The sequence below is a fragment of the Eutrigla gurnardus genome (genome assembly GCF_963514095.1).
Source record: "Eutrigla gurnardus genome assembly, chromosome: 6".
In the NCBI taxonomy this organism is placed as follows: domain Eukaryota; kingdom Metazoa; phylum Chordata; class Actinopteri; order Perciformes; family Triglidae; genus Eutrigla; species Eutrigla gurnardus.
Window position 1 is genome coordinate 17,364,670 of NC_139920.1, and position 70,305 is coordinate 17,434,974.

The 70,305-nt window shown below is 40.9% G+C and overlaps 7 protein-coding genes across 9 annotated transcripts in view; 4 read left to right on the forward strand and 3 right to left on the reverse strand.

Annotated features, from left to right (window-relative positions):
• Positions 1-1,628: 1,628 nt before the first annotated feature.
• Positions 1,629-8,156, forward strand: ddx49 (DEAD (Asp-Glu-Ala-Asp) box polypeptide 49). The gene is made up of 13 exons (XM_084010646.1): positions 1,629-1,875; positions 2,664-2,787; positions 3,186-3,271; positions 3,407-3,528; positions 3,831-4,018; positions 4,477-4,617; positions 4,732-4,807; positions 5,065-5,141; positions 5,248-5,345; positions 5,443-5,517; positions 5,813-5,901; positions 6,081-6,152; positions 6,578-8,156. The coding sequence occupies exons 1-13, from the start codon at positions 1,761-1,763 to the stop codon at positions 6,752-6,754; spliced, it is 1,440 nt and encodes a 479-aa protein (XP_083866772.1). The 5' UTR covers positions 1,629-1,760; the 3' UTR covers positions 6,755-8,156.
• LOC311014200 (regulator of nonsense transcripts 1) lies at positions 6,843-21,889 on the reverse strand. Of its 2 annotated transcripts, none has more exons than XM_084010645.1 (24): positions 21,516-21,889; positions 20,971-21,113; positions 19,803-19,892; positions 19,224-19,391; positions 18,709-18,889; positions 18,224-18,385; positions 17,040-17,124; positions 16,663-16,761; positions 16,199-16,307; positions 15,797-15,956; positions 15,316-15,434; positions 15,018-15,182; positions 14,539-14,653; positions 14,105-14,248; positions 13,613-13,826; positions 13,365-13,482; positions 12,870-13,026; positions 12,578-12,720; positions 12,087-12,261; positions 11,879-11,960; positions 11,550-11,714; positions 11,003-11,223; positions 10,241-10,363; positions 6,843-9,734 (listed from the first exon to the last, which is right to left on the reverse strand). In XM_084010645.1, the coding sequence occupies exons 1-23, from the start codon at positions 21,684-21,686 to the stop codon at positions 10,244-10,246; spliced, it is 3,306 nt and encodes a 1,101-aa protein (XP_083866771.1). In that variant the 5' UTR covers positions 21,687-21,889; the 3' UTR covers positions 6,843-9,734; positions 10,241-10,243. The 2 variants fall into 2 exon arrangements, with proteins under 2 accessions (XP_083866771.1, XP_083866770.1); XM_084010644.1 differs by having other exon boundaries at positions 17,037-17,124.
• A 971-nt stretch (positions 21,890-22,860) lies between these two features.
• Positions 22,861-29,429, reverse strand: LOC311014714 (pyroglutamyl-peptidase 1-like). 2 transcript variants are annotated; one of them, XR_014597290.1, is made up of 6 exons: positions 29,146-29,429; positions 27,180-27,232; positions 25,889-26,005; positions 25,415-25,647; positions 23,447-25,178; positions 22,861-23,187 (listed from the first exon to the last, which is right to left on the reverse strand). XR_014597290.1 is itself a non-coding variant. In XM_084011480.1 (5 exons), the coding sequence occupies exons 1-5, from the start codon at positions 29,177-29,179 to the stop codon at positions 24,983-24,985; spliced, it is 633 nt and encodes a 210-aa protein (XP_083867606.1). In that variant the 5' UTR covers positions 29,180-29,429; the 3' UTR covers positions 22,861-24,982. The 2 variants fall into 2 exon arrangements, 1 of the variants encoding a protein (XP_083867606.1); XM_084011480.1 differs by having other exon boundaries at positions 22,861-25,178.
• A 1,235-nt stretch (positions 29,430-30,664) lies between these two features.
• On the forward strand, positions 30,665-33,930 carry lsm4 (LSM4 homolog, U6 small nuclear RNA and mRNA degradation associated). The gene is made up of 5 exons (XM_084011211.1): positions 30,665-30,780; positions 31,360-31,401; positions 32,190-32,288; positions 32,564-32,744; positions 33,006-33,930. Exons 1-5 carry the CDS (start codon positions 30,778-30,780, stop codon positions 33,116-33,118), a joined length of 438 nt encoding a protein of 145 aa, XP_083867337.1. The 5' UTR covers positions 30,665-30,777; the 3' UTR covers positions 33,119-33,930.
• Positions 33,931-40,081: 6,151 nt separating this feature from the next.
• LOC311014299 (transcription factor JunD-like) lies at positions 40,082-41,985 on the forward strand. The gene has a single exon (XM_084010840.1). It carries the CDS (start codon positions 40,306-40,308, stop codon positions 41,128-41,130), a length of 825 nt encoding a protein of 274 aa, XP_083866966.1. The 5' UTR covers positions 40,082-40,305; the 3' UTR covers positions 41,131-41,985.
• Positions 41,986-46,059: 4,074 nt separating this feature from the next.
• On the reverse strand, positions 46,060-52,246 carry rab3ab (RAB3A, member RAS oncogene family, b). The gene is made up of 4 exons (XM_084011119.1): positions 52,019-52,246; positions 47,076-47,194; positions 46,461-46,585; positions 46,060-46,267 (listed from the first exon to the last, which is right to left on the reverse strand). Exons 1-4 carry the CDS (start codon positions 52,241-52,243, stop codon positions 46,077-46,079), a joined length of 660 nt encoding a protein of 219 aa, XP_083867245.1. The 5' UTR covers positions 52,244-52,246; the 3' UTR covers positions 46,060-46,076.
• Positions 52,247-66,550: 14,304 nt separating this feature from the next.
• LOC311015286 (mpv17-like protein 2) overlaps positions 66,551-70,305 on the forward strand; it is a gene marked incomplete at both ends in the record, with an annotated part of 5,571 nt that continues 1,816 nt past the window's right edge. The window contains 3 exons of the mRNA XM_084012411.1: positions 66,551-66,740; positions 68,585-68,746; positions 68,927-69,003. Coding sequence (XP_083868537.1) covers positions 66,551-66,740; positions 68,585-68,746; positions 68,927-69,003 — 429 coding nt within the window. The remainder of the gene's footprint in view (positions 66,741-68,584; positions 68,747-68,926; positions 69,004-70,305) is intronic.

A 70,305-nucleotide genomic window follows, 5' to 3' on the forward strand; every position in this document is an offset into this window, starting at 1 on the left:
CTTCTCAGCCTGTCTGATGCAGTTTGCAGCACAGCTGGACGATCTGGGCAGGATGCGGATGAACCTACTGGCCTCTGCCTTTAACACAAAGGGTATTAATGACTTCTGGCAGCCCCGGTGTCCACGAGCAGATGGGTTTTCTTGGAGAAGATTTCTTTCCTTCTCCAAGTCAAGCAGTGGCTGCATTAAACTCATAGCGTCTTCTTGTTGCTCGCTGTGGCAGGTGGGACAGAACGACAAATCTACAACATGTGGCATCATCTGCAGAATCTAATCTTAAGTATTTGAGATTTAAAAGAAAAACTGCTTTCCATTTCACCTCATCGTCTTGAATTTAAAATTTAAAATAAAGCTTGTGAGTGCTATCCTCTTACAGTAACTCTCGAATGTCAGACCCATACATAAAAATCACCTTCATAAAAATCAGAAAGTGCTTTGAGCCCAATTATTGTAGGTTAGTCAGAGAAACAAATCAGTATGATCAGCAGGAAAGCACAGAGGCCCAGTAAAGACTGATTGTAGTTCAGGGTTAAAATCCATTGAAATAAGCTGGGGATGTAGAGGAGGCTGTAAATCCACCACAATCAACATTAGCCCTCTTCTGATAATTGCTGAATAAAGATCGCTGACATGTGTGCGCTTTTACAAGGTAAAAATTGAGGTCTATAGCAGAAAAGGTTATACTCACACTAAAATTATATTAGGATAAGAAATAAATATGATTTGTATAGCTGTGACAGTTGTTGGGTTTTTGTACATCAGCGTTTTTTTTATGAAATAGACCCTGAAATAAAGAATCTGACACACGATTCTTCCATCTCATGGAGCAAGTAGAAGGTTATTATTCATCTGAAACTCTAACTTCATCGTCAGCTCCGAGTGGTGAGACTGTACGGCAATCAAAGGTCATAAAGACAAATACATCTACCATGACAGTTTATTCATTCAATATGAAGCCAGTGATCAACAGAAAGGAAGAAAGTATTAATAAACACGAGCCAAAGGCCAGTAGCAGATAAGACCAGGTGCATGTACCAACACTATGGGTTTTTCGAGACTGAAGGGCAGAAACAGGAGAACCAATCAGATATATAGAACTGTAGAGGATTAGGCCTATATGTGACCCAGATTATATAATACCGTACAAGGCTGGATTGTGGCCCCAAAATCCCTGCTGGGATCTTGTAATCTATACAATATGCATTTAATGTTGCACCTTTACCAGCTGCAACATTAAAGTGATGGACATATTAATGCAGCAATAATTATTATTAAAACATTTATCATTGTGAAATGGGCCCTTCTGCATATAAAGAGTGATTTTACTTTGTTATCCTCTGTTCTTGTTCTAGTCTGATATACTTTTACTTTGGTGAAATAGCTCAGTAGGCCAACTTCTTCCATCCTACTTTACCAACTTACATGCTAAGTAGATTACGGGGGTGAACTAATTGGTTAATTACCAAAGTAATACTGCGGTTTAGTTAACGTCACATTTTGAATTTATCCAGGACCCCAAAAATATGCTCGTTTCATTCCGTTCTTGACCAACAGAGGGCAGCAACGCGCCTGCGCTAACTCCAGTCAGCGGCAACTCGGAGAAGAAGACGTCGCGCTGTTACGTAATCATCCAGCGACCGTCGAAGTGATACACGAGGATGTTGTACTCTACGTTAAAATAGAGTATTTCAGCGATTATTTTGCCAAATAAAGTTTGCGGGACTGTTCATCTGGTCCCCAGACAGAGAGATAAACAAGAAATGGCCGACTTCTCTTCGCTGGGTCTCTCAGACTGGCTGGTTAAACAGTGTAAACAGCTGGGGATCAACAAGCCCACCCCTGTCCAGGAAAACTGCATGCCTGCTATACTGGAAGGTAAGACAGACTAAACCTTTAAAAGGTTAAAGACATATCACCAGGTCTTAAATGTAAATATCTCCTTAGTGGCCTAATCAGCAGGCCCAACAGTCATCCAGATCTCCACTGGAAAACCTGTCGATTTAACAGGAAACCTGGAGATACATTCTCCAGATTAGCAAACACTATTGTTTTCTGCAAATGTATTACAATCTGACGATCAGATCTCACTACCAGTTAAATTGTTGTTGTTGTTGTTGTTATTTATTAACTGCTGTGTGGGATTGGGAGGTCAGGAATCAGGCTGTTTTCCCATGACTCCCTAAACACAGTAGTAGTCAGCTGTAAAGGTAATTTCCCCCCATCTGACTGCTGCCGAATTTTATCAGAAAAATCTCTGGATCACAAAATCTTTAAAGTGACAATCAAGGTTTGCGAGTTTGTTATTTATTTATTTCATTTTTATTGAACCAGGTTTGTCCCGTACAGATTAAAAAGCTCTTTTTCAAGGGACACCTGGCCAAAATAGTTAAATATACATTTACAAACATACAAATTAAGACAAGAACAAATACCATTCAACACACTAAGACTTACATAAAAAGAACAGAAGATCAGCGAAGAAACTTCCTGAGACAGTTATGGAGCCTTTTCAGTTAGAACAAGTGTTGTAGATAAGTCATGATACAATAAATGATCAGATTTCTTTTCGTGGAGTTTGGGATGCTCCCCATGATAAGTAACCTGCTCTGAAGGTCAATAAGGCAGACTGTAGAGCAGGTGATTGAGGTTGTTCTCCCTTGCAGGTCGGGACTGTATGGGCTGTGCTAAGACCGGAAGTGGGAAGACGGCGGCTTTTGTGCTGCCAGTGGTGCAGAAACTGTCAGAGGATCCATATGGCATCTTCTGCTTGGTGCTCACTCCTACCAGGTCAGTGCAAGCTGGAAGACCGACTCCACAGTTAGAGGAAACAATCCCCATTTTAAAACAACAAAACACTTCAACATGTTTAGAAATCCACTATTATTAAATGTAAACTTCATAATTAATTTAATTGTTCATTTAATTGTTTTTATTGCTTTTCATTTTCACATATTCCTAGAAATTATGAGTAAATTATTTTGTGTTAAATTAAAACATCAGTGGTAAATTACTGGTTGTAAGTCCATCAAAAATAGAAATCACAGTGGCTCTAAATTGAGTAATGATTTTCTAGTCCTTATCATGTGAGACACGAATAACCCTTAAGAGTATAGATAGATAGCACTGTGAGATATATCTTCCCATATATTCAGATGATGATGCTATATATATCTGATGTCATGCAGGGAGCTCGCCTATCAAATTGCAGAGCAGTTTCGAGTCCTGGGGAAGCCGCTGGGTCTGAAAGACCTCATCGTTGTTGGTGGAATGGGTAATCATTTCTTATGAGAGTCTGCTGGAGTTTTAAAGCCCCAGAGTTGCATTTCTGCTGCAGAAACGTAGATAAAAAAACTCCTGCAAGTTACTGTTAAATTCTATCTGAACCTCTCTCCTGTGCTACTGACAGACATGGTGACTCAGGCCTTGGAGCTGTCCAACCAACCACATGTAGTCGTAGCAACGCCCGGACGGCTGGCTGATCACATCCGTAGCTCCGACACCTTCAACATGAGCAAGATCCAGTTTCTGGTGAGTTCACGGGAGTCTGGTTTCTATGCCTGTTCTCCGCTGTTATATACACAAGTCGCTATATTTACACCAGGATATGAATACATAATTATGGCATAATCTCATGCACTTACAATAATAAAAAGTGTTTTAATTGAAACCCTGTGAAGCACCAGATTGTCATATCTATCTTTTGTTGTTATTAACTGCGCTGAAGTCAGTGTTGTGAATGCTTGACGCTTTTTATTTGTATATGAGGATACTAATCAACAATTTCTGAATGTTAAGCTACTTTTGTGACATATTCTTCGTGTGTTTGCCAGATTTTGGATGAGGCGGACCGGCTGTTGGAGCAGGGTTGTACCGACTTCACCAAAGACCTGGAGACCATCCTGGGGATTTTACCGGCCAAACGACAGACGCTCCTGTTCAGCGCCACACTCACTGACACTCTGCACGAGCTGAAGAACATCGCCATGAACAAACCTTTCTTCTGGGAGAGCAAATCGGAGTGAGTAACCGGCTGTCATCTAACAGATGTTTATAGAAGTAGCATATTTACACATGGACTTTGTTTGCAGAAGTGTGTAGTCTATCTGGAGGGATCAAACTACTTATTTCAGGTCCTTCCTTAGGATGTACGGCACAGTCGTGCAAATAGTTGTGTTTGAATGAACGTTCTGCTGGGTTTACTAACGAGCAGACCATTTGCTGGGTGCAGATATATGTAGCATGCAGGTGTATTCAGTGTGTTTATATTCCTTCCTTCCTCCCTCCCTCCCTTCCTTCCTTCCTCCCTCCCTCCCTCCCTTCCTTCCTTTCTTCCTTCCTTCCTTCCTTCCTTCCTTCCTTCCTTCCTTCCTTCCTCCCTCTCTACTTCCTTCCTTCCTCTCTTCCTTCCTTCCTCCCTCCCACCCTTCCTTCCTTCCGTCCTTAATAGAGTAAATATCGCGTCATTGTGGTTAACAGGACACGGACGGTGGAGGAGCTGGACCAGAGGTTCATCCTCACTCCAGAGAAGGTGAAGGACGCCTACCTGGTCCACCTGGTCCAGAAGTTTACTGACGAGCATGACGACTGGTCCATGATCATCTTCACCAACACCTGCAAGTAAGAAGCCCAGAAGTAGTTAAACCATGTAGCTTGTTTTGTTTAACTTGTTTTGTTAAATGGTGAGTAGACATTTAGATTACAAGGCAAAACTATGTGTCGTTTCCTCCTTAGGAACTGCCAAATCCTCACTATGATGCTGCGTGAGTTTAACTTCCCAACCATCTCCCTGCACTCCATGATGAAACAGGTGAGACTAGATCGTAGACTACAGTTTTACTGGTAATTTCAGTTTGCACGTAATAACGATTGGACTCTTCTTTGTGTGAGAGAAAGGTGAGAGCAGAGATTCCCTCCAACAAGGTTCTATGTGCCGTCCTTGGAGCTCCTCAACAAGCTCTCGTTGGATGTGGAAATCTTATTGGTCTCATTAAAGGGACAAAGACAGAAACTAGCAGAAATTGTCTGTGTAAGGTTTTAAAGCAGGTGAATCTTTATCGTCACCAGAAACAACGATTCGCAAACCTCGCCAAGTTCAAGGCCAGCGTCTTCAAAATCCTGGTTGCGACAGACGTGGCTTCCAGGTAAGAAGCTCCCCTCAGCCTTTTAAAAGTACAACATCTGTAAATTCCTCTTCCGTTTCAGAAATCACCGCGTTTTGCCATCCTTTCTGTTCTCTCTGACTCACAGGGGTTTGGACATTCCAGCTGTCCAGGTCGTCATCAACCACAACACCCCGGGCCTCCCCAAAGTCTACATCCACAGAGTTGGACGAACAGCAAGAGCAGGTAAGCTTTAAGTGGTCTGATCGGAAAAACGCCAACGTCACCCATGGATGACTTGCTCTGGATCATTACATGTCTAAAAGGTTCTCTTATTCTGCAGGGAGGAACGGAGTGTCCATCACTCTGGTGACGCAGTACGACATCCACCTGGTCCACTCCATCGAACGGCAGATTCGTAAGTTACTTGGTTTTAACGACTGCATTAAAATGTGGGGTGAAGGTAAAACCATTTCCCTGCGTCTTAGCATCAATATGGCCAGTAGCTCCTCCTTTATTACTATTTAATACTTTATATTTATTATTATTATTTTTTTTTACAAAACTGAAAAGGACAAGTCTTCCCTCAGAGGACCAGATAAGAACACATTTAGAGCTTTAACTGACTACCAGGACACAGAGAAGCTGGGAACCCCAGGTCCCAGCGCGTTGGAAGTGTATCTCAGTGCCAACTGGTCTGTTTGTGTTTCCAGAGACGAAGCTGAAGGAATATCCTTTGGTGGAGAAAGAAGTCCTGAAGATCCTCACCCAGGTCAACGTGACCAGACGGCAGTGTGAAATAGTACGCTTCTTCATATTCAGTGACCTCTTCAGATTGTGTTCGTTAATTCTCAGGACTCGTTTCAGGACTATCTTTTTTGACTTAATGTCAGTTAATGCAAGTCTTCAGTCATGCCGTTTAGATTTTTTTTTACTAACTTGTAATGTTTTGGTAGTAACCTCTTTTCTTTTGCGTCGTAGAAACTCGAGTCGACAGATTTTGACGAGAAAAAGGAGATCAACAAGAGGAAGCAGCTGATCTTGGAGGGGAAGGTAAGTTAATTTCTTTTTTTTAAACAGCCAAATATTTGCTTTTGTTTTCACACAGCTGGCACGTTTTAGCGAAGTCAAGTTTAATGTGTGACTCGATATGAAGCTACAAATCCTTAAAGGCCTTATGTGGCACTAGTTATTAGTAAAATTGAGACGTTATTAACTTATTTAGCTTAACATTTAAAAATGGAAACATACTTCAACTCATGGTAAGTTTAGAATACTAAATGCATAGAAAATTAATCATTTTCTTTCAAGGAAATCAACAATTTCTTATAAACAACTTAAGTGAGGGCGTGGTTTATTTTTATAATAATAAATATACCTGCTACCAACTAAAGTACTATATGGCTTCTGATTTGGAAACCGCTAATGAGATAAATTGGCTTTTTTGTTGTTGATTTGTGATCTAACTGCGGTTTCAGGATCCAGACCTAGAGGCTAAGAGGAAGGCCGAGCTGGAGAAGATCCGGACCCACAAGAAGAAGTTTAAACAGAAAATCCAAGAGAGCATTCAGAAACAGAAACATGGACAGCTGAAAAAGAAACTGACGAAGAGAAATCAGATGAAAAAGAAAAAGGCGGCACAAGCAACACAATGAAACCGCCGTGACCCATGTATATACTAAAAGCCTCATTACTGTACAATATCTGTAACATTTCATGTGTGAACAATAAATTTGAACTCGATTTTCATACCATGAAGACTGCTCAAATTGACAGCCTTTATTGATTTAGTTTTACAAGGAACCACCACGTGATGAAACTTCACTGCAAAGACGTTTTCAAATAGGTAATTACATCACGTTGAGCTCACACTCTGCCCGTCGATAGAGAAGGTTGGGATGGAAATGTTCTCATTTACAACTGAATCACTTCTTCAATAATCACTCATTCCTCGTGGCTCAGAAGATGGAAAAAAACAAAACACCAAAGCAATATTACGGCAGCAGTTTTTTTTCCTTTTCTTTTTTTTTTTTTAAAGCTATAACATGTTAGGATTTCAGTGGAACGGGTCGATATGTGAATTCATTACACACAAAAAAAAAAAAGTGATTTGCACAATGTCAACAAAACTGAATTATTTCTAAGTCAATTAAACGTGGAAACATCTACTTGCAACATGATTGTCACATGTCTGCTGAAAAGAGAAGCAGGCGAGAAACAACAGTGGAGTACATTCTTACTGTGTTCAGAAAGAGTCTTTCCTGGAAGAGTAAAAAAAAAAAACATAACTACAATCCCTCGGAGAGTTTGAGGAGAAGATACAAAACTCATGACAAACATAAAGGAAACCGCCTCATTCCTGTCGTCAGCAAGTTGCTACTATAACATATTTTTAGTAAAGCTACACAAAACGGCTAGATAACACCCAACTGATGAACGGAAAATGAACAAAGCGGCGAATCCTCTGACAAAAGCAACGTTTGGATCAACTCAAGATTCGGGTTCACACAGTTCATCGGGAAGGTTTTTTAGGATCCACGTTCATCTCCAGAGGAACTCTACAAGGAATACACAACGCAGGCAGGACAGCTTTGCACAAATCAAAAGTTCACAGAAGGAAAAAATAAATTCTACCAGCTTTCGTTTTACTCCACAGAGAAGGAAGGAAGGTGGCTATTTCCATCCGCCCATCCTTTGAGAAACATCCCAGCTGCTAACTCACTGACCTCATCTCTACATGGCCTGATTCTATTAAAAAAATAAAATACAAGTCCTTTTCTGTGGGTTTCCTGAGCCTTCCGATGTCTGGAAGGCTTTTTTTATGCTGGTAGTTTGATTTTTAACTACATTCATGCTTGTGCTGCAGCCGTTTATCTGAAGGTGATAGGTTATAGGCACTGATTCAGGTTTCTCATTCACTTTTCACTTATCTGCTTGCCATCATCCAATCAGTACTGATGGCATCTCTGCTGTGTGTAACTGGGGTTTCGCTTAGTTTCAAAATCTTTTCATCCACACAGGAACCAAAAGGTTTTTCAGATTACATTGATTTTTTTTTTAAAAACATAGGGTTATGTTGACATTCGACACATATTTACTTCGTGAAGTCTTAATTTTTCAACCCCTGATTTATGTGGCTGGGCGATACGGCCACCAGCCTGGCTATATTGCTCGTCGTGTGAACGTTATTCACAAAATCAAAATGCTGTGTGAAATGACACTGGGTTTACAACTATATCTGATGTGTGGTCATCTCTTGGGACTCATCAGTCCTAAAGCCACATTTCCCCTCGACCTTTTTAACCCCCGACAACGACCTGAACCCTTTCTCCAGACGTGGGAACTCGTGTCCTTCTCTTCCGCAGCCACCTTCCTTTTTCTACCCCTCACCTGTGGTGGATTGATTGCCACGGCCGCCTGAAAGCCTCGACTACTCTCATGCTTTCCCCCTTTTTGTTTGGTTTCTTTCACCTCAAGCAGGGATTTGTGTGATGAGTGTGGGCAGTTTCACAATCCCCTGAGGAATCAATCAATGCAAAGCATTCAAGCGTTTGCCAATCTAATCAGAAAGACATCTGGTCATGAAGCACAGCAGGACATCAACAACCCCTGCTTTTGAAAAAGATTAGAATAAGGAAAAGCCTTCGCTGAAACATCAAATGACATTGAGTTGAATATTCAATGCTGGTTGTGTTTGACAGTTTCAATTACTTTTTTTTTTTTTTTGCAATTTTGTGCTCTGTGATAAGAAAGGTACTTCAGAGAAGAAAAAAACTGTCCCATGATGATTGCGACATCGGTTTGCGATTTGCGCATCATGCCTTGAAAAACAGTCTGAAATCCCTGTGCCACTCCACCACTGACGTTTGGTCGACACCACCCCGTTAGAGACCTCGTGAATGTGCCAGTGGTTCTCAAGGCAAACAACAGGTATTTCAATTCAAGGCTCTTTAATCTCAGACTCGAGCACAGAAACCGTGTTTTCATTTCCTCTCCGAGAGGGTGCCTTGACTGCTGCTTTCTTCAGAGGCTGCTGAGGTTTTTGGGCCCCGCTCGAAGACCGTTGGTGCCGCTCTCCTCCCATGATAAACCAAATTTAAGAGTTACAGGTTGAGAAACCAACCTACTTTAAGCGTGAGGACTTTGTGTTCCCTGTTCGATGGCCTTCTCTAATCATGGTCCTTGCAAGTTTGGAGAACGAGCTTTCTTTCCTTTCCTGGAGATTGTGGGTTGAAGGGGTTGGCTGGATTATTTTGTTGGGAGTTGAGCCTCATTTGGATTCCCACGAGAGACCGATGAGGTCTCCCCTCCGTTTCCCTCAGCAGCTTGACCACACGCCGCCATCTTCTCGACTTTCTTCCTTCACTTTGCACGGGCATCGGCCCCTGCCTCCTGCTTGTTCACCTGGCCGCTCTAGCCATCTCCACGCCCGTCTGTTCATGCTCTCCTCGTCTTCTACCCTCTTATTTCTCCCGCTGGTCATTGGTTTGGTTTCGCTATCCCGTCGCTTTCACTCGGTGGTGCTTCGGTTGTAGCAGAGGAAAACAGGTATCCATTTTATGTTTTATTATTTCCCAGATTAAAAAGCTGATGAACTAAGCTCAGTTCAAGCCTAGCTCCCTTCTTTCAAGTGACCTGGAAACAAACAAAAAAAAAGTTAACAACCTTTTTTTTTTTACAGAACACGAAGATGATTTAAAAAAAATAAGATTTCTTTCACACAAAATAAATTAGAAATACTAAGTAAATGTTTTTTGTCTCCAGTGGAAGAAAATAATGACTTAAATGAGATGGAAATGAATGAACAGTACTATATAGATTAATAACCTTCTAAATGGCCTTAATGAACCTTTCTGATTATTAGAATCACTTAATGTCAAAGTCATCAAAGACAGTGGATTTCACACGAGCTGCAGGATAAACTGGAGCAGGAAAACTTGAAAAGGCTGGAAACATCTAAACTTTTGACCGGGCTAGACTTAAATAAACAAGATGGGATTCACATGATAAGAAATAACAAGTCTGACGAGATAACTATTATACAACTGGACTCATTCCTTTAAGTTAGGAAACACAAGAACTGCTCTACTTCCCAAGCCTTAAATGTGCTATAATGCAAGTACAAAGTTTTATGCACTTACACTTTAGTACTGTGACAGTCCAGTTACCCCACCATGCTGGTATGCGCGTTCACCCTGGTAAGTCGAGTCCTGGGACAAAGCCACGTCGATTTGGGACTTGAACTCATCGCCCAGGTAGCTGTCCTGGAGGACAACAGGACAGAGACGGCATTGTAGACACATTTTCAATCTGTTCGTTATTTATCATACGTGCAACAATTACATAGAACTAGTTAAAGTCTTATAAAAAATACATACTAATAAAAATATAAAAATCTTAAGTCACAGGCTTCCAACAACAATGCTAATTCAATATATATAAAGAAAGAAAAGTAAAAAATATATGAGAATTGAACCATAGAATAGTGCACGTTAAAATTAGTATAAAACTGTATATATTATATTATTTGATGTCTTGTATACCTATATTACTCCTTCCTTACTTTTACTGGATTTGCTTAATTCAAATTACGAACAATGTGACCAGTACAACAAAAATGTACCATTCAATACTGTACCAAATTCAATACAGTATACTTCTCCAAAAGAGGCTAGAGCATAGCTCTCAAATAAGATCCATTAAACATATTCGCTTTAATATAAAGTACATAATGAACAAGCAATAATTCCCAAAGTGCAAATTAAGATGTATTTTTGCATTCTCTAAACAAAAAACATATTTATGAATCAAAAAGAACTTAATAAAGAAAAGTTTAGCATTAATTATCATAAACGTATCTGAAATGATAAATCTTCATTCACTAAGTGACAGTGAAGTGTTACCTGGGACAGCTCCGGCTGGGAAAGGCCGGGCTGGCTCATCTGAGAGGGCTGACTCATGGAGATGTAGCCCTGCGTCAGCGGCCCCTGGGAGAAGGGCTGGGAGGCCCCATCCTGGCTGGCCTGGCTGTTTGCTCCGATACCCTGCCCGGCACCCTGGTGCGCCGATCCACGGACCCTCTGCCGCCCGCCACGGCCAGGCTTACCCTTCATAGCTCCACGACCTGGATGGGGGAAACAGAGAACTGAGGACTGGAGCCAAAACAAACACAGTAGCCCACCATGGTTCTAAGGTCATAATGTGTTATTTACACTTAATAAAAGAGGAGTCATGGCCACTAAAGCTTGGGATATACTGTGGAGTACTGCTGGTGGACAATAAAAAAAAGTGATTTGGTCCCAGTAACTGGTGTTTCTTTATCTAGTTCATAACCTCACATAATGGTTTACTCTCCTGTAGTGTGATTGGATTAGTTTTTTCCTGGACCAAAGTTTGCTCATTTTCGGTTCATGTAATGGTTCAGTGGACCATCTCAGCGCTGTACCGTACCTCCAGCAGGGCCGTTGGACTGACCCAGGTAACTGGGCGGAGGCATTGGCGGCATCACGAGGTTGAAGGGTATGGGAATATTCATGGCGGCCATGTGACCGGGGCCGGCCCCAATCATTCCAATCTGGTCGTGAGTTTGAAAGTACATGTTGGACGGACGCCCGGCTGAAAGAGAGCGTGTAGAATGAGACTCATGTCAGTTTCTCATGAAGAAAACAAGACCAGGCAAGCTTTGTTTTGCAGGACTGCAATGCAGCCGGTTTCTAAAAAAAATTAATAAAAGAGTAATTTATTATCTTGAGTCAAACCATGAGATATTAAACTATTACCTGCGTTGCTGCGGTCGTAGGCAGAGCCAGGGATGAGGGCCTCGCGGGCATCGTACATCGCAGTGCTCATGAAACGTCCTCCCTGGAAAACAGCAGTCACCATTTCATACAGCTGCATAATTCTCAGATTTAGGACTGCAACTAACAATCGTCTTGTCTTATGATGAGGTTTGCCTCCAGAGCATGATGGGTAGTTTGTTTTACTCACAGGGTTCACAGTGTTGACCAACTTGCGGGGCTTGCTAAACTGCATGAGGCTCTCCCGTAGGTTGTTCAGCGGTCCCTCCACGAGGACTTTCTGCTCCTTGTAGTTGTTCAGCAGGTTGTTCCACAGCGGCTGCTTGGAGAGGGCCTTGGGGTTTCCCACGATGATCACACCATACCTTCGTTCGCAACACACACACAAGACTGTTGCTCAGGGACGGGGTATAAATGTTGTAGAATCTTTTTAACTATTCTGGTTATTGTGTGTAGAAATGTCAGTGGTGTGATTATTCTTACTTTACACACCTACATAGAATGAATAGGAGGCACGTGTAATCTAATTCTCAAGATTGTGTTCACATGGCAACAACTTTTTGTCTAGTTGTCAAAAATATCAGATTTGCATGATTCTTAATTAGCCTCGACATGGAATATATAAAAAGCTCATCATAAACTCATGAGCTGGTCCTAATTATCCACTGTGAAGGTTTTTACTTGGCTCTGGTCAGCGCCACATTGAGACGACGTGGGTCATTCAGGAAGCCGATGCCCTGGTGCTCATTGGCACGAACACAAGACAGGATGATGAAGTCCTTCTCCCTGCCCTGGAAGGCGTCCACGCTGGCAATTTCAACTTGCTGTAATGTGACGGGACAAGAGAAAGGTGAGGAGGAGATCGCATGGTCAAAAACAGAGGAACAAATTATGTCCAACGCTCTAATGATGATTAAATGCTACAATCAATGTGAAGTGGAATCTATTTTCAGCTCAGGAAAGCATGTCATACCTGATAGAGTTTGGTGTGCAGGGAACCGCTGAACTGCATGTACTGGACCAGGTAGGAGCGCTGACCCTCATACGGGGTGATGATGCCGATCTGGTCAGGTTTGGCTCCGGCCTTCAGCAGCCTGGTGGTGATCTTCTCTACGTTGGCAGCCTCCGTCCTTAAAGACATCAGCATTAGTTAAATAATGTACTGCTCAGTCATGTCAAAGTTACACCTTAAAAGTTAATGGGAGTAAACTAATGGTAGTTTAGGCAAGAAAGTAATTTGAAAATTATTGGATTTCATTTACTTGCTAGGTGAGGTTAGTATTCCTGTTGATCATGATTGACAAGTCGAGGGCTTTCTCCACTATTAAGGTATACTCAATGGTGGAGAAAGCACCCCCTAGTGTTTGATCTCAGCTAACCCATTCTCAACCACTGTGTTCGACTTTGTACATTAGGAATCAGTTCGTGTAAATTACATAAAACAACCAAAGAAAAACTGAGATGTTACCTGTTAAGGTAGGATGTTCCTGAGCTGGCAATCTCCTCCTGACCCTGAGTCACGTAGAAGAACATTGGCTTGTCAGGCTGCGGCCACTGGAAGTCAAACCCTTTCTTGATGCGGTCAGCTGGGGAGAACATGACGATTTTCATTTTAGTCTTAAGAATGGCTTGCTTTATATCTGTCGATGTACCAGCCAGAGTAAAAAAAGAATTTGCACCTCCATCAAACCAGATAATGAATGAATCTTGACAAACCTGCAGTGACACCATTTTGCAGGGAGCCCTCATAGAAGATGTTGGAAGGGAAGGCACTTAGAGCCGGGTGCATGCGGTACTGGACCTGTAGGCGGATTGGCCGGATCCCCAGAACCACCAAGCGCTCAAACAGAGACTGTGACAGTCCTGCTTTGGCTGCCTTCTTACACATCACCACAGGACCAAGCTGGCAGTGATCACCCACCAGAATGAGCTGGGAGGAGGAAGATGAGTCACACAAGTTGACAGTTGGTTTAATATAAGATATATGAGAAGAAATAGTCTTTTTATTTTCGTATCATTTGTTTTATTCTCAATTGTCTCTTGCTGCTTCGCTGCCTTAAATAGAAAAGTTCCTTCAATGTTAAAATTAATTTTCATCCATCACTGTTGAAAATAAAGTATGGGCAGTTGCAGGGTCACATTAGTTTTACTACCATGAAGTGGGTTGGGGACTAGTTGTTATTTATCTGTGTGTGTGTACATGTTTACCTGCTTGGCTCCAAGCACCACAGGCACCATGCACTCTGGCTCGGTGGCCTGGGTGCTCTCATCAATCAGGATGGAGCGGAACTGCATCTTGGCCAGACGAGGGTCTCCGGCCCCAACGCAGGTACAACAGATGACATCAGCATTCTGGACAACAAAGATGACAGTTTGCAATCATTTAATAGAAGCCGGGATACACATAAGGGTCTTCTGCTCAGATTATGATGATGAATTATCATCCTGTCAGGTGGAATTGGTTCTATATGGAGATTACTAATGCAGGTCGGTGTTGTTGTTTTTTTAATCACAATACACAGTAAGGATATAGCACTAGTACACTCATTTCAACAGTCAGAATTAGTATGGAATTGCTTGGCACAAACTACTTGTGGCATTAGCAGTGCCTGAAAAGCTGTAGCTTTGAAGCTTCTCCTCACCATCAGCAGCTCCCTCTCAGCTGTGCGCTTCAAAGCCCTGTAGCGTTTCTCATCAGCAGATGACAGCTCACCAGTCTCATCCTTCAGCTGCTGCAATTTCTGAAGCTCCGGCATACTATGGAGACAGACACATCCGGGTGACTACGGCAAACACGCACTCCAGTTGTACGTGACTAAGCTAAACTGTGATATTTGGCAGGCAAAACTACAATAACTAGCTTTCTATTTCTTTTAGATGCATGCGCCTGTCATCCAGGTGTGAATTAGACAATATAGATCAAAAGTACCAGGAATCCTGACAAGAGTGAGTATAGGTAATAGGGGTTGTGAAATGTGAGCTCAAAAGTGACAGGACAAGTTTTAAAAAAAACAAGCTGCTCGTACTTGACTGACTAGTTCTCAAATTTGTTTTTGTACAAAGACGAATGCAAATGTCAATAACTTTTGAATCCAGAGTCAATTCCCTACACGCCACTGACCTGTCCATGTTGCTGATCTGGTTGTGCAGAGCCAGGAAGGAAACTGGTGACTCGATGGCCTCCCTGCTCTTGGCACACAGCCTGACAACCTTCAGTCCAGTTTTGTCAATCTTCTCAGTCAACTGATCGACAGCAATGTTACTGGGAGCGCACACCAGAACTGGCCTGCACACGTTCATACAGACACACACGAGTTAGGACAAGGACGGTTCCTCAAAATACAGCTAGAACACCAATTAGAACATTACGTATTTCTAGTATTATCTATTAACTTATAATAAAAAAAGGTATGGTGTACCCGTTGCCTTGTCGGGACAGGTGGTAGACAATAGTGGCAGAGGTGACAGTCTTCCCAGTGCCAGGAGGACCCTGGATCAGACTCAGAGGTCTCTGCAGTACTGTCTTCACAGCGTAAACCTGAACAGAAAAAGAGGATTCATCCGAGGTGAATTGTTGCAAATATTTCTAAGAATCCTGGGAAAAAACACACTCCACTCACTCTACTTGCAATAATGATGATGTGAGAACTAAATCCCACATTTAAACCAAATCAGGTAACATGCTTTGCCCACTTAAATAAAGGATTGTCCTACTAAGTCACATACTTCCTTTGTAATGTATTAAAAATAGCTGAGCTATATTGATAGAATATTAAAATATATTTAAATTAGTCAACTCAACTCATACTTTTTCCTGCCATCAGGTCTTGAAGACTTAAGAAAATTAAGGACAAAATAATAAGAGGAATCACAGGGACACAGTGTTTGATGAGGTCTGACCTGTGAGTGATTGAGGTCAGGCAGGCCCTGGGCAGTGAAGCGCTTTGGCAGCTGGCACTTGATGGTGACGTCCTCGACCTCGTGGCCCAGCAGTTTGTGGTAAATGTAGCCAGACACGGAGGTCTCGTCCACCGCAAACGTCTTCAGGGCGCTCTGCATCCTGCAGCAACACAAACGAGAGTCAATTCCACCCATTTATCAGTGGACTTCTGTCATGTGGGCTGGCATCTTTACTTTACAAATGATAGACAGATTTCTACAAAAGTACCAACTGTAAACAATGCAAACAATTTAGTTTCTTCGCATTATTTAGAATAGTAATAGTAATATGATGAATTAAGGGCTGTAAAATGAAATGTTCCTAACTAATTAGGAATTTGGGAGTATAAAACGTCCTCTTACCTATCAAAGGATGTGGATTTCCACACAAAGTCCACCTGGAAGTTGTGGGGGATTTCCACCGGCGCTCCAACACTGCTACGCAACTCAATGGCAATTTCGTCACCATAGTCTTTGAAACAGGCTGTTAAGGAACGTTATGGCATCTATACTGTTCTAGTTTTATTGTTAAAGGGATAGTTCAGTAGATGAAGAGAGACCCATGTGTATTACTGTATATGTCTGAAAACTCAAGCAGCAGACAGTATGAGACTCAACAAATTAAGATGGCACTTGGAAACATGACACCCTAGTCGTGTCAATAAAAAGTGGTTTTATAAAGTTTAAGAAGTTGCCATTTGTATTTGTACATCCCAAGGTATTCGAAAGGAATGTTCATGATTGTGAAGTTGAAGAAAACGTTTGAGAACTACTCCTGTAATGCAATGGATGACACATATGGAACAATGTAACAGTGTAAAGGATACTGTCTGGAACTTTGATGACGTGACCGATGCCTTTCCACAGCGGGGCCAGGTCTCCCTTGTACCGCAAGCAGATCTCGTCACCTTGCATCAGCCGCATATCTGGGATTGATACATGACACCAGTTCAGACACCGTTCTGTGCTCAGAATGACCCACAAGTAAACTGAGGAGGGTGGGCTAGGTTCATAAACTAAATGATACAATACCGTGCATGGACAACAACCCACAAACGGAGGCAAGAACAAAACCAAGCACACATGCCACCAAAAGATGCAGGGTTGGGGAGGTTGCGTGCAATTCTCAGGACTGAAGGGAGATGGGGGGGGCTCTATCTGTACCACAGAACCACTGGGAGGAAGTCAAACTCAGTATTACCACCTGAATCCGTCTTGGGCAGAGTGAAATAGGCAATCCGCTTTTTATTCAGTCCCAGGTCCCACCTGACTGTTATATTGTCTTGGGTCTGCAGAAGAAAAAGAATGAGAAAATACATGAACATAAAATAATAAAGAGGCATTATTTGGCAGGGAGATGGCATTATTTTAGCTTAAGCAAGATTCCTCACACCATGAATGTGGTCTGGCACAGCTGTAGAAGTGGATGAGGATCATTGTGTGCCTCACTTTGTAGGTGCCCAGTGAGGCCAGAGCATAACAATAACATCCTATATGTATATTTGATAACTAGGTTTCTGAGAACACTTTTATGTCACCTGAACTGCTCTACATTTGGACCATGGACATTCAAGGAAGAAAAACACTGTTTTATGGGTACAGCTCACGTCTCTTATTTGACTTTGATTGCTTGAATCAGAAGTAATCAACATCACTGGATTTTCATACCAGAGTTTATAGCGATAACAGATTAAACTCAAATGTATCACTCCTAGGTTTTATGTTCTGTTTTCTGGTCAGCCATCATCAAACATCTGTGTTAATCATGGACTGAACAACAAAAGGACCACAAATAACCTAAGTAATTCATGATCTGTTATTTCCCCCATTAACTTTGATTATGGATGCAATTTAGTCATATAGAGTAGAGTCTGTCTGTTAGTAAGAACACTTTTTACATAATTTATCATCATTTCCGTTCAGTCACGAGAGGCTAATAACTCCTGAATGTCGGGTTTGATATGAGTGACATCATTTCACCTGAAACATTTAGCCTAATAAGTCATTTCCAGTATTCAAAGACACTATTCTGGGTTATTAAATAATTAATCACCATCAGAATATCAATAAATACAGACACAAACAATGAATAAGTAATGTAAATCCATTCTGCCAATAGAAACGGGTCCTGTGCTTCTAAGCAGGACACAGTATGACATAGGTTGTGCAGATGTTTGTTAAACAGTAGATAACAGGCTACAGAGAGGAAACGCTGCTACTGAAACAAACATATTTCCATGTTTCCTCTCTCCTCGCAAGTTTTCCTTGCCTCTCCATGCATCCCCATGTAGGAAGGACTAAGACGCAAGTGAGGAAATGCAATTTAAGAGACTTGGGATGCAGCCTTTGCATTGCAAAGTTTCCTACTTATGAATGCAGTTCAGGTACCTGGGACTCCTTAAGCTTCTTGTCATAGTCAGCCTCCAGTTTGACCAAAGGGCCAAAGATGTTTTGGTACTGGTAGGCATCCTCATAGCGCAGCAGCACATGCTGGGGTTCCTCGTCCACTCCGGGTTTCTCCAGGTCTTCCAAAGTGGCAGTGGGGTTGTCCTGAGAGATCACAAAGTCAAAGCAACCGTCAATCCAAAGTACATCACACATCATATTACAAACTCTCATTCCACAAACAAACTGTACTGCACAGTGGCAGATGCCTTTTAAAACGGTTGTGCTATATGTGGATACCAATCTGTGTAAGCAGCCATCACTTAAGGCGTTTTCATTTTGATTCGTACCGTGCCCGAGTATGATTACCTGGAATCTGACCATGAAGTGTACCTGTGCTTGCCAATGAAAGTTTACAACCATCCAGTCACAGATTCACTCTGAACATGTAACCCAGGCGAAAAAGCCTCCCAGCTGTTCAGCCATACCTTCCAGAGCTCCTCCAACTTGTTGATCTGCTGGGCAGTGATCTGACGGGCCCGAAGCTGCTCCTGCTCGGATGGGATCTTAACCAGCCAGGACAGAAAGCAGCGGTCCTGGATCAGTGGTTGCCATTGAGAGCTGTCCCAGTTGATGTCCTTCAGGCTACTCTGGCTGGCACAAGGCTGCCTGTATCGACAAGCAAGGTTCACACAGTCAAAAACTTGGCTTAAGTGTTGTTTTATACAGTGATTCAAATATTGCAGAGGATTTTAAAATGCTATTTGTCTTTTATTTCATTTTAATTTTGATCTAAATCTACTTAACTCATTCAATAGCCGTTTTGGAGCAAGGCTACAGCCATTGTTTTCTATTTGGCTTACAATTTAATTCAGGGACTCTGCATCTGTTTCCTGAACGAACCTGACTACAAACTTCCTGTTTCGAAGTTAAGTTCACGCTCCAGAGTATCTTAAAATGACTGTCAACCATTGTCAGTGCATACAAAGCCACCAGCACCTACCTGCAGAGTAGCACCACCACAGAATCAGCCTTAGCCGGGATGAAGCCCAAGAGGAAGACATTGCGACATCCGCAGTTGTAACACTCCAGCACTGTCTCGCCCAGCGGCCCATCTTTATGCAATGTAACCTCTTTGCATTTGGCTCTCACCAAGTGGTTCACAATGTGACTGTTAATCAGAGAACGGGAGTCAAACGACTGGGAAAATAATCTGAACTTTGAATTCTGTAACAGTCGTCCTGGGAGCACTGCTGCAGAAATGTATTGATAGTTTTCATGATAACAACAACTAGATCCAAAATAGACCACATGACAGTTTTAAACATACAATGGTAGATTCTTGCTAATGTCAACAGCTAACAGGACATACACTTGGATCCATAGTTCGCTACCAATAAAGCAGCAATAGAAATGTCTGTAGACACTACATCATAAAGATCTAACTTTACACACATTCAGCCGATTGCGATGTGGGTCACAACAGTACAGGAATCCACATTTACTGTAGTGTTTATTATTACATAACGTTTAAGTGGTGTGTTCTGGTGGATATATGAGAGTTAATCAGGTGACTACATACCTGCCAGATGTGTTGCCACGTCCATTACAGAACCACTTTTTGCTGGTATTGCAGTAAACCACACACGCCGGGTCATGGATACCACAGTAGCTGTAAAACAACAAGGAATGACAACAGCATCTGAATTACTGCAGTATTTAGTCATAAAGACAGACATGAGTACATGTCTTACCTAAAGCAAGCCAAAAGCAAGGCCATGCTTAATTGACAACAGTGATTGATATCACAGGGGTTAGCAAATTGTGTCTACTATGTCATATGCATTTTAAATACAACATGGTTTAACAGGAAATGTGGTGGGGTCATGCTCTCTACTTGTAGGATGCTTACACACTCCCAGATAAAGTGGCAATCTCGAAATTTTTATTTTAAATAAATGTCGGATGTGTCACTATTGCTGAAGGGGGTAACAAAATGGAGATCGAGTCAATGGCCTACTGATGTATTTCAATATTTTGTATTGTATATTTTTGTATTGTACTTTATTTATTTAAACAGGGACAGTGCACGATAAAACATTAGCTTCATTTTAAACAAGCAGAGATGCATTGCACCAGGTTTCAGCAAACTTGCTATTTTCCACCTGTAGTCCCGGGGCAGATTATTACAAACTGGGCGCTGTATTACAGTTTTTCTCCATTGAATACAGACACAAAAAAATAATGATTCACACAATTCTCACCGAAAGCGAAAATATCAACTTATAAAGACTCCAGACTGCTAAATTAAGGACAATTCCATGGTCAAATAGAAATCCTAAAATCATCCAGGACTTAAATATCAAGGACTGTCACTTTGAATTTCTAGGTCAGTTGTTTTGTTTTTTTTAGTTTTATTTGTTGGAATTCATGTAAAATGTGTTAAATTAAATAGAATGGATGGCAGCATTGAAAACTAATTCTGAAAACGGTTCCTGCAGCTCAGTGGTGTGCTGTGTTAGTGATATGTGGAAGTCTTGAATGAGTACTAGGCCTGCTTGTGATCTTTGCCAGTATAATTTAGAAAAGTCAACATTGATGCATTTTGGGGTCTGTGTGTATTGTGCACGATCAGGGACTGCGCGGTTGTATAATTATCAAGAAAAACAACAGGACTAATGTACAATAATCACTTCCTCGGTAGTCGACCGACATCCATACGTGGTGTGGTTCCTGTCAGTGAACGTTACCTGCATGCGTGCACAGGCAGGTCTTTGGTATAGTACGTGTCTTCTTCATCCTCCTCAAAGTTGAGCTCGGCTAACAGCTGACTGGCTTTGGCCACCGAGTCATCTACTCCACCGTTGTGAAGACCCTCATCAGGACCATTTACCTGTAGGACAACACAAGGTTTACCAAGCAGACCGAATGCTAACGATTAAAGTTAACGGTTAGCGGCTAGGAGAGGCAGCGCGGAAAAGCCAGTTAATTATAAGTTGACAGAATGTCAACAATCTTAACTCGTATCTTTGACCATTAAAGTTACGTCCGTGTATCTGGATTACTTGGAACAGTTCAAAACAAACGTGCTACGACACAAAACATTACTTTAGGAGTTTAAGTAAAGGGCTTGCTCGCTGGCAGCGAGCTAGCGGTTAGAGCTAAGCTAACACGAAGCTAGGTAACGCTAGATCCAATAATAGCGAGCTAGCATGCAGCCCCGGGTGAGCTAACGAAGCTAACGTCGGGAAACCGCGCTTTATTGTGCCTTCCTGTAAAATTGAAAGCGCCAGACCTGATTGTCCAGCTGGCTCTGGGTCTGGCCTTGAGTTTGCGTCTGGCTGGGAAGAGTAAAGTCGGTGAAGTCGAACTCGGAGCCCTGGGTGTCCGCTCCGAGCAACTCGGCTTCCTCGGTGTCTAGGAAGGTGAGGGTCTGGGAGCTCGGCCCGTACGCCTCCACACTCATCTCGACTCTCAACTTTCGCTTTACTGAGCGGTTTCCGGTGTTCGTCTACAGATGAACCAAATCCTCCGCCGCTTTTGATGATCAAAAACTGGTTTGTAGGCCGACGCTCTGTGTATAATTTTGAACCAAAACAAAAATGGAACCGATCAGAACCTCGACAGCTCCACCAGGTCCAACAGCGACGGTGACGAACTTCCCTGCGCCGCTCAACGTGTGACGTCGTTCGCGCTGTCGACGAGGCTGGAGAGGCCGATCGTCAGTGCAGGAAGAGGTCTCACTCCGATCATATTCCCGGGCAACCAAATAGAATCGCGGGCCTCTGCAGAGCAAACGGAGAATGCCAGTGGTCGAAAGTAAGTGCATTCACTCAATTACCGTTCTTGCGTAGATATTTTAGGTGCCTGTATTTTACTCGAGTGTTTCTCTGTTATACTTTCTGTTATTGAGTGCCTTTCTGTCACTCTTGTAGTGCTACCTTTACTCAAGTCAGAGATCTTCTATTACATCCACTACTGGAAAATACCTATTAAATATACTGGCTCAACTGTTACTGCTCCTTATATACATATTTATTCACAGCACGCACTGTGAAAAACAATAATGCTCAGCCTATACGCTTGTCAAAACTTTACGCTGAAGTTAATCTGACCATGTATTCGGTCTGTAGTTATCACAAGGCTGAATTTCCAAGCAAGCAGGTTGATCCAGTCTTTATTCATTACACTGGAACTTTGACAAAATATGCAAACTGTACCCGGCTTTCAAACTACAATCTCTTAATTCAGTGTACCAATGCTGACATTGCAACATTTGGTGGAATTGGAAAATTGAAAAGAGTGTAAACAAGCTGTTGTTGCAGCCCCTGTGATGTTTTAAACCTTTTCAATTTGAAACAAGGGGTGGATGACGATACCTGTGGAGGCATGTAAGCATACATAATACCATAACATACATAACCAATACATTTTCTTCTTCTCCTGGTTGTGATAAACACTTGCAGGATCTAAACCCACAACTGCAGATTAGGCCAATTATTTAATTAGTTTGCCAACTCTACCAGCTTTATATTAGCCCAGTTGACAAGTGCATTACATACTTTTAATAGGTATAACTAATAACTATTGGTAAAATACAGTTGCAGTAATAAACACAAAAATGTTACTTGCAGTTGCACTCCTTTAGTTCTCTTTATTTAAAAGCTTTTTTTTTTAAAAAAGAGCTAAGATCACTTATTGTAAGAGTGATTTGTTAATGTCAGAATCAAAAACAGAGGAAGTTACAATAAATCACAGATGTTACAACAGAGCACACCAAAGATTAAAAAAAAGTATTTTTGAGGTAGCCACAACATCTGACTTATTAATACATATTTGAACTGACCCACTGGGTATTTTTAAGGCCTTTTCATAATACACATGAACAATAGCAAGGCACGGGGTCAGAGGTCACCTCATATGTAAACTTGAGGCATTCACTTTTGTGAGCATTTTATTCGCAGCTCCTCCACAACCCTTTCCTTTCTCAGCACTCACAAAGCCAGTAAAATATCAGTGCCGGCAAACTAAAAGCTGGCTGTCATTTCAACAAGCCCATCAGAATTTCTTTAACCACAACCAAGATTTGAATGACAAAAGGGAGAAGAAGTTCAGTTCTGTTCAGCTTAGTGGACCAGGATGCTACTTTCTGGTACAAACATGTAGCAAAGCACAAAGAAATTAAACATACTGCTAAAAAAATAACATCAATTTACTTAAAGTCACTGGCACCAACTTGCTTAACTGCTGAAATGCTTGTAGTTAAAAACTCTGAAAGGCCATGAGACCACAGTGTAAGCTTCCGAAGACTAGCAAAGACCGTTGACGACAAACTTTAAATTTTTATGGGGGATACACAGGCTGCTGAAGCAGAATGCAGGCCAACGCTTACGTTTCTACTTAAATGGTTTTAACTGAAGCTGTGTTGGGTGACATGGGCTGATCCAACAACTCAGTAGTCAGGGAAACACTGGTCTACACAGTGAAACAGAAGACAATCCAATAAAAAATCCATAAAACAGAACAATTACACATGGGAGCAGCACCATCACCAACACAGTGACATCATCTGCTGCAGTTTGTTTAAAAGTTCAAAACAAACCAAAGCTCAGGAACATAAAGCAAAACTCAACTACAAAGCAGGATAGCTCACATTATAATTATTAGGGCTAAAAAAGAAAAAAATCCAAATAGATGTGTGTATTCCGCTACAAATTTCAAGTCAAAGTGACTGAAAATAATAATACTAGCAAGCATTCACATTACTAAAATTGCGGTCCACATTCCAGATTAAAAATGTAAAAACAAAATAAAGAAAGTGCTACAGAAATAAAATTCCAGGCCCAACTCTGACTGAACTGGGAGTCCAACTTCATCACAGCAAATCCTCCGGTAAAATAAGCAGCTATATCTGATTCAATGAAGGGTACAAAAGCTTTCACCAAGGAATACAAATTAGTGTTACACAAAAAAGAAAAACATTAGACTTACAATGTTGCCTTTAAGTTGAAGGTTTTCTACACAATTTAAGATTCTTAAAAAAGTGAGTAACTCAGGATGTTAAATGAACAAGAGAGAAAATTCCTATGATTCATTCAGTTATTTCAAAATCATATTAATGGTAATTAATGTTTGTGTAGTACACAACTTCAAAACACAGCTCCCTCAGAGGAAACTGATTCATTCACTCTGGAAGTTTCTGTCATAATAAATGCAAAATTATTATATTGCAATAATATTGTGAAGCCAAAATATGATTCTTATAAACCTACAATTAAATAATTGAACTTGAGATCTGTAAAAGAACATTGCACAGCCTGAGGCCAGATCTCAGTGGGGCAGGTTTGGGCGTGTTTTGGTCAGAATTGGGCTGAAAACATTGGGGGGAATATGAGCTGGAACCAACCCGTTCCCTGATTTAAATAACCTTTGTAAAAGAAGGCAAAATTACAACTTCTTATAAAGAAAAAGGACTCAAGAAACAATTCAACATCAAGTGTGAAACAGCACAGTTAGGCTTGAGACTCCCACGTTATCTTCTTACAATGGGGAAACATTAAACCATAACTGAGTCAAGGCTAGGAAAACATGAAGTAAAAACATAAAGAGAAACAAATGCTGGTCATATGTGATACACTTAAGTTTAAATTTTGTCTAAGGACAACAACAACAACAAAAAAGAAGACGTTTGGCTACTTGTGGTTAAGTGCATTTTCTCTGTGTGGTGAGGGCTGGAGAGACTGGATGGCATCTGGAGGTCACTTAGTGGAAATGCTGCTTGCAGTGGATTTTCTCTTCAGCCTGATCCAGCAGATCCAGCATCTCCTGGATGATGGCCTGCAGCGCACGGCCCAGGTCTTCCCCGCTGTAGGGCTTTCCAAGAGGAGGCACATGAACGAAGGCAGAGCGACCATGGCTCAAGTACAGGGACGTGTAGTAGGTGAAATCACATAAATACCTGTCGGGGAAGAAAGAAAGCCTTGCATCAGATTATTGTAAACGAATGCAGTGTAATACAACAGTCCTACAATAGATCCTCAATAGATTTGCACAGAGAATAGATTTGAGCCTCTTTTGAGGAACCCAATTCTTCCTCCAGACTAATGTGTTATCGTGTATCCCTCCGGAGCTGAAGCTTGTCAGGCAAAACAAAATGCTGATTTTAACTGTAAAAAAAGTAAAGTTAATAATTACCTTCCAGCATCTTTGGAGACAGACACAGTTACTCCAAGCCCTGAGGCGGTCACTCTCTTACACACCGATTCCATGTCAATAACTGAGTTGATACAGTCCGGCCCTCCCACAATGCAACACTGCGAGTCAGGACAGAAGCTGCTGTTGTCGAGGCCCTTGTAGCCATGATTTCTGCCACACTTCTCCAACGTGACGGTGGTGGCCATACCCGAGACTCCAACATGAACTACCAACTGGAAATCATAGGAATAATAAAAAAAAAAGAATGACTCAAATACTCCCGTCTCTAATCACAATATATCTGTGATTCTCTGCCGGTTTGAACCTGAAGTGTCTAAAAAGGAGCAGAGATGCATTTACATGTGTTGTTATCATCCATTTTTTCTTTCAAGCTAGCAGATTTGATTATAGTCGCTGCATTGCACCTTTAAAAGTGGAGTAATGTGGAGAGGTCACACCACGTTCTCCTCTTACCATTGGATGATACTTCTTCCATAATGAAGGAAGCAAACTCTGGACTGTCTGGTACTCTACAGGAACCTCGGATACATGCAAGTCCACTTCACCACCCAATCCAAGCTTCTTCAGTTCCTGTGAGGACAAACAAAACGTAAAAGTCCAGGACCCCCACTGACACCGACTCTTATTCCCCCAATCAACAGTACACATACATTAACCCTAAATAAAGCCTCCACTTTTAATTTGATCCTTGGATCCTCTTAATTTTTAAAAACTGAACAACTCTTAAAATTTCAAAAACGTATATTTCACATATGCTTTCATATTTTTTATTATAAATTTCTATTTCATGATTTGATTTCCATGATTCTTGACTTTTTCTCATTACGCACAAAAGGCAAATTCTTAAACAAAAAAATTGTTGTGATGCTGATTGATGAAAAACATAACTATTCAGAACCAATGATATCCATGGTCAAATATTTCAGTGAAATGTTATTGAATTTGTTTTATAATTAAACTTTGAAAATCAAGCAGGTAAAGGTCGTTCCTCTTTTGTCATTTCTTAGAGGACAGATGTCTTTCACTTGCCTTGTCCTTTTTAAATAACTTTATTTTACGCTTATCACAAAATATGTAATATGAAGCCCAAAAAATGTAACTGCAATACTCTACCCTCTTCATACATAGAATGAGAAAAGCGAGAAATAAAAGATGAAATCATACATATTACAAGTAAGATTAATTGTCAAATTCACAGCCACCTCCCCCAATATCCCTGCAGGACAAACAGCCCTGGACACTGACCCCCACTTGTATTGGAAATAGGCTTGTTTGACCACGTCTGTGACCCCGCCACAAAGCGGCCTTTTGTTTGCCTTTAATATCCTTATCTAGTCTGTCTAGACACCCTGACAACCACTTTCATCCCCCACATGCAGTTTCCCCAGCATGCTGAAGCCGACCGGTAACCATCACAGGATCATGCAACAGCCACACAACCTGGCTCAACGTGAGTCACACTTGCTCTTATTTAACTGTATCGCTAGAAACATGCTGAGTTTTATTAGGTTGGTGTTCCATATTTAAGAGGTGACCAATCATGACGTTTTAGTCCAGAATAAATGTAAGCATTTTGGAAAAGCTTAAGGAATTGTTTATCATTTTTGGGATATATTTTAACAGGCTAAATAAGTCAACTAAATAAATTGGTTGTTACATTACAAATACATGAATTAAAGCAATATGGTTTTAATCTAAGAACCTACTCATATGTGCAATAAAACAGCAGTAGGGTAAAACAAACCTGTACTGCCACCCAACTGGCGTTGACTGTGTGCTCTCCAAATGGCTCAAAACCTGCAAAACACAGAACTTATTTTGGTTGTTGTACTGCATTTACAAGATCATAAAGGATATGGAGTCTGTTTGGTTTCCACACATAACAACATAAATATATATGGTTTTCAAAAAACAGAAGTGAACTATGGAACCATGGAACATGTGTTCTTTCAACATGAACAGAATGCAATTGTATTTCTGATGGGATCCCTGAGCCTATTGGTAAAATACAAAAAACAAGCGCACACAAATACGTTTTACACTGGAGAAGCATATATTTCGAATGTAGTATAACATACCAAATATCCATCATACTGTACTTATGTTCTGTACCTTCTGTGTTGTTGTTATGGCTTGAGTAGCAATACTTTTAAATGGTTATATGACTGCAAGATACTGTCAAAAACGGTATTGTAAATACTGTAGTGAATAGTCACAATACAAATGGTCAAAAGTACGCAGACATATACCTCCAAAATACTAGATTTTCAGAAGACATAAAACAAATTGTAAGGACTACTGTGCTGCAGCGTGCTGCTTTCCATGAATTACCAAACTAAAATCAATCACTATCATTAAAAGTCCCTCCATGCATCATTCCATGTGACCTATAAAATCGCAGCAGCGACCTATAGATATTCACTGAGGCTTGTTTATGTAGGGATCTATAACTGATCCCCTTCCACCAGCCTTCCAAGGGTCAGTGGGTCCCTGGGGGTTGGGTGGAGGTCTGTCTGACAGGCTGCTGAAAAGGAGCAGAGCGAAGGGGCCGGCAGCTGCCAGCCGGCCGGCTATTGTGCAAGTGCTGTTCCCAGGCAATCTACACATCTTGTATCAGCTAGGACTGCGAGCGTCTGCACCCCTTTGTGTCTGAAAAGTCACTGCTTCTCTCATCCTCCACAGATTCAATGTTCAAGAGTGTAGTTTGTGAAATTAGAAAAATATTATATTTGATGGCTGAAAGTCATGTTGTAACAAGTCTTGTTGTGGGGGAAACAACCCTGTAATATATCAATGTTCACTCATATTCATATGATTGTCATCATGATTTTTCTTTTTAATTCACAGTGATGTAAAGCGTGAATGAAAGGTGCAAAGTAGCTTTGATTTAGCTGGAAGTAACAGTTCTAGGTCCAGACTTTCATATGATAATGCAAAGCAATGTGATCAGAATCAGAAATTAAGTGGACGCGCTTCCGTGTGAAACCAGTATAGTAGGATATAAGTACTGGGAAACTGATCAGCTTTATAATGACTACATGCCTGAAAAGTGACCTGATGTTGTGAACAAGTCCAACTGTTGTGAAACTCACAATACAAAACTACAAATCTAGAAACTCAAATACAGATCCCTCTTTAAAAATGCTCCACATGAGACTCAGGAAATATCAGACTATAGAGGGTAACAAGGACTTTATAGACAGCTCATTCATGGTTCCTTGGTCTTTCCTTTATTTTTGGAAATCTTACTAAAGTGACAGTTAATAGCTGCATCTTCGATATCGTGATAACAATAACTATAAACTCATGTTTGGGATAACTTTGTATTATTGTCTCTGTGAATGGCTAGTCTCTCGTTAACGTGTTTCGCAGTTTTGCACAATTTTTACACAATTGCAAAATCTGTAGAGACGAATTAACGTGAGATGTCTGACAACAAACAATAACAAAAAGATAATTTCCTCGCTTGTCAGCAGCGCTTATTAAAATATACAGGGGTGGGGGAGAACTGAACACCCCTGATACGGTATTATTACTACAGCTATGAGCTAACCGTTTCCTTAAACTGTCTACAAATCTCAGCGGAGTGAACTCGTAACCACCGGACGCCATTAACGTTAGCAGCTGACTGTCATCTCCACAACTTTTCCTTCACTTCACCCCGGTTTGCCGACAACAATGGCTGTTAAAAAAAGAAGAAGAAGACAAACCTGTAACGACCACAGTCCGTTTACTGTTATCCATCTCCCGTCCCGTTGCAGAGGATTGTTATCCGGTCTTTACTTGGAACCAGGACAGTAGAGACAGTCGAACCCTCCGCAGCTGAAGGCTGAGGCTCCGTCTGCCGGACAGACACAAAACCGGCCCTGCTCGCTAGAGATACGAGAAGATTCACTCACACACTCATATCACCCGGATCCTTTGACTGATCCGGGTGAGTCGAGTCTGCTGTCTCCATTCACCCGGGTCACTTGCAGCTAACGCCAGTCAAACTACTAATTCAAACGATTGCGTGACTCGCTACCCTCTTTAAAACCTGTAAAATCACATTTTAACATGACCTAGTCCATCAGTTTACCGCAGCAAGTGGCTGCTATAAATTAACACGGACAAGAGAAGGTGGTTCAGAGACTTCCGCGGAGTTAAACTTCGGCCCTAGCTCGAAGCAGCGGAGGTTTTGTTACCGTGTATCACTCCGCCGTCACTCGGGAGAGCGGCGGACTCGCTGCATGAATCACTCACCCCTCAGTGAAAGTTCCACCATAACAACAGACCATACTCACGTAGCTTGACAGATTGAGTGAATCTGCTTCCTCGAAATTCACACCACTGATATTTAAGGAGTGGATTCGATTTAAACAGCATAAATAATAATTTTAAAATAAAATACTAATGTTTTAATGAAAATAATTTTTTTTGACTTTGTAGGCATTTATAATGACAACATGAATAAAATACAATTAGTTCAATTAATTGATAATAATTATAGTGTTATCCTTATTTCCCCCAATAGACAACGGGTTGTTCTGTTTATTATAGTATATATATTTATATATCACGTTTTACAAATAGGATTTCTATACTCTGGGTGGCACTGACTCAAGTGACTCAAGTCACCCGGATCAGTTTGGTGATTGACCCAGAGATCCGTCAGCACACTGACTCGGATTTACCACCTCGCTGCATTACGCCGTTTGCGCAACTGTCGGGAATGCGCGTCGATACGTCAAAGTGTCAAGACGACGCGTCATATTCAATTTCAATTAAATGTTATCATAAAGTCCCAACATCACACAGGAGCAAGCAGCGACAGTGGCGACAAAAAACTGCGTTAATAGGCTTTTAGGCAGAAAGGCAGTAGTCCAGGCATCCATCCCAACCCATCCCAACCCAACCATGTTGCCGTAGACCAATAAGCAGCAGCTGTCTGAAAAAAAGTTAGTATCTCGAAATATTGACTTAGTATCTCAAAAAATATTAACAAACTACACTTTGAGAAAGTGTTTCGATATTTTGAGATGCTGAGGCATTATTTTGATAAAGTTTCACTTTCATCCTTACAGTGGCGGAAATGAGCTTCCATATCTACACCATTTGAGTAATGGGTAATAATATCCTTAATTTATTGATTGCTCTTGTCATTATTATTTCCGGAACACACGTGCGATTGTAATGTTTCGCTGTGATTGTAGGGGGCAGCACCACATAACACAGCCGTGATTACACACCTCACAGCCGGAAACTCGTTAGAAGAAGACGAAGTAGCTCAGTGGTAAAAATCCAAAATCGTGTGAGTGAAGGGCCAAGACAGCAAGTGAGAATCAAAAAGAGATCCGATCACAATGGTACGTATGTAACTGCGGTGTTTGGAATCAACGTTGACAGCTATATTTTCAGTAGCACGCCTGCTACTTAGCTAAAGCTAACTGTGTTAACCGCACTGCAGCGCGGCGTCACACAATGGTCGGCGAGCTAGCTTAAACCTAGCTAACGTCGCTGTAACGTCGGCTGAATAATAATAATAAAAAAAACTTTGACAGTGTTTATTTTAAAATGCGTCCGCAGTCGGACTTACTGCGCGGTTAGACAGAGTTTCTGTGTCGTAATGAAGTGGTGGTTTAAGCGTCTTTATCTTTTAAATTTAATGTGCTGTTGCCTCGCAAAGCGGGAAGTATAGCGAGTAAGCGTGACGCTATGAACACACACTGAACGTTAAACATACACAACGTGTTGATAATACAAACCTTTGTATTCACCGGGGCTTTTCGCCAAAATACAGGTGGTTAATTATGTAATGTATGAGGGGATTTGTAGTAGTTGGGTATGAAGGTGGAGACTCTGGCAGCCAGGTTTACTCACGTCCCTTATAACTGTTAATGACAGGTGAATGCCTCGGTTTAACTTGTTTTTCTGTCACCTTGCAGCTTCCACTATCTCTGCTGAAGACTGCCCAGAACCATCCCATGGTGAGGAGGACTGAACTCTGTCAAGAAGCTTGTATTAACACTGTAGACAGGAAAGCCAATTTAGACACATTTTACTAACTATTAGCCCTATATTAACTGATTCCTGATTTACCCAGTACCTTTTTTACATCTTTAGCTTGCTTCATTTACATTTTGATGATCTAACTCGTATATTGTGACGGGTTATATGGGCAGCAGTTGCCGTTTCATCTATGGCTGTTTAATTTTCAGGTTGAATTAGTTTAATTTGATTTAATAACTACAGTGCCTTGCAAACATATTGACTCTTTTTGGTATTTTTCCTATTTTGTTGCATTGCAATCTATCTGTAATGTACCTACAGAAAATAGTCATTGGCGAAATGAAAGTCTTTCTTTTTTAAACAAAAAAAGGGGTGCGTAAATTCTATATCTAACCCCATAAGCCCATAAATGACATCTTATGCTACCATTTACATTCAGAAGTCACATTAGTTAAAGTCCACCTGTGTGCAATCCAAGTGTCATGTGATTTTCAGATCTTCTTTCATTGCCCAATGTCAAAGGGGGTGAATACTAATGCACTGTACATCCAATATTAACATCCCTCTGAACTTTCAAATTAAATTGGCAGTAGTTCAATGTGTTTGGTTTTTGCTTGTTTTACTTGCATCAGTGTAGCCTGTAATAGTCGTGTTTTTTGGGTGAAACCATGAGAGCACATGTGCTCTAACTTCCGTCATTCATCCTGCATTGTGTTGTCAAGACTCTAAAGCTGCTGGCTGCTTTTTCTGTCCTGTCTCTCCTCAGCTGGTGGAGCTGAAGAATGGAGAGACGTATAACGGTCACCTGGTGAGCTGTGACAACTGGATGAACATCAACCTGAGAGAAGTCATCTGCACCTCTAGGGTAAAGCTCAGCTCTGGTGTCACTTCTCTTCCTAAAACTGTAGACACAATGCTTTTTACTGCAAGGAAAGAAAAGTAGACAGAAATAAACTGATTACAGTTTTTAGTAGCTTTTATGGCCAATAGCTGCAGGTGCTTTTAAAATTGCTCGCTGTGTTTATTTTTTGCCCTGCAAATAATCATACAAACAATTTGGGAGAGAAAAAAATACTTTTTAACAAAACGCAACCTATTTGGTGTGAAAAATAACATGATTGCATTGACCTCCTCTAACAGGATGGAGATAAATTCTGGAGAATGCCTGAGTGCTACATCAGAGGAAGCACCATAAAGTACCTGCGAATCCCAGATGAGATCATCGACATGGTGAAGGAGGAGGTGGTGTCCAAGGGCCGTGGACGCGGCGGCCCCCAGCAGAACAAACAGCAGGGCAAAGGAAGGGGAGGACCTGGCCGAGGTGAGTGGAAAAACTCCCCTGCTCATACAGACTGCTACAGCGGTGTTGGCATGACTCAAAACATTTTTGAGAGAGCTCAAGACTTTTTTTGTGCAACAAGTTGTCGCGTCATGTTAGCACCGTATTGTCTTAAACCAAACCCGCCTTGCATTGGATGGGTTCATCTTTTCTTATGAACAAAAAATCTGGCAAACTCCATCCGAACAATAATTCTCACACTGGGAAAAAAATGACGTTTCTCTGTATGTTTTTTCTCTTTAGGTCTGTTTGGTGGTCGTGGTAGGGGAATGACTGGTCCTGGTCGGGGCCAGCAGCTGCAGCAGCAACCGGATAAGAAACCAGGCAAACCACAGGGAATGAAAAACCAGCACTGACGGACACATCCTCCTATTCAGAGCGATGTACCTTCAGTACACAGATGAAAGATAAAATTATCTCTCTGGTGTTTCCTTCTGCTGCGATGTTCGTCAGGACTGACTATTCCAGAAATCACACCAGCAGACATTAAGAGAAGCTGTGCTTTTGCACTGAATTTTGTTTTTTAGCGTTTGTAAGTTGGTATTAACATTTTTTTAGTATGACCATAAACCGGTGTATCACTCAGAGCTGACTGACCCTTCTTTAAGAGATAATCCTTTATTAGTCCTACGGTGGGGAAATGTGAAAGTTTAATATCGTGTCATTACAACCTAGTAAGAACATTTTTTTATTATAAATCACATTGTATTATCCAAAAAGAGCTTTCTGTCAGTCGATGCACTGGAATGAGGTTTTTATTTTTTGTTTTTTGTCAGCTTGTCTCCTTGGGTGTAGTTTTCACGGTAAAGAAACTGCCCAGTCCCAACTTCTGTTGCATGAATATTTTTTTAAACTTGCTCTTTCCGTTTGTGTTGTTAGTGACAACCTGTAGTTTGTCTGCTACGTTTAAATCACGGCATTTGGACCAGTAGACTGGATGTTGGAAGGACGAGAGTTTAGTCCCCGAAAATAAACACTTTTGTTAAAGCATTTGTAAGATGACACTTATAATCATTGGGATTTCCAGAAGAAGAAAAAAAATTCTCACATTAAGTCCGAAATGGATGAGTCCAGTGTGTGTCATGTTGGTTTCATTTTATTTTTGTAACAAAAGACGATGTTGTAATTTATTTACATGAGAATAAAACAACTTTTGTTAAAACCATTGTATTTATTTTGAACAATGTTCACTTTGGTTTCCGTTAGTCAAAACAATTCATTCCTTGGATAAGTGTCATTTAAATTATGTTCAGATTATAATTCGTAATATATGCCCAGATTAGCTAATGGAGGATTTCTAGGTTTATCGCAAGGAAGTTGAAATGGAATGGATGAAATGTTTATTTGGATCACATGCTGCATAAATGGGGCAAACGTTTATTCACGTTGCATTATTCAGATCAGCATATTAATATTTACAATGTACAGTATACGTCTAGGTATCTGGTTGCCAGACATAAAGAATCAGCTCTATAAGTAACACGTATACTAAATTCTTGGTGTTCACCTTGCTGAACAAAATGCAAGCATCGTTAATGTGTTTCTTTCGTCACAAAGAGCTTATTTTCTGCAACAATCCAAAATCCAATGGAAGCATCCCATTGGCCTTTTGTCAAGTGAACCAGTGTGATGCAGACTTGGCTTACAAAACCGTCATCCCTGCACAACTCTGCCATTCCTATGCAAACACTCCGTTCTGTCATTTCACACCCTGCAGTTCTCTAGGTGTCCAGCAGCTGCCGCTAGAGAGCTTTCCTGCCTCAGCCATCAGCTAAAGCTGTTGGTTCGAGTGTCTCAGCCCCAATGACCTGCCCTTAGTCTTCTTTGGACTTTGCTTGTTTGGACCTATTGTTACCTTTTGATTGACACGTGACACAGAGTGAAGAATGTTTTTTTTTTCTAAGCCAATTCTGCCTCTGTTGTCTGCATTAAGTGTCTAAGTTCCAACGCAGTGTAAAGATTGCGATGCCCATGTCCATGGTTTGAAATTCATAATGTTATTTACATTCATCTTTGCAGTGATGTGTTGCAAAAATAAAGCAGCAACCTTGTCATATAGCTGGAGGTGCTTTCTGTAGTTTCCACTGATGAACTGTATTGTTGGTATCTCATGCTCCACTAACAGCTTTTGCTACAAAAGGCAAAAGTAAATGTAAATTGGAGCAAAAAGGAAATAGTACATTCAAATTGACAATGGTAGATTGCAGGATGACATTGTTACAGTATGCCAACAATGACATGGTTAAACAACTCCATCCAATCTGTAGATTGAATGTGGTGTATATGATGGCTTTAAAAAGCCTTTATGGACATGTACAGTTAATTTGGGAGGATAGAATATGACATTCTATGAAATAAAACGGAACAGGAAGGGTTGTTAAAGCTGATTGGATGAGATAGAACAGGACAACTGCAAGTTACTACAGTAAAGAAGACTACAGGGCAATACGGCCTTTCAAATTTAATTACATTCAGAACTGCATTAAATTGCCGATGGGTGTATTTTAATGGCGTGGGGTTCATGTGGGGTGGAATGTGAGGAATATTTTCCTCCCAAAATGCATGCATAATATCCAAGATGGCATTTGTGAGGGAGGGGAAAAAAACACTATTTTCCATTGCCTCTGAAGTCAGTGCTCAAGAAGCGTGCTAAATCACATCATCTTGCGCTGAATTGTACACTGTGCTAACAGGCTTGGACTGTGTGTGTGTGTGTGTGTGTGTGTGTGTGTGTGTGTGTGTGTGTGTGTGTGTCGGGGTGTGGGGGCTAATCTCAGTGCTGGGCTATCGAGTCCTCCCCCTCTTCTTTACCACCCACACATCTCTTCCACAAACCATTGCAGTTGCCAGCCAATCATTATCCCCCTCTTCCTTTCTATTTCTCTTACCTGCGTCACTCTGCATGTGTTGCCATGGCGACCACTGATGCTCCCCCCTCCTCACTTTGTCTCTCTCTGCCTCTTTCAGTATTAGGATGAAGCCGAGTTGTGCCTGATGATGCAGGCAGGCTGCTCACGTCATCACTTCCCTCAGGAAAAAGCCTATTTTTACCAAGAAGCCCAACATATTTATGGAACCGCATCTAATCCCAGCCTGCCTGGAAAAACATCTTTCCCTCGCTCTTCTCCCCATCTCTCTCTCTCTCTCTCTCTCTCTCTCTCTCCATTAATCTCACAGAAATGCTGGTCCTTCAAAGACACATTTTTATCCCTTGAATTAAGATGACAGCACTTGTGAAGGTGTTGAAAAATCGTGTTTCTTCCTTCATCTGTGATCCTGTATTTACCACCAAAGGGAGATACATGGGTGAATTCACAAAACGACTGCTCTCCTTATGCGGATGCTAAACCTGCACATATAAGTCAGAAAGAAACCGTCATTCTCAAAGGGTGAAATGCAACTTTGACTCTCTGTGCTTTTTGATATTCTAACGAATGCTCCTCTCTCCTCGCCATCCCTTAAATGCACCTCGAGGAGACGAGGAGGGAGGAGAGGAAACACATCCTTTAAATGTAACCGTTCCTTTTGTGTTCATAAGTTAATTAAGATGATCAGATGGTCGATAAAACGTTGTGCCTTACTTGTGTAGCATCTCATCGCTGTTCTAACTGCATTCCTTCATGACACGTCGCCTTGACATTACCTGTGATTTTATCTTAAATATCGGCTACATCCAATTCAACCCCTATAATCACGATAACAATTGGAGGTTAATGAAGCATAAAAATTAGAGTGAATGCTTAGCGATTCAAATTATTTTATATTATTATAAAATCAATAAATATTAAAAAATATTAATGGCTGGTATAGCACTCTATACACTCCCAGTAACAAACTTAAGCCAGGAAAGGGACATCATTTTAAATAAGCAAAAAAACCAAAGCATAGCTTTAAATAAATTAGAGTACCTAATAAAATCAACTGATTATACTGAAATATAGTGTAAATACTCTAAATATATGAGGTAACATTAGGGTGTGATGTTCCATTATGATGCTCCAGTTTGGTCCACGTGTAACATGGAAAAAAGTAATCAATCAGACGCTTGTGTCTGTTTTTTCTTCATCAGCTATTGTTGAGATGTTGTAGGCCTGGTGAGGTTTTGTGGGGGTTTTGTGGTTGAGCGTGTGAAACCGTCATTGGGTGTTTGTGTGTGGGCATAGGTGGGTTTTGTACAAACCAACGCGCACACACACACACACACACACACACACACACACACACACACACACACACACACACACACACACACACACACACAACACAACTTGTTACTTGTTATTTACTTGATTTTCTATTGAATGTAAAGAAATGAAACCTAAATTAGGTTTTGTTTGACATGTGTTTTATTTTTGAGCACACGTGCCCAAGTCACATACAGTACCAACAGACGCTGTATGTTGGCCTGCCATTTTTCTAGTTAACTGTTTTGAAAAATGCCTTGCAAATTCATACAACATCGAGTTACATCCATTGCCAAACCAGCTGCCAGCTAAAATACAGAATACTTTACTTGTGCTTTGGGCTTCATTGAAACCTCACAGTAGGTTCACAAGAGATTTCTAGGAAGTAAGATTGACACAGAAGAAGATTTCTGTTATTCCTTCAACCACATATTTGCTCAATACAATACAAACCATTCCTGATGTCTTTTTTATGTTCTGACACAGTGGAAGTTGAACCAACAGATGCCGAGCATTCCTGACAGCTCATCACTCTCTGTCTGGACTTGCCGTATGAACCAAGAGTCATGTCAGTTGTTGCTTGAGGTGTGAATTTACTACTCAGGTCAGGTTGACTGGTGTGTGAAGAATTTAGAGCATTTAGTTGTCACATGGCACACTGGAGCTGGAGCTCCTCATTTAACCAATCCCCACCCTGCATGTCTTTGGACTGTGAGAGGAAGCCGGAGAACCCGGAGAGAACCCACACTTACACGGGGAGAACATGCAAACTCCTCCAATCTATTTGTATGGATCAAACTTTCACTTCCTGGTTTGAAAAGTAGCATTAAAGGTTTGTATTTTTATTCATCATGTACAACAGTAGCTATGTTGTGTGGCTGCGATTCTAATTAACCACCATTTTTTTCATGGTCAAATATCTATTTCCAAATATGAATTACTAATACTGACAACCAAATCTTTGTATGTATACTTGGTGTTTCAACAGTCGCTGTTTCCCCAAAGTGGAGCCAAATACATCCCTTTTCTTCTCAGACACCCACTAGATGAGCTACCATGGCAAGAAATCGACAATAATAATAGGACATTACAGCACAAGAACACATTTGAAATTCAATGTCCAGAAACAATATCTGTTGTGTTTAACACTGTAAATGTAATTTGCTCACATTGCGTGAGTTGTAACTTAAAGGGAAGAGGAAATGAAAGTGTGTGTGCCTATTACATCCTTTTCCAGCTACTGCCTGCCCTTTTCTTCTCTTGACTGCAGGCTCAGCACCCCCACTTTATCTGCACAGATACTAGGCTTTTAGACAGAAATATCTCTCCTCTGTTGGTTTACTCCCCCCCACATCCATTTCCGCCACAGCGCTAACAGATCTGACATCACAGGGTCTATCATGTGATCCACCCACACAAAGCTTTGCAGTGATGAATGGGGCCTACCTGTGACGCACATACCTCCTCCGTGTGTCCTTTAAAAGCCAGAGTGCTGTCTGCTAAGGAAACTACTTCACCCCAGCTGTGGTCAGAACAACCACAACATCACACGAAAAGGGAGCAAACACATTAAATCACATTAAAGTAACAATTCAAATCAATTAACTGTGGCTTGACGTGTGTTTGTAGATTTTATAGCCAGTTTACAAAAGTATGGTGTGGTTTGGGAGCAAGAACACTTTGAGTATTAAGTGAAACAAAATGTGCCGATTGAAAGGGAAAATCCTGACAAAATGTACCAACCATGGACAAAAGTGCTCACCACACTTGCAATGAAGATTTCCACTTGAAACAAACAGAGGTAATATTCTTTAAACCCTTCAAGTTAATTGGGACATCACATTTTAAAAAGGGGAATGAAATTATTGAATGGAATTACAAATCCCAATATGACATTAATTCAAATGTAAAGTGAAATTTGAACAGAAAATGAAAACACTTAAGTGGAAACTGAAATCATCATGTGACGTTTTTCATATGTTGAAACCAGCTCCAACCCAAAAAACAACTTGAAACTGACCAGAGCATATGTTGAAATCAGATCCGTTTCAGACTTAACTTCTCCAAATGATGTCTTGACTGGGGACATAAAACAGAAGTAAGCAGACATCAGTAACTGTTGTGTCCAGAATAATGCAAACTAATATATCCAGCAGTTAATCAATTAACATTAAATGAAAACTGAACATAAAAATGGGAATGTTCCTCAAAGCAGAACTTTCCAAACTTTTTGTTTGTTTTCAAGCACATCTCACACTCTTCTTCAGTCGATGCTCGGTTGTGATGGGGAAAAACTAGCCTGGACCTAAAACTCTGACTGAGCAAAACTGAATCCTGAACACTGTTGAACATCACAGCGTGTCTGTCAGTGACTTAAACACATAAAGAGTCGTAGACAAACTTCATAGTTGTTTTTCAAGGTAACTCCGGGAGAGATTCTGAATACGCTTGTTGTGTTTTGAGAAAAAACACACAAAAACAATTTCTCAGTTTGTGGTTAAATAGTCACTCAAGCTTCCTTTCTGTGGAAAAAAAACAATAAAGGGAGAAACCCAAGCACGATGAAACGATGATGGATGGTCATTCACTTCCTGAAAAATAATGGATTCCCCCAAATTTTTTAGAGCATCGCCACCGGTGTTTTTCCTCATGTGACCTTTGACTTTATGAGCATACAGTATAAAAGATTGACGAAAGATGCAGCCCAATGTACTTTAACAAACATGATTAAAAACAATAGACAGAACAATAGGTAAACATAATACATACATAGCAAAGACAAACAAGCAGCCAAAAAACAATGAAATCAAAACTAAACTAAAACCAGTATTACAATAATACTAACAATAATAAAGACTAGGAGCTGTCATTTTTAATAGCCTTACATACATATATATACCCTTTTTAAACAATGAATGAATACACACTCCAGTCTGGGAAATCTAAACCCTTTAACGCAAATATAAATTAACACATTTAATATAAAAGCAACGTATTTCCATACAGATTGAATTGCAGTCACGTGTTTAAAACTACTGCATCCGGACCAGAGGGAGACTTCTCTCGTGTCTCCTCCTCTCTGCTCGGTTAGTCCATTATTGAAATGATAAGAAGACGTAATTTCTGCCCAATGCGCGCGCGCTGATGTGACATAATGGAACGTGCCAGCCTAGAAAAGCTCGAGGCGGCGCGCGCATTACACTCAGAGAGCCTCGCGAGCAGAAGAGCGAGCGGCTGCAGTTTAGTGACGGACATCCTTTAAACAGATACGAGTACGCTGCTTCTGTGAGGTTATGGCCGGGGAGCCGCTGTGAGGGAAGCGCCAGCAGGACGACGCCTCGTTTCAGCCACGGGAAATAATGATGAAGAAGGACGTTAGCTTGAGCCTGGCGGACAACGCAGACATGAAGCCGCATCTCCGCGACGCCGACAGCATCCTCAGCTCCCCGGACCTGGGGCTGCTCAAACTGGCCTCCCCGGAGCTGGAGAGGCTCATCATCCAGTCCAACGGAATGGTCACCACGACGCCCACAAGCTCCCAGTTCCTCTACCCGAAGACGGTGACGGAGGAGCAGGAGTTCGCCGAGGGCTTCGTGAAGGCGTTGGAGGACTTGCACAAGCAGAACCAGCTGAGCGGCGTCGGCGGGCAGACGAGCGGCGGTCTGGAGCTGGGCGCGAACGTCGCGCCGGTCACCGTGCAGCTGGACTTACCGGTCTACACGAACTTGAACAGTTACGGCAGCGGGCCACTAGAAACCACTGTCAACTACTCCACGGACACGTTCCCCTTCCCGCCCCCTCCGGCACATCATTTAGGGTCAGCCCCGCCGCAGCCGGAGCTGTCTCGGGTACAGCAGCTGAAGGAGGAGCCTCAGACGGTCCCCGACGTCCAGAGCTTCGGGGAGAGCCCGCCGCTGTCCCCCATCGAAATTGACTCACAGGACAGCGTGAAAGCCGAGAGGAAGAGGCTCAGGAACCGGATCGCAGCCTCCAAGTGTCGGATGCGCAAGCTGGAGCGGATCTCCAGGCTGGAGGACAAGGTCAAATCGCTGAAAAGCCACAACACCGACCTGGCCTCGACGGCTAGCCTGCTGCGGGACCAGGTGGCCCAGCTCAAACAGAAAGTCCTCACCCACGTCAACAGCGGCTGCCAGCTGCTGCCACACGAGGTCCAAGTGCACTAGTCGGGGGGGACCTGCAGACCCACAGTGGGCCTGCTGACCATCATAGACTCGGTGGACTTTGTTATAATCTGGGGGTTTTCTGCGTCGGAGCCCAGATGTGGAGTGCCAGGCTATAAGGCCACATTGTACATTATTCATTGACTGAACACCTGGTAGAACACATCAACATAATGGATGATAAGACTCTTCCACCGTAATTGTCCAACAGATTATTGAGACATTATAATTCGTGAAGGATACGGGGTTTTTAAATGATTGCTAATTGGTTTATGGCACGTATGCCGAAATGAAGAGCGTTTGCCTTTTAGTATATTCGATGTATTCATCCTGTTCTACCTCGTGTACATGTGTAGTGGTGGACAAGGCAGCATTAAACTGCGTTTTCTTTCACTGGAGTGTGGCAACGGGATTTCCTGATGAGAGAAAAGGGCACTTACTGACTATAAGATCACATTTAAATGACAGAAGCCACGCAATTCGACCCCCTTTGTAAAATGTTTACATAATAGCTGTGTGTATATACAGCCTCACATATTGTCAGAACATGTTTGTAATATTTAATATATTGACTGTAAGATTTATTTCTGTTGGGAACGATTTGCATGTTTACATACTGGAATGTTGCCCACAGCTGTGTTCAAAAGGGTGCATTTAATCAGTGTTCTCATCTTTATGCATTTATCTATTTTTTACTCTATGTCCCTATTTCATTGTAGTCTTTATTAAATGTGAAGAAGTGTAATCTTTTTTTTGTTGACCTGACTAAAAAGGTTACCTCTAGCCTGCAGTTGTTGTGACTGTATGCCGCTGTGTTCTGAATTTAATGCTGCTCGGCAATAAACACTGTTTCCTACATTTTGACAAATATTCGTGTTTACACGCATGTTAGTTTGCATCAGTGTGTGCATCAGCGAACCAGCTGTTGGTGGTGGATGGGTGGTATAGGCCTGCAGGTATGTGCAGGTCAATTCAAGACTGTAACTATTCATTTTAACATTAGGTTTGCTTTCATAAAGGAATTCATCTAACTGGCTTGACTGTAGAACCAGTTTTGTCTTTCATTGCACATTATTTTTTAAGAATATGGACATTTTTTAAATTATTATATTACAGTATATGGAAGAATATAGACAGTAATACATTATATATTGTGGGCAGTGCTCACACAAAATTGAGACCATATCTGACAAAAACTAAAAGTCAATGGGCTATAACAGAATTTTGCAACTGTGTGTATGTGTGTAAAACTGCTACATATCACCCGCATTGGTGTCTTTCTCCCTCTGCTGGTTAATTGAGAAATTGCAATTTTCAGTTGACGCACCAATGGTTGAAATTCCATTGTGCATTGTGGTGAATATTTTGGGACAGTTTGTGATCTCCCAAAACACAGAGAAGAGCTCCAGGATGTCAACAGCAAAGTAAGGATGAGTTTATTCCCACATGTTGTTGAACATGAAATGAGACAGGGTTCCTTACACCATGATGTTGTTAAATGACAGGCACATCTAAGCAGAGGTCCTTAAAGGTTAGAACAAAATATTAAATCGACGTTTCGCTAAACACTGTGCAGCCTTTGATGTTGTTGTCCACCTATGGATGACTGCAGGTCCAGAAAATTAGATCTGAGAAACCTGCAAAAGAATAATCAATGTTTTTTGTAAGCCAATTAAATATCGCTTGGTTTGCACACTAATAAGGTATAGTTCACTCTGCCTTGAAGAATATCTATTACCGTATAATATATGTAGCTCATGTCATTTTGATTTGTCCAAAATGTATATTTTTCATCGGAAAAGTGAAGGAATGGGGACCACCCTGCATCATTTCAAAAGCCATGAGAGATTTAAAAACATTTCATATTTCAGCTGAGTGAAAATGTATGGAATGTTGCTTTTGGCATGTTGACCGACATGGAGGAGGAAGCTGATTGTTGCACCAGAGGACAAAAGGTAAGATAGCATTAGTCGGTCACTCTGAGGCAGGATTAGATGTGGTTTTGATCAAATTTAGCTTAACTAACAGCACAGAAACTAACAGCCTACTATGTCTCCCTGTATGCCCGCCCCTCACTTTGCTGCCACGATGGACATTAAAAATCTAACCAGGGAGCCACCTTGGATCACAGTTTTCACATGCATTCTTGTTAGTCTGCTTGATGTCCTATTAACGTCTACAACTTCTGCTCGTCTTGGGGATTTTTGGGACAGAAAGCATCCAAACATTTACCATCAACAAAATAATATTACTGGTAAACCTTCATGACATCAAAAACATTGTTTTTTTTTTTATAAATCTGATCTCAACTTTACTGTCTCAGCTTAAAACAACATTAATGATGCTACATTATTTTTTGTTTTTCGTTTGTAGGATTTTTTACGTAAAACAAAAGGTACATCTTTATAAAAAAAAATCAGGCATTAACTGATTGTTAGTAACTTTTTATTGTTTTACCACAAAGTACAGATAAAAACATCCACGGCATATTCTCTCACCTTAACAACTCAAACTGAGGAGGATGTGAAGAGGCAGTGACACGAGACCGAATGAAGTACTGCGTGCTAGTAGAAGATCTAAAGTCGGCAACTTCTACCATCTTGATGATTTCTTTTTTAGTGTGTAGATACTGTAGTGTAGTATTGCTTTTGTAACAGAGTGACACATTCATTCACAAGCAGGCTTATAATGAATGCAGATACAGTACAACATGGCTCTTTTGGGGGGGGTTTCATGTTTTTACTGTCTTTTTTTTCTCCTCCTTTTTTTTTTTTCCTCCTCTTTGTTGCAAGCCTGAGTCGATACAACACAATCCACACATATGACTCAAAGATACAGTATTTACAGATCTGGTTTATATAGAGAGGAAGACTTATTAGAAAGGAGAACAGTTTTAAAGGTTGGATTTTACCGGAAAAGAAACAGTCATAACCAGTAAGGAGTAAAATAGACGCAGGATCGAAATCATCTCCCCGGTTTGTTTTGATAATCATTCCCTCTCTTATTGGTGGGGTTTCTTTGACCGGGGCGTCGTTTTCTCAAACTCTCATAGCCAGTGGCTCATCAGTGATTTTAGGTTATACGTCACACTTGACAGTTAATCAGAGTCACCGGCTTCATGAAGTGGATGATCCTGACCCCCATGATCATTTTTATAGTGCTTTGCCATCTCAACCCATCCTCTTTCACATCACTTGTTTATCGTTTAAACTTGGTCACACTGCTCGTCGTGGCATCCTACAGCCAAAACGGTGAGCTGCTTCTCCAGCAATCTTTGGTGAAAACCAGTTTGAACTGGAACTCATATTAAAACAAGTGTATGAAGACTTTGAGTGTTTGGTGGAGCGGGGGGGGATAATGCCCCCCTGCAGAGCGAGTGATGCTATGTAGACTTTATAGAAATGTGGTTACACAGCATCAGAACCAAGAAAACCTCCACCAAAATCTTAAATTCCTGCGTTGTCTATAGTGTTAGAAACTCAGCAGCTGCCTGGTCGGTGAACATTTCAGCCTCCAACTGTTTGAGGCTTGTTAAACAGCACCGTACACACTTCAGCCGAGGACTGAGCATTAGATAACGTGACACTCAAACAGACAAACGGACTCTAATGCCTCCTCTCTGGCTGTTTGTCGATAAGCAAGGAAACATTTAAAAACGCTGAGTGAAGGCCATATGTTCCACGTCACCTCATTCTCTCCTTTCTTTTCACTCCCTTGGGTCAAACTATCTGATAAAAGGCAAAATACCATAAAAATGATCCAATAAAACAACATTGTTTGCAGCATAACGTTTCTCCAGCAAGCCTTCTTCTAATATATAAGAGCCATTTCATATTTCCTTCACTGTATTTTTCTAAGCAGGAAGTTTGATATCTCTGGTGGGCAGCATTAAACCAAACAGGCAAATTAAACGACTCACGGAGGAGCTGCCGGGGGTGCAAACAATTCCACACATCATCCAAAAAACCCAACAACATAGACCTCTTATATTTGATACTATCCTCATAGAACTTCATTCCTTTGTAAATTCATTTCAAGAAATGCATACCTGTAGATATTATATATATATATATATATTTATATTTATATATATATATTGCACAACATTTATATATACACATTTGAAATAAATATAATTAAATAAAATGTGTCTTTGTTTTTGCTATTTTTTTCGTAGCTCTATCTTGTTCATATTTTCCCCGGACCAGAATACAAATACATAAAAAAAAAAAAAGGCCAAACGAAAAAGGTTCGGAAGAAAAATGAAAAACAAACACTTGCTAATACCTCCAATATCCATGTTTCGACACCGTGTGGGACAACAAATGTAACACAGATCCGTGTATGTTTGATTCTGTGTGCATCCAGAATCCTAAAATAAACTTAACACATCGTTATGGAGCAGATTTCAACTCCACCCCACATTAACTCCACTGGGGCCTCGTTCGGACACCATATCTGGAGCCGACATCTTTTCGGGACGTTTGACTGACATGAAACAAAAGTACTGTAAACATGAGAAGGATTTAAATGGCACTCTGTGGACGGACGCCGTCAAATCCTTCTTGTAAAAACCATACTGAGGAACAGGGAGACAATGGATGACGATTCGGGAAGCTTTAAGAACCTGGTTCGCAAAGGAATCTGAAACACTCAGTTTGATTGAACATGCTTTGGCATCAGACCAACACCTGCATTGAACAAGGGAAAAACCAGACACATATACACCTGTAGCACTGTTCCACTAGCATCTCAGCGCATCTCAGACACTCGTCAACCTGGTTCTTGTGCCCTCAGCCAATGACCCTCATTAGGTTACAGAAAGAAGCAGGAAAGTGAGTAAAAAGGGTGATGGGAGTATTTGACCCGAGGCCCCGGGGTCCAGCTGAAGGAGGACAAGGAGGAAGAGGGGGGAAAAGGGTTTGGGGGGGAAGGGGGGGGGGTCAGCTTTAACATGCACAGTCCTGGTGAGGAGGAGCAGGCTGCTCTGTCAGCTGGGGCCCCTGTTTGGCTCCGGTGACGGCGGGATCTCCGGCGTCCAGGCTCTCAGACATCTTTTCGCAGATGATGTCGACGAGGCGCTCAAAGGTCTGCTTCACGTTGATGTTGTCCTTGGCGCTGGCTTCGAAGAACTCAAAACCTAGAGAAGAAACGGGTCAGAGAGGTTTGATGAGGACGTGCCAGTTTGTTGTTTAATGTAAATGACTTTAATCTCCTGACTTCCCAAATAGCCAGACTACCAGGCAAAACGTCAGTGTCAGTGTACGTAACAACGAGCCATGGATATGAAACGTGCATGTGTGTGTGTGTGTGTGTGAACGCCGGAGACTCACCGAGGTGTTCAGACAGCTGTCGGCCTCTATCTCCGCCCACCACCCGCTCGTCCTCCATGTCGCACTTGTTCCCAACCAGCAGCACCTGGGCGTTGTCCCACGAGTATGTCTTAATCTGGGTCGACCTGTGAACCAACACAACCAGCAGTCAGAGAGGAAACTCAAAGACTGAAAGTGTGTGTGTGTGTGTGTGTGGGTGTACAGTCAAACAGCTACATCTGTAGCATCTGTAGTCTGTAAAAGTTCTAGATCACAGTGATTGAACACAATGACTAAATCTGATCCTGAAAGATGAAACCTTGATGTGACAGAAATAGAAGAACAGCTGTTAGACTGAATCTCCATTATGGTCTCAGAAATTCCATGTTTTTGTTAAACTATTACACAATCAACCCCATCTGTAACATAGACCAGGACTTAGCCACAGCACCGGATCTGGTGAAAATGCAGTTTCCCTTTCCTATTTAACTGTAAGAGATGGAAAGCAAGAGCTGTGTCCAGTGTGATGAAAAGGATGAAGAAGCAGCCAAAGTAAAACCAAGTCTTTGTCATATAGTTGAGTTAAGCAGGAGACTTGAAGTGGATCGTGTGCTCCACACTAAGCCAATCACGTACCAGTCCTGGACGGCACTAAAGGACTCCTCATTAGTGATGTCATACATGAGGATGAAGCCCATGGCTCCTCGGTAGTAGGCCGTGGTGATGGTGCGGTAACGCTCCTGACCTGCCGTGTCCTGGAAAAAAAACACAGCAGCAGATTGTGTTTAATAACTCAGAATCTATTTCACAGTGTTTTCTGACAGATTATGGTGAGGATAAAGTTCCAGGACAGTCTACAGTTTAATTGTTTCCTTATTTGTCCTTAAATGTCAGACATTTGGCACAAGCCCTTGGGGTTTTTCTGAAACACCAACAATGTTACATATTGTCAATAGAATGAGCTAGTTGTTTCTTACATTTAAAGCAGGGCTGTCAATCGATTCAAATCACAAGGTAGCTGTGGATTAATCACGATTAATCACCATTAATAAATATATGAAAAATTCCCATTTTCTCTGCATATTGTTGTGGGAACAGAAAGATAAATGACAGAAGGCACCAGAATATGAAGCCTCTACAAATAGAGAGGCACTGATACCACTTATTATAAGAGTACTTGCCAAGTAGAGTACTGCTACTTAATAATACCATTTTAGTTCTAACAATAACTTTGAAAACATTCAAGTTGTGTTTTCCTGATACAAACAGCAGAGTTTGCAGTAGAGATATTAATAATTAACTGTTTAACCTGTTATCAGTTACACAGTTCAAATAAATATTAACGATAAAAAAGCTAAGAGACACAGGAGACACTCGCTAACGTTACATCGTTTATTGATAGTTCCATCTTTTTTTGTTGTTGCATTAATGCGTTAAAAAAGATTAGTGCATTAACTCAAAATAATTAACCGATGTGTTCATTTTGACAGCGCTAATTTAAAGACAACAAAAACATAAAAAAGAAAACCCAAGGAAAAACAAAAAACACACCAAGAGTTATATGATTCAGATTGGCTGGTATTATACATCAGGATTGTTGTTTAGTACAGCAATATATTTATTTTATCTACCATGTTTAGCCAAGCAATGTGATTACAGACTCTAACCCCACTGGCTTATAAACAAGGAACATCTGGTGTTTAACGCTGCTATTTATATGTCTCATATTTTAATGAAAGGTTTCTGTGTGCGTCAACACTTGAAGTCACAGCTAACAGCTCAATGTATTGTCATTGTAAGTGGTTACTTTATCCGTGCCCTGAAAGGAAAAACTGCCTACAGCGCTGTTGTACAGCTGCTTACCGCCGCAGAGCAATAACCACGAGAAACCTTTGCTCTCAAAGTTTTGCTGCTTAAGCAAATTTATTTAAGGCAATATGTTCAATTCAAAACTTATATTGAACGCAATCAATTCCTCCAAGCTGTGAGTGTGGAACGAATCCTATCAGCCACTTTGGCAGGTAACACACCATTGACTCAGTGTTTTAACTCAAGGAATTTAGCTGACAAAGGACAATTACAAATTAAAAGGTGTTGTCAAAATGTTTTTATGAAAGCAGATTGTAGTAATAACCTGTTCTAAGACATGTAGACACATTTCAGTAACTTATTTGATCATTTATGCAAATGTTTAAGACCTGCAGTTGGCAGTCTTGAGCCTAAAGAAGATCGAAACATTTAAAGTGTCACACTGACTGATTTTTCCCAGGTGCTCGAGCACAGCCAACACATTAGGTCTCCTGTGGTTTTAAAGATCTTCATCAATCCTCCTCTTGTCTTTATTTTAGCTACGAGCTTTGCCAAACAGCGATCCTGCCTTCTCTCTCTCACTGCTTGGCCACAAACCCAGGTGAGATTGAATGTCAGTGTTGAGTCCTAATGAATGCTCAGGGAATAAAACGCCTGTTTCTGAAACTCGACCAAGCAGCTTCTGGTCCAATAACGTTGTGCAAAAGTACAACAATCACTGGCTCTGCTGTAGATGTGCAGCTTTTTAGTGTATTTGATTGTAAGAGATCATATTTGTGATCAATAACTCGCCAACCGTCAAACTGTTCATGACTAACGTTATCCAGCTCTCTCGGTAATGTTTCCTATAGTTGTCAGGAGGTGACAAACTCTACATGCCTCTACATCTGGACCTTTATACGGGCACTTACACAATGAGAATGATGTGATGTGACGTAATCAGCCCTTCTTCCTTTATAGGTCCCTTGTTGGAGTGTGTGAATGACATAAGCTGACAGGAAGTAAACATGGACCCAAGCTGTTGCCTAGCAATGCAATTCTGTTGAAAGGTTCTATACCTAAAATGTCAGTGTAGGCAGCACTGAGTGGTGTTATGCAATAAACACATTGGAGTACTCATCTTTCCCTCATCACGAACCATGACGCGAAGATAAAGCAGTAAAAAGATGTACATGAGCCAACAGCTTGTATGTCATTGTGTTCATGTTCCAGCAGGTTAGAATGCAGTTAACCGGTCTAACTGAGGAGAGAGGCCGATGCAGAGGTTATGAAAAAGTGTCAATTTTTCATGATTTGATTTTAATAAAAAATTATTTAAAAGGTAAAATAAACCGTTATAAATATTTGGGCTGTATGGCATGTTATTATAAATGTTTTAATAGTATTGGAGGTCATAAAACAGTTTATCTTCATTCCAAATAATGTAATATAGGTCAGCTATTGTGAATCATTGGGCTGCATCCTGCTGGTGTCAGAGCGTACTTCCAAATAGATTAAATTAAAAATGTTTTGGTAATGAACAAAGTTAGTTATTTAAAGAATAAAAATAAATTTAAAAGCATCTAATTAAAATGCATAATTAGAATGACATTTGAATATCATAGCACAAAACATGAAACATCATCAGGTAGAGACGAATGTGTTTTAGCAGTTTGCTACCCAACGTTAGCTCAGATGCAGTGCAACAAAACATTTAAACAAGTGATGGTGGAGACGACCCTGCTTCTGCAAAAACTCCAAAGCGTCCGGTGAGGAAATATTAATAGATTAAGGACTCATAAGGGGAGGCAGTGATGGTGAGGGTAAGCAGAATATTTATTTTGGTTAGCTGACAATGGCAAAACTTACATTTACAGTCAAGTTTATTTCCCTCCTTTTTTGTCAGGTTTTTCTCTCTTATTTATTTGGCGGTCTTCAGATTTAAAAAAGATCAGAAGTTATATTTGCTTTTATTCTTTATTTAAGTTCTAAACTGCAGGTATCTCTATTTTTTTTATTGTTTACAACTTTGGATAAAAATCAACTGCCATGATGTTGATCTTAACTCTTCAATACATTTGATGTTTTCCCTGACTTGTGGGTTTATAAATTTAATTTTTGATCTTTGACCTCTATTCTCCATGTTATCAGCTGATGTCACAAGATTAAATAAGGGAAGTCACATTTGACTTGTGCTAAAACAGTGAATGAATTTGCCAGATAATCATTATTTACAAAGCAAAAGTACCAAACATTTGCCCTTTCCTGCTTCCTAAATATGAAAGGATTCAAAAAGGCATATATTTGTGTTTTAGACACTTGGTTAAAAAAAACAAAAAAAGTAAATTTATGGTGCAGGCTCTTGATATGTTTGTGACATTTTATGAACTATATGATTTATTGATGAGTTAAGGCTGGGCAATGTGGAAAATCATGAATCATGTTTGACCAATACCCCAATATGGATGTTGAGATAATAGTGTAGGATTGACTACTGGCGCTTTTGCAAAAATATTCACACAATGATATTTTTGATAAATAATCATGAGTAATGTGGTTTTAATGACTTAGCATGTAAACGTAAATAACAGAACAGCTAGAACAGTGTGGTAAATTCAGGAAATGACATCACTTTACAGTAATGTAGCTCTTAAAACCAGGAAAAGAAATCATCATATCGATATACTGTCCAGGCTTACGCCTAATCTAAGAATAATCAACAGAATAAATCAATGATAAAATTGTGAGTTGCAGTCTAACATCTGACTGTAGCGGTAAAAAAGAAATGATGCACATTGATCAACGCTGGGCATTATCCTAATCCACACGTAGTGGATGAAAAAAAGGGAGATAATATGTATGACACACCCCACATTTCTACATACATCAACGGGATTAACTGCACACTGTGAAATAAATCCATATACAGCATACTGTATGTTGAGTTTTGAGCTCATTTTCATTTTTACTCGGCTGGGCAGAGAATCGCTTTAGAGATGGGGGTCGGGATTTAGTGTGTGTGTGTGTGTGTGGAAGGGAGGGGTATCTACTCGAGTGAGATGTGTAGTAGTGGGGGAGGGGAGAGTCATCCATTTCTCGTGCTCTGATTGGTCGATTGTGTCTCCCATAACAGAGGTAAGACCTGGAAAAGGCTGACAACAGACATCTCCACACACACACACACACACACACACACACACACCGTACACACACACACACACACACACAGCTCTGTCTGCTGCAGAATGTGTAGTAAAGGCGGAAATTATGTTACAAGCGTGATATTGAAACGCTGGTTCCTCGGGGAGCCCGTCTTCGCTCTGCTCTATGGTTGGATTTACTGCCCTCAGGACACACGGACACCAACTCCGAGCCACACCTTATGTTACAAGTGATGAGCAGGCTGCGAAGAGGACAGCATTGCGTGCAGATTTGTGTGTGTTTATTGCGATCTGAGGACACTTTGCGTGATAAAACTGCACCACAGAGCGGTGTTTCAGAGAGCTTGTCAACGTGTCTCGCTGACCTTCTCGTCCTGCTCTTTGAAATGGATTTCAAACGAGAGAGGTCATATGTGAAAATGCAGCTGGTCATGGGACACTGCTGACCAGCTGCAGGTGATGGTTTAGGGATGGAGAGTGAAGGAAGTCAACATACTTGTGACAGTGCAGAAAATCAATTGGGACGGACTCATTTCAGCCTTAAATTCACTTCACAATTCATGTAAATTAGAGGTCTCGGTTTAATTCCCTCCCCTTCTAGGAAACTCAACACATCTCCAGACATCTTACCCAGATCTGTAATTTGATCCTCTTGTCATTCCTGTAGATGGTCTTCACCTTGAAGTCGATGCCCACCGTACTGACGAAGGCCGGCGTGAAGGAGTCGTCGGCGTAGCGGAACAGGAAGGAGGTTTTGCCAACACTGCTGTTGCCAATGATGAGGATCTTGAACATATAGTCAAAGTTTTGATCCGAAGACTCCTTCTGCCCGTAAGTCGCTGTTGCTGAGGCCATCTGTGGAGAGAGAGACAGGACAAACCTTGAATGGAAGAGTCGCCGTCCTCTGCATGTGGTGCATGTGTCATAGCTTTGTGATGCAAAACCTACATTTGACGATTGAGATGCAGATATGGTATGAATTGCATACAGTAGTCTGAATTAATGAGCATCTCCTTTAAAGTCATGAGCAAAAAACACACTTTAATAAACAGTTTTGAGTTCTGTTAGACTCAGGGTGACAGATAATAATGATTACCTAATCAGGCTGAAACATTTTCTTCACGGTAATTAATCAAGGCAGCACATTGTGTTGTCAGGGGAAAACAGAAAGCCGGTCTGAATTTTCTCCATTTGGCAAAAACGTTGGAGACAAATGGCTCAATCAGTCTCGATCAGCTGGGGACGTGTGAGGAATAATTCACCGCACAAGCAGCTGCAAGTCGAAGTCAGACTGGAAGACGTTCAAAACCCCGACTCCTTCCTCGCCTCCACACAGCCGTCCAATCACAGCCGTCCAATCGCAGCCGTCCAATCACAGCGTCCGGTGGGAGTGAATATCAGTGGCTGAGGCTACCTGTCCATCAAGAGGCAGCTTAATTCCAACTTCAGCAGAACAACTTTCCACTATATACCGTAAGTGAGAACTGCAACATTTGCTGGTATGCTAGCTACCAGCAAGGACTCAGGAAACCTCTTCGACTCTTGAGAGCACGATGACTGGAGCCCAACGGGCCCCAGAGTCGCTGCACCCTGCTCTATATTTAGACTGTTATCGCCACTCGGCTGCAGTGGAACACGAGAACTCTCGGAGAATAAAGCACAAACAAAACAACTGCACCCTCCTCGGAGCTCCGGCCGGATCGGTTTACATGAAGGAACACAGAGACGCTTGTTAAATAATGAAGAAGACTGACCCTTCCTCAACACTTGGATGTTTTCTTATGCAAAGAGGCCGAGGAGGATGATAGAGATGTGACTTTGAGCCGTCACTAAACCTGCAATATGACTGTGGGGTTCAGACCAGAAGCTGATTTGAAAAACAGAAATCACACAAAAACATCTTAAACAGTACAATTTACAGTACAATTATTATTGATAATACAAAAAGACGAAAACTGGAAATAATGAGCAAGGGCATAAATTCAACTTAATTTGCAATGATTATTACAATTCTGAAGTAGAAATATAATAATCAAGTTAAATGCGTGTGGTGCTTACTTTTAAAAATATATTTTGCAGTATATTACACTAAATATTGAATGACTATTGACTTTCTGAATGTAATTGATACATACTGTATCAACAGTATATACAGTTGTTCTTGGGAGAGTTTGAACTACAACAGGGAAGTTGCTAGATGTGTTAGTGCTTCATTTAATGTCACGTAATTATTCTAAAATACCATTTTTGGATTATTTTAGGAGGAAAACATATTTTTAAAATGATCTAATGCTCGTATTTAGTGATTTATTTGTATGTATTTAACTGGTCTGAATTTAAAAAAGAAAAAATAACTCAAGTTGATGTGTGCTGGTATTTCAAATGATGTATCATTATCAGGCTTCACAATGCACAAATTATGAATGCAAATAAAAACAGGTGGATAGAAGTACTGGTTTTCTGAGAGATCTGATTTGATTTCACAAAAATAAACCAAAAAGGACTATAAAACCTAAGAAGTCTATTTGACACTGAACCAAATCAAATGATGATGTTATATATTTGGCTTCGGCTAAAGCCGACCTACTGGGAGTGAGATCACACTTGATCACAGTCGGGGTTTGGTGTCCGATTTCGTCTTTGGTCTGCCTTATTAAAAATGTATCTGCTCATGTTACATCCCACCAAAGTGTCCACTCAGCTCGGCAAATATTTCAGGCCATGTACTTTTTAATCGACAAGTTAATTCAGCATTCTTGCGTTTACAGCCGATGCATTAAGTTAAAATACGGACATTCAGGCCAAGGTCTTACAGTTTATATAGACTCTTCTTATAAAAGTGTTGCTCATCTTTGCTTGCTGTCCTCCGAAAGCTCTCTGCCCTTCAAACCATTCTCTTTTCCTTCCTAACTTTTGTCAGCAAAACATAATTCTCTCTGAAAATGATTCACCATTCACACACAATATTTGCTGCATCGTGATCTGACCCTCAACCTCATTCCTTATGTATTCTTAAAATTTGGGGTATCCAAAATGTGTATTTATTCTGGACCAAAGCGCTGGTTGAAATACCTAAAAATGAAACGTAAACATGCATGTGTGTGTATGTGGCGGTGCGGTGAGATTACTGCAGCCTTTCCTCTGCGTCTCAGAGATTAGCTGTGGAGAAGAGCGCTGTCTTAACCTTCAATATACACTAATTTGATACAGAAGCTTACACACTGCAGACCTCTGTGCTTAATCTCAAAGTAATTAACAAATTCTCATTATGCAAATGTCTTTCAGCCTGCAGGACGTTGCTGCTGCTTTCATTTGGCCTCGATAGTAAACCGGCTTTGAACAAAGCGCCGAGTCAGGTGTGCTGGACTGTGAGAGCTGCCTTAACGCATCAGTCTGTTGCAAATTATGATTTAAAGAAATTGTAAGCAGTGCAATGGACTGTACATTACATTTATGAGACACTTGGAGCTAATGAACCCTGTTTCAAGGGCTGAAAATAGCATGTATGTATTTATTTATCGATTCATATATGAATTGTTGTGCCTGGAAAATTTCAGAAAAATAGTGAAAAATGCACAACGGCATTTCTTGCAGCCAAAAGCGATGTCTTCAGATGCCTTGTTTTTTTACGACCAACAGTCCAAAGCTCAAAGATGTTCAGTTTACAATGATGTAAAGCAGAAAAAAGGTGTTTTTTTTTAAGCCTAATTATCGGTTCAATTGTTTCAACTCTAGCTGTTACATGAAAAGAAAATTCAGCTGTTTAAGCTGCCAAACCATAACTGACGTGCACATTTTTTCAGCTTATTGTCTATTTGTCGCTTGCGCTGATGAATGTGCTGACTCATGTCTCTCCAGTGAAGGGATGAATAAAGTCTCATCATCATTATTACCAATTTAGCACTTGACAAATAAAACTGGATTCTGCGCCCAAGACAACATTTCCTGTTTTTCTGATGGTTGAAGAAGGATTGAAGAAAACCTCTAAAATGAAACAACACCGCGACTACACACTACAAAATGACTTTAAAAGGTCTCATCAAATTAAAATCCTCTCTCCACAGTTTGACGACTGGAAAGACGATGCTATGACAAAGCTGAATGTCAGCATTGGACGTGATTTAAAAGGTCGAACCCCACTGCAAAATGGACACCGGCACTAGCTGCTGAGAATAACTCAGCTCCTCTATCATGGAGGAGGAAGGACATGATTTTATCAGGCCTTTTGTAAGCAGAGAGATCTGATAGTAAAGATAGCCAAATAATACTGAAATCCAGATCTCTGCTGTCGCTATTAGTTTTACGTGAGGAGATTGGTAGGCGATTTTGAGCTCAATTGGAAATATATCACAGAAGAGAAGGTTTTTAATACAACCAATGCAACCATTCATGAGGGTGGTGAGGGTTGGAGCCGATGCCAGCTGACATTGGTAAAGAGGCCAGCCAATCACAGGGCTGACACACATTAGCCCCTTTTAGACAGACAAATCCACCGTAATGGCGGAAAGGCAAGTGTAAATATGCCGCTAACCGGAAATTTGATTGCGGTGAACGCGTCTGCGTTTAGGTATAACTTTGTTTGTCTGTGTTTAGATATCATCCCGGCGTTGCGGAATGAGTGAGACGTCCCACAGCGTGGCTGCGGAAAAAGCACTCTAATAGGGGCTATAGACGGACAACCGTTCACACAATTTAGAGAACCTGGAGGAAACCCGCGCTTACAAAAAGATAGATACTTGAATGTAACTCCAGTTCGATGAGTACCTCCACACCCTGAAAAAGATCATTTTACTCACCGCCCAATCAGCAGGCAGCAGGCGTCCAGCGCCCTCCCCCTATATATACTTCTTCAACCTCCATTGACAGGCACGCTGTCAAGGTAACCCCACCATGAACCAAGCCAACGCAAACAATGCTAGCATTGTTGATACCATGACAATGTGAATAAAGTTCCCGCCAGGTGGAGGAAGCCTGGTCCACGCCGAGCTGAGCTAACATGGCTAGCATGATCCGTACAGCGCTACGAAGGGCAGAGTAAAACAAGCGTTAAGTATTTTTCCTTTAATTCTTATACGACCCTGCTGGACAATGACCTCATCAAGCTCTCCTCTAAACCTGTCACCTAAAGGAGATTGATGTCCTCTCAGAGCTGGATTGATCCACAGCTAAGTGCTGCTGCGGCCAGCTAGTCAGGCTCATTTAATTAGCACTGGCTGGCTTCCTGCAGATTGACAGCTGATCCTCAGCTGATCCCAGATCATCCAAACACCTTCTTGCTTAAAGAAATCGAAGGTTACTGAGGATATATAGGCAGAGATGGCTGACAGAGGAGTCTTCACCTCCACAAGATAACGAAAACACTCAGAGAGCAAAAAACATCGCAGACATTCACTTTGAACAGCTTTTTCTGATGTCGGGATAATCCCATTTGTTCAAGTTAAAGTTTGCTAAATCTAGTGAAATTATAAAAATATAATTTTCAATATCACTCAAATAAGATTTAGAGGCAGTTGTATTTTACTTGAGTAATCTACTCTATATACTACTACAAATAAAGTACTTTTTATTCCGCTGCATTGATTTATATTAACTTTCCATACTAATTACTTTGCAGAAGCAGATTAATAATACAAAACACAATCAACAAATTAAATTTGATGAGATACGATAAAACAAAAGCAGCGTATAAAAAAATAAAAAAATTAGCTCCACGTCTGTGTTGCACACATTAATGCATTGATAATAATATGATGAAATACATTGCTCTGAAATGGATCATATAACTTATGAATACTTTTAGTACTTATATGCATAATTAGATTTAACTAGTTAAGAGTATTTCTACATTATCACTATATTTTTTACTTTTACTTAAAGGTGCCATATACAGAATTCAGAGCAGGAAACTATTCGCCATGTTGAGAGATGTTGGGAGGCAATGCTTTCAATCTCGCACATAGCACTTTTAGGTACCCCCCTTGTTATATTGCCTCTACTCTTTAACAGTTGTACAAAAAGGTACTTTGAAAAGGTCATACAGAGGGGTCGATCACACCATCCTCCTTAGATCAGCCTATTTCACAGACCAAAGGTCAATCCGGTTGAACCAAATGAGGTGAGATCTACGTATTTACAATAGTAAGTGAATGCATCACTTCCTCCTCTTATTAGAACAAACAGCCAGTAGTGGAAAGTAAAGAAGTACATTTACTCAAGTACTTTAGTAAGATTGAGTATTTCCATTTGAATAGTGGTTAGAAGTAGATAGTAGACTTAAGTTGCACTTACATATAAATATTTCAAAAATGATAATCAAATAATATTATACTAACCCTAACACTGACTTTACTTTTACTTAAATAAATAACTGAAATACTTCTTCCACCACTGCAAATAGGGTGCCTTCTTGTTTTTGTTTTCTTATCAGGGAGGAAAAGTGGGACACTAAAATGCAATTCAAATTAATTTAAAAAAATGATTAAAATAAATCCTGTCAAGGTTTCAAGGTGTATAACAACCAAGGGTTCACCTGACATTATTTATTATTATTATTCACCAGGCAGCCATGTGTGTGAAACAATAACTGACAGTGGAACGGAGAAGATGCAGCGGCTTTATGCAGCTGCTGTCCTGCTCCCAGGTTGCCTGAGACGGCATTTTCCCCCTTTTCCTCCAGTCACGTGCTGCCTTTTCTAGGAAGAGTGGCGATGCAGATGAGAGCAGGGGAAGCTAAAAATAGCATATCTTCTTCTTTCTTTTTTTCTCCACAGCAAACAAATAGCGGTGATGGGTCGGGCAGCCAGGAACGTGGAAGATGTTTTGGCGCTAACGTGTGTTGGTGAATCCAGGATGTGTTATTGAAAAAAAAGATGAAAGATTTTAATCGAAAATGTTAAGCTTTTTGTATAAACTTTTTCTTTCTGCACGTTGTCTATGTGTAAAGGCTTTCAGAGATTTTCTTTTGTTTTTCCTGCCTACTGTCGTCTGATGTGACAAAAACAGTATTTTCTGAAACCAATTGATTCGGCGACAGCAGTTCTTTAAGCCATATGAAAGTTCTTCATTTAGAAACAACTGTCATAACTTTGATGGACTGACTTGAAATGTGACAAACGATATGGGACCAAAGTATGAATCTGAGCCGGTTGGTACTGTGGCAGCGTGTGTCACAGGCAACACGGATGTGTGCGTTTTCCCAGGATTCTTTACCTACAAGTCTCCCTGTCGGTGACTTAACATCAGCAGAGGATGAGCAGAGGCGACCTGCAGACTCTTTCCAACATCTGTCTCACACACACATCCACACATATCATACACAAATGATTTCATCTGCATACTCAGCACATCTGCATTAGTCTCAAAATCCACAAATTCTTCATTTCTACAGCTTACATTTACGAACCTGTGAGCATTTATATGTTGTAGCCTATATTTCTCTCTCTTGTATCTGTGCAGTAGACCTATAACTCTATTTAGGCACACCCAATATAGTATAGTCATATGTTTAGTGTGAATATGACAGTCAATGTGTTGCCAGCCTCTCCGTTCATATTGTCAGATATCCATCCCTTCTGCAGTGAGTTGTGCTGTTGCGGTATGGGAAGCACACACATACATGCTAAATCATAAGAAGGCACTAACCGAGATCTGATGGGTTTAGGACTGAATTTTTCACCCTTCCACAGAAACACAACAGTCCTCCATAGGCTATGGCTCAACGTTTCGTGAATTAAATTCCAATAAAACCACTGAGTGCTGACGTTAGGTTATTTCATGATTATAATCGATAAAATATTATGAGAAAAATTATATAGTAATATACGAATTAATATATGATGACTCTCTCCTAGTTTTCTATGATGAGGTATTTAAATGTTCATTCTATAGTTTCTGCCTCATAGAGATATTTAGACCCATTATCCTGATTGAAACCATCGGACGGTGTGTAACGCCTTTTCCTGCAGGACAGGCCGCGACTCCAACCAGAGATCCACTAAACCATGGCAGCCTCCAGCTCCATCCTCACAGACCACACGAATACATATGCAATTCATGCACCCACGGCGATTTGTGGGTTTTATGAAAACAGCTGTCCCAAAGCAAGCATCTTTTATGTCAACGGTTCATTAATCGGCAATCTTTTGACTTGACGTTGAAACGCAAGCGCTCATTAACAATGAATGCAAGATTCACACAACACATTACCATATACCGCGTATTCTTATTATGTCAATGCAATAGATGAATAAAGACGGAAATCTCACCTTTATAGATATCTAAACCGGCTGCTATCCACCGCGTCGAGCACCCGCAGAAACACCACCACTGTCAAAGCAGAAAGGCTGTTCAACGCAATATCCGGCTTCGAATTTCAGTATAAAAGCCGTCATAAAAGACGCGAGATGTGCCTAATAGCTCCAAATCAACGCGACAGCATCATGGGAATTAGGTGACGTACCGAGGTGAAATCACAATATGTGTATTCCAAAGTGCAAGCTAATGTGAGCTAGTTCAACCTAATTCCAGCATCAGTGACGGACAATTAAAAACAGTTAAAGACAGTTAAAAATATGACGTCTCTATGTTGTATTCAACGCTTCACTTCTGATTTATTGATCCCGGAAGTTCGAATCTGTGAATATATTTCCAACTTTACCGAACTGTCTTTTTTGCTGCCATGAATCTGTCACTATTAGGCTACCCACCACAAGACAACTCAGCCTCGTTTGGAGACTCGAGTGTGTTATGCTAGTCTCGGCTAATATAGCCTCTCAAGAAGCTAGAAGAGTGGGCAGCAGAAGTCTAGTAAGCCCACGTCTTGCTAACGCCACACTACCAGATTTGTTCATTTACGTATTTGTATTTATCGGACCAAGCCGACGTTGACTTGGGCGACATGTCGTGTATTTAGCTCCTGTTCTATACTGGAACGCAAACGACTAAACCCTTTTACTCTGAAAGAAATCATGGTTTCCGGTCTCCTTGTAACTCCGGCAACTTCATGCAGCCAGAAACGTTAACGTTAAATGAATGACAGGTGGGCGGGACTTTTGAGGCCGTGGGCAAGATTGACAGCCCGTCTGGCGAATCCGGAGCCGCGACGTAACAATATCTTGAAACAATCCAATATGGTCCACCTGGTGTTTATTATTGATGAGGACTGCCTGAGAGACTCAATTATTGATCATGAGGTCAACGGTAACCACTGCTACCGTTTCCAGCCATTATCAGACACTGGTGATGGTGGTTATTGTAAAATATATTACTGCAAAAACACATCAATATTAGAGGAATACTATACTAATACAATACACGTGTAAAACAAATCACAAAGTCCTATAAACTACATAAAAGACCCATATGGCCACAGTGAGAATATTAAAGGATAACTACAAGATCAATTTCTAAAGAAATGTGATGTCAATGCTGGCTTAAATGTGTACGAGAAAGAGTAAGTAGTAGGAGTATTTGAAAAATTGGAAGGCCTTTATGTTATATGATTGTCTAGTGTACAAAAGATTTTGAGTTTTTTTCGAAAAGCTGAAGCTAAACTGCACTACTGGCTGTAAACAAATTTTTAAGTAGTCGCAACAGTTGGAAAAGTGGGAATGCGCTTAATTTGTGTGTGTAATATTAAAAGGATTTTAAAATGAGTAATGTTCAAGACATATATATTTGAAGACTAATATATTATAAATATACAATGAATTGCAGAAGTGGAATGTAACTGCATTCTTGTACTCCATGAAATTTCAGAGGGAAATATTAATAGGTTTTATTTTGCAATTTATCTGAGAGCTACAGTATTACTTTTCTGACATACACTCAACAAAAATATAAACGCAACACTTTTGTTTTTGCTCCCATTTTTCATGAGATGGACTTAAAGATCTAAAATTCATTCCAGATACACAATATTACCATTTCTCTCAAACATTGTTCACAAATCTGTCTAAATGTGTGATAGTGAGCACTTCTGCTTTGCTGAGATAATCCATCCCACCTCACAGGTGTGCCACATCAAGATGCTGATCTGACATCATGATTAGTGCACAGGTGTACCTTATACTGCCCACAATAAAAGGCCACTCTGAAATGTGCAGTTTTGTCTCACAGCAAAATGCCACAGATGCCACAAGCATTGAGGGAGCGTGCAATTGGCATGCTGACAGCAGGAATGTCAACCAGATCTGTTGCTCGTGCATTGAATGTTCATTTCTCCACCATAAGCCGTCTCCAAAGGCGTTTCAGAGAATATGGCAGTACATCCAACCGGCCTCACAACCACAGACCACGTGTAACCACACCAGCCCAGGACCTCCACATCCAGCAGGTTCACCTCCAAGATCGTCTGAGACCAGCCACTCAGACAGCTGCTGAAACAATTGGTTTGCATAACCAAACAATTTCTGCACAAACTGTCAGAAACCGTCTCAGGGAAGCTCAACTGCATGCTCGTCGTCCTCATCGGGGTCTTGACCTGACTCCAGCTCGTCGCCGTAACAGACTTGAGTGGGCAAATGCTCACATTCGATGGCGTCTGGCACGTTGGAGAGGTGTTCTCTTCACGCATGAATCTCGGTTTACATTGTTCAGGGCAGATGGCAGACAGCGTGTGTGGCGTCGTGTGGGTGAGCGCTTTGCTGATGTCAATGTTGTGGATCGAGTGGCCCATGGTGGTGGTGGGGTTATGGTATGGGCAGGCATCTGTTATGGACGAAGAACACAGGTGCATTTTATTGATGGCATTTTGAATGCACAGAGATACCGTGATGAGATCCTGAGGCCCATTGTTGTGCCATACATCCATGAACATCACCTCATGTTTCAGCAAGATAATGCAAGGCCCCATGTTGCAAGGATCTGTACACAATTCTTGGAAGCTGAAAATGTCCCAGTTCTTGCATGGCCAGCATACTCACCCGACATGTCACCCATTGAGCATGTTTGGGATGTGCTTGACCGGCGTATACGACAGCGTGTACCAGTTCCCACTAATATCCAGCAACTTCGCACAGCCATTGAAGAGGAGTGGACCAACATTCCACAGGCCACAATTTACAATCTGATAAACTCTATGCGAAGAAGATGTGTTGCACTGCATGAGGCAAATGGTGGTCACACCAGATACTGACTGGTTCTGAGTCCCCAGACCCCCAATAAAGCAAAAAAAATGCACATTTCAGGGTGGCCTTTTATTGTGGACAGTCTAAGGCACACCTGTGCACTAATCATGATGTCAGATCAGCATCTTGATGTGGCACACCTGTGAGGTGGGATGGATTATCTCAGCAAAGCAGAAGTGCTCACTATCACACATTTAGACTGATTTGTGAACAATGTTTGAGAGAAATGGTAATATTGTGTATCTGGAATGAATTTTAGATCTTTAAGTCCATCTCATGAAAAATGGGAGCAAAAACAAAAGTGTTGCGTTTATATTTTTGTTGAGTGTAGATTGTATACACAAAACATATGACCTTATAAAGTGTGATGTATTGTTATTATCCAAAGGATTTGTGATATTATTATTATTACTGCTTTCTGTCTGTATTTTATGTGTAAGAGGTGTTGATGTTTAGTGTAATGTGATGCTGACAAAAAGGGGATGTTATATGGGTTAAAATTTAATATTTATATAAGATTTACAATGATGTATATAAATATATCCTCTGTCTGTTAAAATAAATAAATAAATTGTGACCTGTTATGTTCTGTTTACATTTTTTTTTATCTGTGTCAGTGATGAAGCATGGCCTCTATAAAATTACATTAAAAACCTTTTAAAGGCATCATAGGCTATTGTATTCAGAATGCTTTCTGTTATATTGTTTGAAATCAGCGTAACATACCGATGGGTTTTCGTACATTAAAGCACTGCTAAAAAAAACTTTAAAAAAAATCCTATGTGGCGGGCAGGACTGTCAAAAGCATGTCCAATTATATTCTCCGGGCCAGAGAAAATAAATGGCTGTCTGTGAATTCTTACTTCCTGATAACGCGCACTCTGCCGATCGCGAGCACTCGCTGGCTGTGCGCGAGTGGCAGGCCGTCTCTGTACTCGGCAGATGGAGGCCATAGCTGCAGCTAGCAGGAGCTGCAGCTAGCAGGAGCTGCAGCTAGCAGGAGCTGCAGCTAGCAGGAGCTGCAGCTAGCGAGCGAGCTACACAACCAAAGTAAAAGAAGAAAATTCAAAAAGTAAAGCTGCAGAATGACTGAGAAATTACCTACAGCTGTTCGCGAAAGAAAAAGGACAGATTCACTCGCGACGTAGCGATGTAGCTTCCTTGTATGTTGTTGTTATGAGAGAACTTCACCATCCAGTTCCACACAGGTGAAACATGGATTGATAGATTGTTCCTAGCATTTTGTCGGAGTCTCCCTCACACAGGTGACTACAGATGGATTCAGACAATGGCTCAGACCTCTGTTATCTTATTCATGATATTATTAGATATGTGTTGTTACCCTGGACTACAGTCACCACATCAAAGATCAGCCAAAAGAAAAGATGATGGCTGTGTTCAGTTTGTTGTGTGACAAGACCATCATTATCATTTTAGGTCATAAACTTACAGGTATTACTGTTACATCGTTTTGTTTGCATAATAAAAATAAAAAACATGGTGGAGATTGAGTGTGTTGATGGCATTTCATATGGTTATACAAAGGGCTGTGCAATGTAAGGTAGTATGAACATTTCACTACTGTTGGACAAGGACTACAATAATATATCAGATCTGCAGAGCACTATCCTGCGGCAAAGCAATGAGGCGTATGTGGTTCAGGACCTGAAGTGGTAACATATTAAGAATCCCAAAGTGTAAACATGTATGCCAGGTGGTTTTATTACAGATTCTAAACCGTAAAACTACTTGTTATGGTCTAGAATAGTTTTCTTAGCAAAGTCATGACTCAGCCATAAAGTGAGGTTGTAAACAATTATACTTGGCTCACATACCCCTGGATGGGATGCCAGTCCATCGCAGGGCCGACATGTAGAGACAGACAACAATTCACGCTCACATTCACACCTACGGGTAATTTAGAGTCATCAATGAACCTATCCCCATCCTGCATGTCTTTGGACTGTGGGAGGAAGCCGGAGAACCCGGAGAGAAACCGGGACTTTTAGACTTTTATTCAAACAATTTAGAACAAGTTATGCAGAAGATACATGGCAAAGAAATAAACATTGTTTTTTTTATGTTATTATGATTGTACATCCTCTGCGAGACACTGTATGATCTTATGTTTAAATAAAAGAAATAATAAAAAAAACCTAATTATAATAATTCGAAGGAATAAAAATAAATGTTTTGTCTGGGCGAAAAAAAAAAATCTTTCCAGTACGCCAATGCGTTTAGAGTCAAAAATGTTTATTTTTTTTATTTTTTTAATTTAACATCACCTGATGATGCTTTTAACTTTCACTCAGGACAGTTTTATGACAACAGTGCAAAATATATTAAAAAGAAGTATAACATTACTAATATACTATGAATCTAATGGGTGTATTCTCAGCTGTTGTTAGTTTGCAAATAACTTTTAGCTAACTTTACTAGCTTTTTATATTCGTTTGGAGTTTGAAGTTTCATATTGTGTTAAATGCATTTGAATGAATATCCTCAAGGCTTTCGTGTCTGCTGTGTGTATCTGCCTTGTGGCTGCTTGTGCATATTAGTGTGTGCTTTAAATGGGTGTCAATATTAGTGAACGCTAACTAGAAGAGAAGAGTGTAGATTGTGTTGTAAAGAGCAAACATCGGTCGTGTATGACACAGATCCATGATTTGTGTTATGGTGTTCCGTTCTGGCCGTTGGTCCTCTGAGCCAGCATGTGATGCTCAAGCACGGAGTGTATTCTGTGTGAAACGGGTCGTGTGGCAAACTGTCACATCGTCAGGTGCACGAGGGCTCACTCGTGGACTTTTTGAGCCCTTATGCCCACTTTCCATAAGTCAGCATCGAGGCTGACCTCTGAGGGAATTACCCACAGTTCATAGCGTTATGACGTGAAACACGGAGTTACCAGCGGTAGCCAGGAGCAATAAAAAAAAGGGTAAACAAAGAGGACGCATGTGTGGAATATTACATTTACAAAGAAATATTAACATTAAAGATTTAATATGGAGTATAAAACACTTGAAATCAAAGGAATGCCATCTTAGGCTACACACCTGGTTTAATCATTAACCAGTTATTTTAATTTAGCTTATTAAAGCTGTTTTAACTAAAACAAGTAAATAATTAAATTTGACAGTTATGTCTGGGATGATAAGAGTCTGGAAGACGTTCAGATCAGGCTGTAAAAATGTTTAAATGAAAACCCACATTTTTAGATGTATTAAAACATATTTTTTTGCCATCAAAGTAAAGTGATATGCCAAGTGCTGTCCCATTTGTATTTACCTTTTCAAATTCACAGGTCTGTGTCTGCGTCTGTGTTGTACCGAGTATAAACCAGTAGACTAAACTGTTCACTGCTGCTACAGTCGGGGCCGGTTTAAATTAGCCAGACAGCTAACGGCTAACACTTACAGTGGTTCCATCGACTTTTGAATCTTACAGCCTCGTTACAACATCTTCTCTGTGTCAGCTGAAAACGAGAAAAGGAATGTACACGGACAGTAAAGTATATTTGAGACAGGGTCCAACCGGCAGGGACATGTTTCATCCATTTATTGGTGTTGATCAATCTGGGGTTCAGATGGGGTGATATCAACTACATAAAGAAACAAAAAGAAGCTTCATGGATTTGCAATTTCAGAATTTTGAAATTTAATATGAGTGAATCAAGATTTTAGTATGTTTCTCAAAAAAAATATGGAGTTTTATTGACAGTGTTGAATGCATAGGTTTTCATATTATAGTCTTATTTTGAATTAGATTTTTATTTTATGACTGTTTTTCTTTCTTTTTTTTTACCCTCTACTGGTGCAGTATTCTTTTGGAGGCTCGCTTTCAAAGTCTCTAGCTCTCATTGGATGACAAGTTAACATACAGCCCTCCAGTAGAGTGTGTATTTAGTTTACCTTGAATACCTTGAGGAAGGCTGAAACACGTTGGGGAAACAAAGAAGGTTCTTCGAGTTTGTCAGCTTTCCCACGGATAGAGACACAGCTGTTTTTCTCCTGCAGATGACAGGGCTCTCTCTGCGGTCATGCTTGCCCGGGTGGGGAAACAGTTTGTGGCTCGGATGCAGCTCAACTTGCGGCCGCTCTTCCAGGGTCGGACCCTGCTGCTCACGAACACCTTGACTGGAGGAGGATCACTTGCACTGGGAGACATCGTGGAGCAGACCAGGGAGAACTTCAAGAAGCCAGACAAAGTCCTGGACTGGAGGAGGACAGGTGAGGGAGAGAGAAAAGGGGTGCCCTCTTTTTTTTAAATATATATCTGTGTATATACAGTGCCGCTTGAAAGTTTGTGAACCCTCCAGACATGGTCACTGTTTTTGTAAAAAAACATTAAAATAACCTTATTACACATACATCCAAATCCCAATTTGTAAAGCACACCTTCCAAATAATGGACACACACAAAAAGAGATATATTTTCATTGTTTAATTCAACAAAAGTGGTTTATTTCACAAAAACTGAAAATTTAACATGTGCAAAAGTATGTGAACCCTTGGATTAGTAGCTTGTGGCTCCTCCTTTTGCAGCCATTACTTCAACCAAACGTCTTCTGTAACCACTAACCAGTCTCTCGCATCTGCTTATGGGGATTTTTGCCCACTCCTCCTTACAGAACTCAGCCAGCTGAGAGAGGTTGGAGGGACATCTGGCATGTACCAACTTCTTCAGGTCTCGCCACAACATTTCTATTGGATTAAGGTCCGGACTTTGACTGGGCCAATCCAGAATACGAATCCTCGTTCTCTGAAGCCATTCCTTTGTAGTTTTGCTGGAATGCTTTGGGTCATTGTCTTGTTGCATGATCCATTTTCGTCCCAGCTTCAACTCCCTGACTGATGGCAGGAGATTCTGGTCAAGAATTTGTTGATATGCCAGAGAATTCATGGTTCCTTGGATAATATGGAGTTGTCCAGGTCTAGAAGCAGAAAAGCAGCCCCAGACCTTCACATTTCCACCACCATGCTTCACTGTTGGGAGGAGGTTATTTTCTTCATATGCAGTGTTGGCTTTTCTCCAAACATGGTGGTTTGGATTGTGACCAAATAATTCTATTTTGGACTCATCTGTCCAGAGAATGGACTTCCAGAAGGCCTCTGGTTTGTCCAAGTGCTCTCTGGCAAAGTTGAAACGGGCAGCTTTGTTCTTTTTTGAGAGTAGAGGCTTCCTTCTAGCAACTCTCCCATGAATGCCATGGCTGTTCAATTTACGTCTGATTGTAGACGCATGCACTGTCCCTAGAGCTGCTAGAGAGGTCTGCAACTCTCTAGAGGTGATGTGTGGGTTGGCCTTTACCTGATTTATAATTTTTCTGGTGCTTCTGGGTGATAGTTTTGATGGGCGTCCACTTCTAGGCAGAGTTGCTGTCATGTTGAAGGCCCTCCATTGTAAATTATTTGTCTTACAGTGGATGGATGGAGCTGGAATCTTTTGGAGATGGTCTTATAGCCCTCCCCAGACTGATGGGCTGTCACTACCCTCTTCTTCATGTCCTCGGATATCTCCTTTGCTCTCGGCATTGTTGATTTGTATGGGACCACAGTGGTTTGGTTGGTTTCCTCTCTCTTTTAATTAGTGCAGGCCAAACCCTTTCCCAAGGATGTCTCATTTCATTGGTCTGCTTAAATGATTAACTAAGCACCCAAATGTGTTTCACCTGAGTCTGTTACCTGCTTGACTTAACCAATGCAGCTGGGGGTTCACTTACTTTTGCACATACACTAATTCCATGTTTCATGTAGTTTTTGGGCTACTTAAACAAGTCCCACTAAACAAGTACATGCAATTGATAAACATATATCTGACATTTCATACATAAAAACGGATGATGAGAAAATAAGAAAATCATGGTAAAACAACAAACATCTAAACTGCGCAAGGGGTTCACATACTTTCAAGCACCACTGTATATATATATATATATATATATATATATAAATATATTCTCCTATTCTACATGGTAGAATAGGAGAATGTTTGTGCAATGTGTAAAATTTTGAATAACTGACTCACTGCCATTCATTCTTTTGTTTTTTCCCGTGGCTGTTTGCCCTCAAAGGTTGCATGTTTACAGTGGGCTGCAGCATCGGTCCACTTCTGCAATACTGGTACATCTGGCTGGACAAAGCGCTTGTGGGCACAGGTCTGAAAATTGTGGGCCAGAAGGTTCTGGTGGACCAGGTGGTCGCCTCACCGTTTTTTGAGATGAGCTATTTTTTAGGTGAGAAGGATTTCAGAGTTAACTGGTACTAAGTGATAAAGGTGTAATGTTGTTGGCACATCTCTCTCTCTCTCTCTCTATGACACACACACACACGCAGTTCTTTGACCTTATCTCAGGTTGGATTTGATGAAGCATGGCGCCGCTGACACATATCTGACAGGCAACTGTTTATTGCAGGTACGGATCTAATGGAAGGACACACTTTATCCGAAGCATGGACGGAGTTTAAAGACAAGTTCTGGGAATTGTATATGGCAAGTACACCTGTCAGGGTCTCACCTATAGATCTGGAGAAGCTGGTTGATGAAAATGTTGAAAAATGTTGCCAGATTTGCACATACACGGTCCAGCAATCTACTAGATTTCAACCTAGTCTTGTTTTTTGTGTTACTACTGACTCTTTGAAATATGATCAGTTTAGAGTCGTGTCGGCATGACTTATTTTTTTGTCCAACCCACGAGGTTAACATTGCAAAAGTTCCCTCATCAAAAACGATCATTGTAGTTAATGAGCTCTGTGGCAAACACAAGTTCATGATAGGCTACGTAAACATTTTGTTTCAGCAAGATAATTGACATAAATGAAACCACTTTAACCACGTTATGCTATTAACAACCCTACCACAGTCTAGGGTTGTCAAAAACAAATGGATACACATAAATAATCAATACTAAAAATTTGTATCAGATTCAATACTAACTAACATTCCAGCCTCTGCCAGTTGACGCGTAACTTCCCAGAGCAGCGCTGCAGACAGACAGCTACAGCTCCATCCGTCTCTAGCAGCTGAACACATGAACATCAACACTGAGCTGACTGAACTCAGCTAGCGCTGCTGCTGGAGGGCCTTCGCTACCAGTTTTAGTTAACAAAGCAAAAGCAACAAAGCAAAAGTGCCGTTTGGTACCATACAAGGAACGAACGACTACGGATGTAAACAAGCTGATAGCTAGCAATGCTAAAGTAGTGGCGCAGAGTCGATTAGCACAACAAACGTGGCGAAGTGTCTTAAAGACCGACCGACTTCAGAGAGTCAGTAAAACTCCCGTTTCAACAATATTGAAATTTTAAATGATTAAATCTGTTAGGTTATCATTACACTAGCGGCTAACGGCTAATACATACCATTAACATAATAACAGAGCTAGGCAGCTAACGCTACCAGTCCTGCCCGTCTCATGGTAAGAGATGTTAATTCAACAGGATAATGTGTCTGAAAAGTCAACCAGCTATTAAACAGTAACAGATGCAGCCTGCTCTATCAACTCTATTTGACCAGCTACGAAAATATGGTGCCAAGTCACCAGAAACACAGGAAATAAACAGGACTGTAGCTGAATACATGTAATTTAAATTATATATTAACACCCTACAGTTATGTTACTGTGTTTTCTTTTTTTTTTCCATTATGTAAGACTTTTTAAAAAAGTGTTATTGATGTCGTTTGTATTATTCTAATCCTTATTTAAAAACATTCGGCCTCTTAATTTTTTTTCACCCCGTGGTATTGGAAACCGTAAGCATTTTCCTGGGTATCGATATCGACTTTCAAATT

What these genes read in the sequence shown, in the direction of transcription:
- ddx49 (XM_084010646.1), top strand. Translation starts at nt 1,761, where the DNA reads ATGGCCGACTTCTCTTCGCTGGGTCTCTCAGACTGGCTGGTTAAACAG. An exon ending in TTGGTGCTCACTCCTACCAG is followed by an intron (nt 2,788 to 3,185) that starts GTCAGTGCAAGC and finishes GATGTCATGCAG; the next exon opens with GGAGCTCGCCTATCAAATTG. An exon ending in TGAGCAAGATCCAGTTTCTG is followed by an intron (nt 3,529 to 3,830) that starts GTGAGTTCACGG and finishes TGTGTTTGCCAG; the next exon opens with ATTTTGGATGAGGCGGACCG.
- LOC311014200 (XM_084010644.1), bottom strand. Translation starts at nt 21,686, where the DNA reads ATGAGTGTGGAGGCGTACGGGCCGAGCTCCCAGACCCTCACCTTCCTA. An exon ending in CTGCCTGTGCACGCATGCAG is followed by an intron (nt 19,893 to 20,970) that starts GTAACGTTCACT and finishes GTTGTTTTACAG; the next exon opens with CTACTGTGGTATCCATGACC. An exon ending in GTGGTGGTGCTACTCTGCAG is followed by an intron (nt 18,890 to 19,223) that starts GTAGGTGCTGGT and finishes TTGTCGATACAG; the next exon opens with GCAGCCTTGTGCCAGCCAGA.
- LOC311014714 (XM_084011480.1), bottom strand. Translation starts at nt 29,179, where the DNA reads ATGGATAACAGTAAACGGACTGTGGTCGTTACAG. An exon ending in CCAGTTGGGTGGCAGTACAG is followed by an intron (nt 26,006 to 27,179) that starts GTTTGTTTTACC and finishes TTGTCCTCACAG; the next exon opens with GAACTGAAGAAGCTTGGATT. An exon ending in GTCTCCAAAGATGCTGGAAG is followed by an intron (nt 25,179 to 25,414) that starts GTAATTATTAAC and finishes CTTCCCCGACAG; the next exon opens with GTATTTATGTGATTTCACCT.
- lsm4 (XM_084011211.1), top strand. An exon ending in CTGCCCAGAACCATCCCATG is followed by an intron (nt 31,402 to 32,189) that starts GTGAGGAGGACT and finishes GTCTCTCCTCAG; the next exon opens with CTGGTGGAGCTGAAGAATGG. An exon ending in AAGTCATCTGCACCTCTAGG is followed by an intron (nt 32,289 to 32,563) that starts GTAAAGCTCAGC and finishes CTCCTCTAACAG; the next exon opens with GATGGAGATAAATTCTGGAG.
- LOC311014299 (XM_084010840.1), top strand. Translation starts at nt 40,306, where the DNA reads ATGATGAAGAAGGACGTTAGCTTGAGCCTGGCGGACAACGCAGACATG.
- rab3ab (XM_084011119.1), bottom strand. Translation starts at nt 52,243, where the DNA reads ATGGCCTCAGCAACAGCGACTTACGGGCAGAAGGAGTCTTCGGATCAA. An exon ending in GGATCAAATTACAGATCTGG is followed by an intron (nt 47,195 to 52,018) that starts GTAAGATGTCTG and finishes TTTTTTTTCCAG; the next exon opens with GACACGGCAGGTCAGGAGCG. An exon ending in TTTAGTGCCGTCCAGGACTG is followed by an intron (nt 46,586 to 47,075) that starts GTACGTGATTGG and finishes GTTGGTTCACAG; the next exon opens with GTCGACCCAGATTAAGACAT.